The sequence below is a fragment of the Ammodytes marinus genome (genome assembly GCF_949987685.1).
Source record: "Ammodytes marinus genome assembly, chromosome: 4".
Taxonomy (NCBI): domain Eukaryota; kingdom Metazoa; phylum Chordata; class Actinopteri; order Uranoscopiformes; family Ammodytidae; genus Ammodytes; species Ammodytes marinus.
The window spans coordinates 4,630,738-4,702,826 of record NC_137233.1 but is presented as its reverse complement, the minus strand read 5'-3'; the positions used below and the strand labels follow the sequence as shown (position 1 = coordinate 4,702,826).

The window sequence follows — 72,089 nt, the reverse complement described above, 5'->3', positions numbered from 1 at the left end:
CGACCTTTCCATTCACCCGTTATCACACCTCGGTCATCAGAACAGTTTATCTGGGGAAGGGACAAAAGAGAGAGAGGAATTCTCAAAGGTTCAGTAAGTGATATGGTTCTTTTGGCTAACTTCCTGTCAGTGACTGCAGTAAGCAGTCCCCTCCCTCGTCAGATCGTGCCGCGATGGAGAGCAGCTAGTCATCGTTCACGGCCACAGCGACCCGCCTCTTTATAGCGCTCTGTCTCCTGATTGGATAAAAACTAGTCGGATACTCAAAATTTTAACTGGATATTACTGCATAGCTAAATGACTGGGAGACCTGTGTTATGAACTGTGCATACTGTTTAAGTGATTTATGTACAGAGAGATTCAAATGCAGTGAACAAAAAAATTAATCTAAAAAAAAAAATGTGCCCTAATACTCTACCGTACATGTCTCTCTGTGTACAGAAGGTCATATCTGTCATCAATAACCGTCTACATTCACACCCTTCTGTGCCAGTAGAGGAGACTCCTTCAAATCTATCTATCTATCTATCTATCTATCTATCTATCTATCTATCTATCTATCTATCTATCTATCTATCTATCTATCTATCTATCTATCTATCTATCTATCTATCTATCTATCTATCTATCTATCTATCTATCTATCTATGTTTCCCTTTACTCTTGGCACAAAAAACATTTATTTTACAGTCATTGGCACCAGCCCATTGATAGTGCATTGTATTGTCGCTGGATTTTGGTTCACCACAGTCCAAAATGGTCTGTCAAAATGTATTGTTTTATTGTGAGGCGTAAAAACACATGTAGCATGTCTCTCTGTCTCGCTCTCTCTCTCTGTCTCTCTCTCTCTCTGTATAAATAGAGTGAGTGTGTTACCATGGCGCTGACCACTCTGCTGACGTAGACCACGTTACAGCGAGCGGAGTCGTCATCAGCCGGGTCGGCCAAGTGTTTCAGGTTCAGGTCCAGAAGCTTCAGGCAGATCTTCGTCATGTTTTCCTCAAACTGATGGAAAGATGATTTTTTTATATATATTTGTGGCAATGGTATCTGCAAATGGTTCTACTGAAACATACAGCTCTGGAAAAGACTAAGAGAGTGGTCATTTTGCTATTCAGTGATTCTTGAGAAGTGGGACAAAACAGGGTGCAGCTTTGAAAAAATATAAATCCTATGTTTCGGCAAATTAAATTACATGTATGTATCGAACATATACTAAGCTACTGAGCTAAGCTTTGACACAACCTTCCAGCTTTTGTTTTTATTACCGTCATTGGCCTATCGCTACCGTCAGATGTCAACTCCGTCAGATTTCCTGTTTGACGGTGTGAACATATTTAACATTTCTTAAACATAACAAATGGAATTTATCTATTAGCCATTTGGTTTTTCTGTTGATGTTAGGTGCTAGTATGAACTACTTCAGGGAAATAAAATTATCAAAAAATTTCAAATAACTTCTTCAGAAATTGTAAGTCGGAGTTGACATATCATGGTTGTGACACAGGACTTTTAAGATGTAAAATATCTAAAACTACAACACTTATCAGAGCCTGTCTGACTCTAATGTACTCTGCAGAGGTAGAATCTGAAAAGAGGTCATTCAAAGTGACAGATGCCGCTCATTTCGCCTGATTTTATTACATTTTACATAGTCTGGCTGGACCGTTTCCGCCAGCGTCTATTAAGCGCTGGCGTCCGGCTGGCGTCGGCAAACAACGCTACGCCTCCATTGGCTGCTTCCCGGGGTTAGCCCCGCCGTAGATGATTGTGATTGGTTTAAAGAAATAAAAACAGGCCAGCCCAGTTTCCCCCCGAATAGATGGTTCTAAACGTAGTTTGGTCTGGCTTTGCGAGACTACATTTTACATAATGAAATATCTGACGGTGTTGACTTGCAGTAAAGTGGTCCCACCACTTAGAATCCTAGACAAACTGTTTTTGTTGATATGAGAGATTATGTAGTGTTGCTTTCAATGAGAAAAGCTCTTTTAAATCATTAAAACACATTTTAATAGGTTTAATTGCGTATGAAAAATTTAAACCTTCTCTGAGGATGCACTGTTTTGGACGTCGTAAGAAGATAACAAGTGTCATATATTTGACATAATAATAATAATAATAATAATAATAATAATAATAATAATAAAATTCAATTTAAGGGGATAATTGTGCTCCAGACATTCTATTCTTAATCCCTGATAACATCAACAATTTTAAATATGTTTAGTTTTAAACATATGGAAGACGGCCTTTTGTCCTCGTTCTCAAGAATCACTGTATTAATAGACATATGTTTGAGTAGAATGAACATGTTGGTTTATATTATGAACTACTGACAACATTTCTAACACATTTACAAATAAAAAAGTTGTCATTGAGAGCATTTCCATTAATGTAGAGATGAAGTTTTAAGACAAATCCAGCTGTATTATACAAGAAACATCATCAGAGGAAAAATTAGACTGTTTTAGAAATAATTAAAAGTTTCTCGTTGCACCTTTTAAATTGGTTAAAGTTTTGTTTTGATTTATTTATCTTAATCATAATGTGACTGTCCAGTATCTTGTCTTTGTCTTCTTCTTTATTTCAAACATGAAAGCAATAAAAACTAAGTTAAAATAGTAGTAGAATAGATCAATAAATAAAGACACACTTTCCACATGCTCGAAAGGGGGTAAGGAGGAAGTAAAAAAACGTCTCTAGTCCTACCCCTTAACAAAGTTAAAACTATAAATAACTGCCATGAAGATTTGAATTTAAAGCAACTGCTCACTACTGGATACTTCATGTTGAAGGTAGGTAAAAAAATATGTTTCCTGTGTACTTATTGTTTCCTGTGAATTTATTTTTACAAATTTAAGTACCTAATATAAAAGCTTCAACATGTGGAATGGCTGACTTGAATACATAAAAATGTGGGTTCTGAGTGTGTGTGCATGCGTGCGCGTGTGTACCTGTCCATAGTCCCACAGTTTACCGCGGATATGGTTTACACTTCCTGTGTAGACAATTCCTTGTTCGTTCATCACATACTCCTGCCTCTGGTTCTCATCACCCAGAAACACTGCGTCAGCTAGAGGGGTTCAGATTTTAACACCAATTACCTTAAAACACTGCAGCTTATATTAATATAGATAGATAGATAGATAGATAGATAGATAGATAGATAGATAGATAGATAGATAGATAGATAGATAGATAGATAGATAGATATAACAGACAAACCTACCAGGACACCAGGGGTTGAATAGCACAGTCAGAGTTGCCAGATGCCTGTCTTGGTCCCTCTGTCTCACCATCAGGTTCCACTTCCCTATGGGGGTCTCAGACGGGGGGAGGATGGCCAGATTTAGGATGCCATTGGCTGGGGAGGAGCTGCCGTTGAGCCCTACCCTCCACACCGCCTTGGCTGTGGGTGAACGATTGACACTCTCTGGCAAAGTGAAGACTGACAATGTCCCACGGTCTTCAGATGCATGTTTTCCTATAGAATGAATGAGAGTCTTTATTTCAAATGATTACATTTTTGTATAAACTAATAAGAAAAGGAACACTGTGAATTGAAAAAAATCATAAGCTAGTTTTGACATAATAGAGGGAGCTACACCTTCATTCAATGCTGTAATGGTATATTTCACTTACCATCTACAAATCCCTTTAAAAACAAGTCTAAACCAAGAAAACTTTAAGCTACTGTGCGTAACTTGTGTCGCCCCCAGGTGGAATTCTGAGTAATTACATCAACTCTGTCGGTGCATCTACATGACATAAGCCTTTGGTGATCCCGCATGGATCTTATACCTTCTGCTTCACGTCCAGGTTTTTATTTAGCAGTAGAATAAACTGTTTTTCCTTTGAACAATGTTTTAGGCTTTTGCCTGTGTGAAATACTTTGTTATTCTGTGGTCTTGAAAGGTGAATAAGGTTCCTAACCTACATACATTATTACTTAAATGTGCTCCGGAAACTTTAATTTTTTGTTAATTCTAGTAACCCCTTTGGACAAAAGTGGTAGTGTTTTTATTACGCCAGCTGTTGTTCCTGGGTGAGCGTCCCCATGAGGCATTAAGAAAAACTATATAAAAACAGCATTCTTAACACTGATGGTCTTGTTTGCTGTTACATGTAGTTTATGATCATCAGAGGAAAAATTAGACTGTTTCAGAAATATTTACAGTTCCTCGTAGCACCTTTTAAATTATAACAATGAATACACAAAAGACTAACCTGTACGTGCGGTGAAGATGAGTGGCTCTCCATTGAAAGGTTGATACAGTCTCAGTGTCACAGTGAAGGCCTGGCCGCGCCTCACAATCAGCTGGCGCTCTGAGATCTCACTGGTTCTGTGTTCTGTGTTGTTGATCTTTGGGTGGAAGTCCACGTCCTGAAAGACTGAAACACAAAGACACACAAAGGTGAACAGGTTAATGGAAATATATAATATATCTTAATAATAAATGGCAAGAGTTCATCAACCCTTGTTCTTAAATAGATTAATTTGAAGGCTATATGAACGTGTTGTCATAAAAAGGTGCCTGAACCAACTCAACTGGCTTATTTTCTAACACTAAGCCTCTCACCCTATATCTAAGGGAGACGCCAGCCACCCTCCTGAGAAAACCCATATGCTTGTACCAGCGATGGTTATTTCAGTCATGACCCAGCCTTCATGACCATAGGTGAGAGTAGGGACCAAGATTGACTGGTAAAGAGCTTTGCCATCCAGCTTCCGGTGCAGTAAAGCCATTGAGGGATGAAAGTCATGGACTGACGATGTCAAAAGCACTACATCATCCTCAAAAACTAGCAATTAAATCCCCAGACCACTGAACTGCAACCCCTCCTCCCCACAATGACTATGCCTCCATATCCTGTCCATTCATTCATATCACAAACAGCCCTAAGGCGGAGGCCAATTCTGGAAGATTTACTGACTTGGGACACTGTGTTACGTTTTAAGTAATTTATTAGCTAAAATCAATGCGAGTGACACAAAGTCTAACGGCACTGTCACTACACGATGTGAGCTCTTATGTCACACAGATGGGTCGTCTGATGTCGCATATATGTGTTCCTTAACAACATAGTAATTTAACTCAGCTTCTATCTAAAAAAACATGTACACTTTAACTTGCTGTTTATTCTGACTTCAATTATGACTTTGCTTGTGCCCAATATACAATAATTGAATTACTTAATCATCAACATTCACATTTCTCACTCACTACAGATTCAATTGTTCTTGACACCCCATGCACTTAAAAAAAAATTTCTCAATGTATTTCTTGATATTTTGTCTTTTTTGTAACACACAAACACACCTGCACCATCACAACAAGGACGCAAACCAAAAACAAACAAAAAATAAATAGGTCATTTAAAAAAAAAAGTATATTTATTTGTTCACGAATGGCTCCCAGAACTCGACAAATTCTTCCTGCTTGTCCTTTGCAATGTCACCCCATGCACTTTTATTATTACGTATAATAATTGTTTTATATGTATATTATTTTATGTATTTCTGTTCTAGTTGTTAAAATAAAATACTTTAACACTTTAATTCTGACTTCATTATGACCTCACTTACACCAAATGTAATGTACAACAGTAAGACAAATTTCCTTTCTAAAAAAAATCCTCTAGTGTACTTACTCGATCTTTCCCAGCGCCGTGGCATCGATACGTAACACATCTTAGCAGAATGGTCTTCCTCGGAATATCAGTTGTAAAAACAGAGATGAGCTATCTTTGAGGAGGTTGGGTCCTGTATTTATTCTAAAAAAATGTCCAAGCCAAACCCCACTTTAAAAAAAATGTAGATGTTGCAACCTGAATTCTTGACCATTTCTTGGGAATTTAATTAAATGGTTCTGTCCCAAGGCTATTATGATTTGCAGACACCATAACCTGTTTTAAACATAGAGTGTGTGTGTGTGTGTGTGTGTGTGTGTCATGGTCATGGACTGTGTCAGTTTGAGTTTATACATGTCAATGACTAATATCCACCCAGTATTATAATTGCATTTCACAATATACTGCTATGCTACTACTTAGAATACCCCGAGGTAATGATGTGGTAAAAATGTTAACATCCACTAGATGGATGGATGGATGGAAAACTATATACAAATAGCATTCATTACACTGATGGTCTCGTTTGCTTTTACATGTCATTTATGATCACCAGAGGAAAAATTTGAATGTTTCAGAAATATTCAAGTTCCTCGTAGCACCTTTAAATTCTCCAAGAGCCAAGATATTTTTTGAAAGCTACATTTTCTGTGAATTTCTGTGAAGAAATGTTATCTGATCCTTTAATTTTCTTTTCCCGAGTGCATTAGAACGCCAAGGACTTTTTTACTTTATACAATCAAATATTTATTTAATCCTAAAACAACGTGTGTATGTAAGTAAGTGTGAGTGAGTGAGTGAGTGAGTGAGTGAGTGAGTGAGTGAGTGAGTGAGTGTAAGTTTGTGTGAAAGTGTGAGTGTGTGTGTGTGTCTGAGTCCGCTTGTGCATGTAAGGGTGAGTGTGTGTGTGCGTTTGTGTGTGTGTGTGTGCGTGCAATAGTGGATTGCCAACACAGCCCGGGAAAGTGTGTGTGTAGGTGTGTGAGAGCGTGTGTGTAGGTGTGTAAGAGCGCTTGTGTGTGTGTGTGATTATGTGTGTATGAGTGAGTCAGCAAGAGAGTGAGAGTGACTGTATGTGTGTGCGTGTGTGTGCCATATGCATGCGTCCGTGACCTAAACTGACAAACAAGGAATTTTCTCTGTAACTATGACTCCTCTTTAATCCATCACCACGGTATTGCATTGCTAAAAAAAACTATTTATTTGACTGATATCACTTGAATGTTTCAGAAATATTTAAAAGTTCCTCGAGCACATTTCAATTCTCCCAAGGCCAAGATATTTTTTGAAAGCTAAATTTTCTGTGAATTTAAGTTATCCTGTCATATTTGTCTTGGTCTGTCACTGGCATTGTCAAATCTTAATGCGAGTGTTGTTAGATAGATGTTAGATGTGTACTATGAACCGTCCAGAGCCCTCAGGTTGTCTGAGACAGGTCTTCTTGCAATCCCCAGAGTTAGGACTAAACAAGGAGAAGCAGCTTTCAGTTTTTATGCTCCAAAGATCTGGAACAAACTCCCAGAAAACTTGAAGTCTGCTGGAACTCTCAGCTCTTTTAAATCAAATCTGAAGACGTATCTGTTTCCCTATTAACCTGTTATTTTAATTTTAATTACATGTTTTATTTCTATTTTTGTTTGATAAATACAGTGGGTTAGAGTCCCACCGAAATAGGCTAAAGTCCTGTTTCGTATTTTTCATTCGCTTTTCTTAGTTTAGTTTTTATGCACCAAAAATCCGGAACAAACTCCCAGAAAACTTGAGGTCTGCTGCAACTCTCAGTTCTTTTAAATTGAGTCTGAAAACTTTTTTGTTTCCATTTTAACCTGCAATTTTCATTTTATTTGCTTCTTTTATTTGCTTTTAAATGTTTTATAATGTGTTTTATGTATACTAATCTTGCCCCTGTAAAGCACTTTGAGTGGCCTTGTGTCTGAATTGTGCTATATATATAAACTTGCCTTGCCTAGCATTATGTTTATTCTATACCTGATGTATTTCAATCTTCAGCACTTTGAATGGCCATGTGTCTGAATTGTGCAATATAATTAAACTTGTCTTGCCTTGCCATACTATATACAGTTGGCCCATTGTTGTTGTTTTTCTTCACACCAGCAGCCACCTGTTTGTGCGTTGAGAAAGTCACTAGATTGGGCAACAAGAAGCAGGATCATTAGAATATGATTTATATCATTGCTAAGGAACAATGACATTGTTGTACATGTAGAGATGTGAGGGGGAGGACAGGGACCTTATGATTCACGACAAAGTGTTACACATAAAGTCAGAGCGGCCAAGTCTCACGCTTTGGCCGTGAGACACACGCATATCAACCAGTTCACGCGCTCACACGCCACACCTCCAATTTCTCACGCAGAGAAATGAATCCCCGTAATATTTTTTTTTGGTACTTTTACTTTGAAAGTCTTATTTTGAAAAGCTAAACGGACTGAGTTCCGTGACATCCTCTTTCTGCCATGCTCAGTGTTGCCAACTTAGCGATTTTGTCGCTATATTTAGCTAGGCTACTTTTCAGCCCCCCTGGCAACTTTTTTTTCAAAACAGCGACAAGCGACAAATCTAGCTTTTTTTCTGGTGTAATTGGTGACTTTTTCGCCGAAGCAAATATCACTTTTAACGCTTCTCAACGAGCAGCGGGAGCCTCCCGGCCCGTCCCCCGTCACAGTGCACTGACAGACGGCCCGGTCCTCGCGCAGCAGCCCCTCCCAGCTGCGGTCAGAGCAGGAGATACACCTCTCCGCTCGTGTTCCGTTAGCATCACTATTAGTTAGGAGCTTTTCCCACCTCTTCTACAGTCTACGAGTAGTGCAATTCAAAATGTTATGCAGTGCTTTTTTAAACCATGAGCATGTATGATTACTGCTAGACTTGACATTACCACGTTGGTTTCATGGCCGTGTGCAGCCCGTAGCCGCAGCAGCCCCTGCGTTACACTACAAAACTAATAAAAGCCCTCCGCCTCCCAGTCCCGCCCTTTGTTCAAATTATATGGAAAATTAATGACAACAAGGACGCCGGTATTAAATGAACAAAGAGGTAAGAACACCTTAATTCAAATCAGTCACTTCACTTGATATATTAAAGCTTGTTTTGCATTATGTTATTGGGCTGGTTGACACACCAACACATTTTTGTTCTAAAATGTTGTCAACATTAATTGAATGAATGTATTGAGTAACTAAGCTTAGAGGTTACTGTGGGAAAAATATGTTCTGAGAAGACATCAAGTGTCATAGATTTAATATAATAATGGTGAATTGAAATTGGATAATTGGATAACCCATACAATGTTGAATACATATAGAATAATTACCTTTATTACAGTTTGACCAAATGTTTTAACAATAGGCTACAGGAGATATTTGAAAGCACTACACATGCATTGTAGGCTATTCAATTAAATTTGTGTCAGCAAAACCGTGAATGTTCTCTTTTACTTTACATAAAAATGAATGCAGAAAAGGCACACATTGCTTCATAAAAATTCACCAGAATGCAGGAAATTAAGTGTTTAATGCTCAAAATGTTCTGGGGGGGAACCCCAGACCCCCACTTACAATATGTCCACACCCAATGTTTAATTAAATCCTGTCCTACGACTTTGCAATTCATGAATTTGTTTATTTTAATGGCCATGTGTCTGAATTGTGCAATATAATTAAACTTGCCTTGCCTTGCCATACTATATACAGTTGGCCCATTGTTGTTGTTTTTCTTCACACCAGCAGCCACCTGTTTGTGCGTTGAGAAAGTCACTAGATTGGGCAACAAGCAGGATCGTTAAAATATGATTCATATCATTTCTAAGGAACAATGACATTTTTGTACATGTAGAGATGTGTCTGGAGTGAGGGGGAGGACAGGGACCTTATGATTCACGACAAAGTGTTACACAAAGTTTATAAAGCGATAAATCTTAGGGGTTGGCATAAAATCACTATTGAGAAAATAAATTCAATAGTGGTCACATACATACATCACAGAGCTAACCCTTCATGTCAGTGGTGCAAAAAAGTGGGTATGCACTATATATAGGGGCGCCAAAGCGATTGGGGTGAAAATTATTTCTAGACGGCATTTTCTTTTTTAACAGCGTTTGTGTAAATGATATGATCAGGAACAGAGGAACGACACTAAATAGGCGTCCCCCGCTCCTTCGGTGATGTCACATTAGTAAAATGTAGGGTTAGACAGTGAGACCATAAAACACCCTTTCTGCCTTTTTCTCAGGCTAGGATGAACCGATTTTTTTAATGTTTTGCACATACTACATAGAACCTCAGAGTTCAATACACCTTCATATTTCCACCGGTGAAGTAGGTCTTTAATTCTTTCCTTCACCTCCTCCGTTGTCATACGTTTCTCGTTTCCCTTATATGTCTTGTACATGTGAAGTTATTGACACTAAAGCTGACTGGACTTGACTTGAAACTATTTCCAAACAATGGTGACCTCAACTGACATAAAGGCATATTCTCTGTAACTATGAATATAGTGGATTGCCAACACAGCCTGGGAAAGGCAGTGCATGCCATTGAGCTTGTGCGTGCGTTTGTGTGTGTGTGTGTGCATGTGTGCATGCATGTGTGTGTGTACGTGTGTGTGTCTACTGATCCTTTTCCGCACCTCTACTGTTAAGAGTATTGTGTTGATAATCCTAGTTAATGCGTGAAAATTGTTTCTGCTGATTGCAGTGATAATTATTTAAAGTATTTTTGAAGAATCATGAATGAGATTCCATTCACTTTAAAATAAACTGAAACATTGGCGCTCTCGTAGAGTAGTGGTTAGACGTGTGTGTGTTTGAAGGTGTGTGTGTGTTTGTGGGAGCGTGTGTGTGTGTGTGAAGGTGTGTGTGTGTGTGTGTGGGAAAGGAAGCGCATGCCATTGTATGGATTACTTATCAAGTTGAGATCTGAATAACCTGATCAACCATTAATAACAACAACGTGGGACGTTTTAATTAAAGGAGCTGTAAGCGGAATGGTTCTTTTAGCTAACTTCCTGTCAGTTACTGCAGTTAGCAGTCCCCTCGCTCGTCCCTACGTCACCACATTAATGCACTGCGGTCTTCAAGCAGCAAGTTATCTAGCATCATCTCAGATCCATAAGTGTGATTAAAAACCATCAAAACAGACATTGGGAAGGATTTTGACCTGAGGGGTATACTACGAAAGAAACTCAACAGAGCACGGCTCTCTTTTTTTGATCTGGTTCAACATAACACATACCCTTGCTCGGAGCTAACCGGTATCACGAAGGAAGTTATCAACCTCTTATGTTGAACGAGGGTTTCAGCTTCAGGCTCTGTGCGCGCTACCCTATGAAAGGGGGCGTTTGACCCGTCATTTGACTCTGCTTCCGCACAAAATGGACTGATCTTGTGCCGCTAACTTTACACAAACGGACTGATTGCGAGCAGCTGAGTAAAACAAAAGTGTGTCGCCAACTTCATTCAAGAGGAAGAGTTTGTCAGTCTGAATTATTACAGCAGAAAACAGAGCCGAAAAAAACTCTTACTGCAAATAAGGAGAGTGGAATGCTGCCAGCATGGAAATTATTTATTTATCTTGCTGATGGTTCTCGCAGTGCGTAACGTGACATTATAAAACAATGAAACGTTGAACTCGGATTTAAACACTATACCATATAGCCTAATATATATAGGCTACTTTACTATATTTATAGCACTACGCCTATAGTCCCACACTTAAGAATGTAATTTAAGTCTGACACTGTCCCCAAATGAATAGCCTATAGAAAATCACTTTAGTTTTGGGCCACATCATAATGAATACATTTTACATCTTACAAATACCAATAGGCCTACATTAAAAAACCTGTAGTCTGTATTTTTCGGACAAATATGAATCTACTGCGAGTCTGCAGCGATGTCCGAACTGTGACAGCTGTCACCTGTCACGTCCCAACTGTAATCGCTACTGATGAAAAGAAAGAAGCCCACAGTGAAATAATGTTGCAACCTGTGATTTTATAGAACGCTTCATTAAGAGCCAGTGTGTGTAGATCGCCAGCTAAAATCATTTGAGGTGAGAGCATAAAGTGGCGCTGCATACAGTAGGTCTAGGGCTAGGCTATTTTACATTTTCTGCATCAATAACTGAATGCATGTGGCAAAAAGCCGCATCGCGATGTTACAGTTCACTCCAATGTAAGCCTTATGTCACGGCTTTGTTTTGTTAATTAACTTACTGATCAATAAGTTTACTGATTAAACTAGTTTACTTAGTGAGAAGTATCGCTCAGACAATATAGGCAGGTCCGCGGGATTTCAAAAGGTGTAGTTTCCTTAAAGGGCAGCGCTCTGAGAGCCGAATTTAAGATCAAACTCTGAAACAAAAACTGTTCTGGGCAGGTTAGCCGTGCGGCCTCTGTTACCACGGTGATCTAGCCAGGTAGAAAGAGAGCCACCTTTCGTGATACTGAAAACTGCTGAAAACTCTGGCTTTACACTCAACAGACCTCGCTCAGCCCTTAATCTCGCTTCGTAGTATACCCCTCTGCTCTGCCATTGTAGGCGCATAAACATTCACCCATCTGTCGCTCTGGCGTGCACCGGCAGTGAGACAATGAGTGAGACGGGTTTCGGTTTGGAGCGTTCTCTCTTGTGATTGGATATTAATTTCGGGATAAGACAAACAGTTTATTTGCCGATTACATGCAGAGCAGCTGACTGAGAAATCGGCTTTATGAAACGCGCACATCATGTAAGTGATCACTGTATGAACAAAGAGCGATGTAACACTTATATTAACATAAATAAACCGCTTACTTCACCTTTAAGACATTTCAAAATCTATGAAAAAACTTCTGGATACATTTCAACATGTTGAGAGTACTTGTGGTCACTTGCTTTAGCAATGAGGGTGTGTGTGTGTGTGTGTGTGTGTGTGTGTGTCTCTCTCTTTGTGTGTGTGTGCGTGTGGGAGGTTTTAATTAAGATCAAGACATTTCAAAATCTTTGGAAAAACTTCTGAATACATTTCAACATTTTGAGATTATTTGTGGTGACTTAAATGAGGGCTGAGTAGAGAATTCAGATAAGTCCTTCAACCGGCAAATGTCTGACAGGTTTAATTAGTTTATACCTTCATGGTCGAATGCATTTATTGGAAATCACTTTAGAAAGAAGTGTCAGTGAAATGAAATATAATGAAATTAATGTGTGTTGCTCTTGCCATTAAGGTCAAACCAGCCACTTCTTTATTTATTCAATCAACGACGGCAGTGTGTAGCTCCACCTTTTCGGCACCCAAACCGGCGGCTGGTACCCATACGGAGTAGTACCGAAAATTCCGTTAAACTGACAGCACTAGTGTTTATGCATCTTTTGCTGTTAAAACTATTTCCAAACAATGGTGACCTCAACTGACATACAAGGCATTTTCTCTGTCACTATGACTCCTCTTTAATCCATGACCGCAATAGTGCATTGCCAACACAGCCTGGGAACGGCAGTGCATGCCACAGTATGTAGTATATATATGTTGAGTATGTAGGATGTAGGACGTTAGTATGGCTTTCCGAACACAGCCACACACACACACTTTCTTCAGGATTTCTTTCCAATTTAACCATGATGTCACAGCGCCTCCTTGTGGTTATACACATGCTGTGTGGGCTGGACTGTAAATACACTGTTCTTATGTTTTGTATCTGTTGAAAAAGCGCACAAATAAAATGGTTGTTCAACCCATATTTATGTCTTTAATAGTGAAGCTATGACATGTTAAGGGGAGACACTGCGGGCAAAAACATAATTTTGTTAATTTTTCTTTTGACTAAACCTTGTCTGTTTGCATCTGTATATTTCTCCTATACAACCATCTTTATTATCATCATTAGCATTGAAAAAAATCACAACTTCTAAACAACCATTGAACTTTTTATAATCCCCCTCAGCACTATTCTGAACATTAATCCAGAAGGATTTGTTCACATGTTGTAAGTTGTCGGATTTAAGATACATTTTGTTCTTGAAAACATGACGAAAATGCATTTTTAAGACCTGTTTAAGGTAGTTTTAATATTTAAACAATGAGGAACGGTTATATCCAAAATCTGTTCAGGAAAAACCCTGACTATGATTTTAACTTTGACTCTATCTGACATCTAGATAAAATTTTTTTTAAAGGGACACTGTGTAACATTTTAAATAATGTATTAGCTAAAATCAATATCCTCATTCATAAATATGTCATCATTGGTGTAAAATCACCTCTGCCAATAATCTGAATAATCCTTCTGAGCGGAGAATTTCAAATATTAATATACATTTTGTACATTGAGAGGGTAAGTCTTATGGAGGCATCCATGTTGGTTGGAATGTCATCAGGTGCATTGTTTAAAATTTAGAATTATTCTTGTCCTTGAAGGTCACTGTAGCTTCTGTTATTATTCAAAAGGGGTGGGGTTACCCAGGGAGCGTTGCAATCTAGAACTTTCTTGATGATGTCATATTACACAGTGCTCCTTTAAAGAGATGCAAATTCCTGCATAATTAGTTTGATATTGCCACATTTGCATATTTAGTCAAACATTTCGGAAAAATTATTAATAGGCATACAATTTTATTTTTTGTTTTGATGTCAGTAATCAACTGGCAAAGTTATATGACGACATAAGTGAAAGGTGCTTTGAGGAACTTTCAGTTCTTGTTCATTCTTGCACCCCCTTTGGACCAAAGCGGTAGTGTTTTAACTACGCCAGCTTTTGTTACTGGATGAGCGTACCCATGACAAAGGCATTAAGATTTTTTTTTTTTTTAAAGAGCATTCTTTGTACTGATGGTCTCATTTGCTATTACATGTAAGTCATGATCATCAGAGAAAAAATTTGACTGTTTCAGAAATATTTCAAATTTGGTTTATTGATTTTTCCCAAATGGTTATGATTTACCAACCCGTTACACATATACATGTGCACACCCCTAATTTAATCAGTAGAGAGGTGTTTGTTTTGCTGATTAACTTGAGATAAACTGAAGCGATTCTAAGGCTTTATTCACCACATTTACATCACTGGAGGTTGGCTGCATATTAAAAGCTCCACAAACTCTCTCTCTGTATTTCTCAGTATGGCAGCGTTTACAAACTGGTATCTTCCCCCCGAGACACTGGCGCAGGAGCTCAGAAAAATCCCAAGAAGAGCCCAAGAAATGTTTCAGTTGTTGATTCTACTGCTAAGAAAAAACCTGGACATACAGCAGATGCTCTCAGAGTTAAAATGTCTCGGGTCGCTCCGGTGGCGTTTACCATATTGGCTCCGGCTTTTCGTTGCAGTGGTCGCGGGTTCGAATCCGACCCGTGGACCTTTACTGCAGGTCATCCCCCTTCTCTCTCTGTCTCCCCATTTTAACTCTGTACTATCTAATAAAGCTTGAAAAAAAGTCAAAAAGTTAAAGTGTCTCACCAAACACTGTCCCTGGTTCGTTTCTCTCGGACTCCGTAGTTGGCGTGGTAAACATTGATGATCAGGTTCTTGTTGGAGTCGTGAGCGGATTGGTAGTTGGTTACAGGGCGACATGGGATGCCCAGAAGACGCAACACTGAAAACCAACGAAAAAGCTTGAAAATGCCAAAAAATAATCTTAAAAAAGAAAAAAAGAGAAATAAAAGCCTCTGTGATGTATCTATGTGACCATTTATTTTCGCAATCGTGATTTTACGCAAACCCCTTTAGGGCATCGCATGTTAGAAAATACATGGGAATGTAACAGGCATCGCTTTATTAATTATTGAGTAACACACTTTTTATCGTGAATGAAAAGGTCCCAGACACACCTATACAGGTAAACAACACATTTCAACATATTAAAAGTTGACGAAGGTTTTAAATCCTGCTTCTTGCCCAATCTAGGGACTTTCTCATCACACAAACAGGTGGCTGCTGGTGTGATCAGGGTGTGTTAAATTCCAATCAAGATGAGCCGTTTGAAAAAACCACAATACGCCAACTGTATATAGTAAAGCAAGGCAAGGCAAGTTTATTTCTATTGCACAATTCAGACACCAGGCCATTCAAAGTGCTTTACAGGGGCATGAAATACATCAAGATTAAAATATATCATTTATAGAATAGATATTAGAAAAGTGAATGTAAAATATGAAACAGGACTTTAAAGAGATCCTATTATACTACTTTTCTGGTCTTAATTTCTTGTTAAACACTGCTATAGAGCAACCTGACACGAATCACATCACAAAAAACTATGTAGATTTTCGGGAAGCTCTTTCTCTTATTTTGGCGATCCAGCATGCCTGTGCTTCGGCCATCTCCACTCCCTCCGCCTGTGCTTCGGTCATCTCCGCTCCCCCCGCCCCCTCCTGCAAACCCCACTCCGTTGTGATTGGTTACCTTCCTTCCGGAACACTTTCAGTGGCGGGAAGCGCGAGCATGGACCTATAAGGGCGCGAGGCAGACGCGAGCAAGGAAGTGACAGCATTACTATACATGGAAACACCCGAGACACTGGCGCAGGAGCTCAGAAAAATCCCAAGAAGAGCCCAAGAAATGTTTCAGTTGTTGATTCTACTGCTAAGAAAAAACCTGGACATACAGCAGATGCTCTCAGAGTTAAAATGTCTCGGGTCGCTCCGGTGGCGTTTACCATATTGGCTCCGGCTTTTCGTTGCAGTGGTCGCGGGTTCGAATCCGACCCGTGGACCTTTACTGCAGGTCATCCCCCTTCTCTCTCTGTCTCCCCATTTTAACTCTGTACTATCTAATAAAGCTTGAAAAAAAGTCAAAAAGTTAAAGTGTCTCACCAAACACTGTCCCTGGTTCGTTTCTCTCGGACTCCGTAGTTGGCGTGGTAAACATTGATGATCAGGTTCTTGTTGGAGTCGTGAGCGGATTGGTAGTTGGTTACAGGGCGAAATGGGATGCCCAGAAGACGCAACACTGAAAACCAACGAAAAAGCTTGAAAATGCCAAAAAATAATCTTAAAAAAGAAAAAAAGAGAAATAAAAGCCTCTGTGATGTATCTATGTGACCATTTATTTTCGCAATCGTGATTTTACGCAAACCCCTTTAGGGCATTGCATGTTAGAAAATACATGGGAATGTAACAGGCATCGCTTTATTAATTATTGAGTAACACACTTTTTATCGTGAATGAAAAGGTCCCAGACACACCTATACAGGTAAACAACACATTTCAACATATTAAAAGTTGACGAAGGTTTTAAATCCTGCTTCTTGCCCAATCTAGGGACTTTCTCATCACACAAACAGGTGGCTGCTGGTGTGATCAGGGTGTGTTAAATTCCAATCAAGATGAGCCGTTTGAAAAAACCACAATACGCCAACTGTATATAGTAAAGCAAGGCAAGGCAAGTTTATTTCTATTGCACAATTCAGACACCAGGCCATTCAAAGTGCTTTACAGGGGCATGAAATACATCAAGATTAAAATATATCATTTATAGAATAGATATTAGAAAAGTGAATGTAAAATATGAAACAGGACTTTAAAGAGATCCTATTATACTACTTTTCTGGTCTTAATTTCTTGTTAAACACTGCTATAGAGCAACCTGACACGAATCACATCACAAAAAACTATGTAGATTTTCGGGAAGCTCTTTCTCTTATTTTGGCGATCCAGCATGCCTGTGCTTCGGCCATCTCCACTCCCTCCGCCTGTGCTTCGGTCATCTCCGCTCCCCCCGCCCCCTCCTGCAAACCCCACTCCGTTGTGATTGGTTACCTTTCTTCCGGAACACTTTCAGTGGCGGGAAGCGCGAGCATGGACCTATAAGGGCGCGAGGCAGACGCGAGCAAGGAAGTGACAGCATTACTATACATGGAAACATCCGCGTGGTGAATTCACCAAGTTACATGCGACGTCACGATGTTACAAAGCGTCAAACCGCTTTGAACACGTGACTTCTCGACTGGCTAGAATAGTGTCTAGTGCTCTGCACAGACACCCCAGACGGTCAGCAGGGAATACGTCGAAATGCATGTAAGTCATTATTTGATAATTTAGTATGGTTAAACATGACTATAAATCATCATAAAAACGTTAATAGGTCATAAAAGTCAAAAAGCATCATAGGTCCTCTTTAACCTTTTTCAGTGGGGCTCTAACCCACTATATTTACTAAACAGGAATAGAAATTAAACATTTAAATTAAAATTACAGGTTAAAAGGGAAACAGAAAAGTCTTCAGATTTGATTTAAAGGAGCTGAGAGTTGCAGCAGACCTCAAGTTTTCTGGGAGTTTCTTCCAGATATTTAGTGCATAAAAACTGAAAGCTGCTTCTCCTTGTTTAGTCCTAACTCTGGGGACTGTAAGCAGACCTGTCCCAGACGACCTGAGAGCTCTGGACGGTTCATAGTACACATTTAACATCTGTCTAACAACACTCACATTGAGATTTGTCTTGGTCTGTCACTGCATATCAATATGACACCCTTTGTAAATGTCACAAATAACTAATTTGTAATACTTTTTAAAGGCCTACAGCAGGGGTATTCAACTAAAATTCAAATAGGTCCAGTTAGAGAAAATGTCCTCAAGCAAAGGTCCGGAACATCATAATGTCTAACTTGCGTTATGATTCAGTGTGATATATAGTGAAGTAGCCTAGTAGTTGTATCAACGTCTGCATGTAATTAACAACTGACTGTCAGATCAATATAGAAAGAACAATTCAAAAACATTTCAACAATATTTATTCTCACTTTTAAATAATTATAGATATATAATACTGAAGATATATGTATTATTTAAGTGACTCAACTGAAACTAATCTCTTCATAGAGAAGGGCTGCATTTAAAAATAAAATTGTGAAAATAAATATAATAATAATCTTAAAATAAAGATAAAATATATAATTCATTTTTGAAAAATTAAATAATTTTGAGAAATATTTTCAATGTATCATTTCTAAACTTCACTATACCTACTATGTTTGTTTAACATAGTAATCTCCCACTTTGTCTAATACTGGATTTTTATTTTGCAATTTTGAAAAGCTCTGAAAAAGTGACATGTCAGAAACTAAACCCCTGTAGGAGGGTCTGGGGGTTTCCCCCCCAGTCATTTTTTTTTGTGTTTTTAGAATGTAATCGGAGCATTCTGGTGCAAATAATAAAAGAAAAGGTCAACATTTAATATAGTTAAGATGAATAGAAAAATTAACAAAACAACATAACTTGCTAGCAGCCAGATAACTGGACTGAGGGACGGATGACCACTAGCTTTCGCTAATGTTAGTGGGGGCTACTGCCAAATATCTTGCTAAAAAATTAACCTGTATTTATAAATTCTGCCATTACTAAGAATATGTAAAACTTAAAATGTAGATAATTGAAACTACATACAAATTTTTTTTTTAAATAATGTTTTTCCTGTTGCGGGCAGTAGATGCAGTGCTGCTGGCGATTGGTGATTATGTCAATCTTATGTCTGTGTCATTCACACATAGGTCTACATCAGGGTAATAGAGAGTCCACATGATTGCACCTTGACCGGTTTTCACCAGTCTTACAAAAGGGGAAAAAACCATAGATAGTAAATAATAGGAAAAAACTCAGCTGTTGATCGCTCGTTAACTCGCTCGCGACACACGGAGCCGGTGAGCGAGCGGGCGAGCGAGAGAGAAAGCTGTCTCTCACTCTCCTCCCGCTGTCTTTCTCACTCTAATCTGACTTATTTCGCTGAAATTCTCGTAATTCTTGCACTTCTCTCTGTCATCTCTCGCATGATAGCTCACTGTCTCTGTCTGTGAGCCAGCCTGAGCCGGGAATGCACAGATTCGATTGGCTGCCTGAGTAGCAGGAGGCGGGATGGCTTAACTCGAAAGCATTTCCTGATTCGCTAAACCAGTACCGTAAAGTCTAGAAAAGCTGCGCCGGTCAAAATAGAAGCGCCCCGTCAAAATTTTAAATACTTAAACAATTGATTGACTACAGGTCCGGGTCCGTATAGGACGGCGTCTGGGTCCGGACCCGGACCGCGGTCCGCCTGTTAGTGACCCCCGGCCTACAGCATTTATAATTTTTGTTTGTATAATAATGTGTCATGACAAGACCAGGTGTGAACCCTCAGAGATGTATCACCTCGATTTTCAGCGCAATCAAATGTATGAGAAAGTGTATTTGTTTAGTCAACAAAGTCCCTGTTTTTACTGCTCTCATACATTCTCTCAAAACATTATTGTAACTGTTTGTAACTATTGGTAAAATGGCTAGGACCCTCTAAGGTACAGCTGTGTACACTTTGCTTTCATATCCAAAACATGTAATTACAAAACTGCGATTTATTGTTTTTTCAAGGCTACTTAAAGAGGACCTATTATACTACTTTTCTGGTCTTAATTTCTTGTTTTACACTGCTATAGAGCAACCTGACACGAATCACATCACAAAAAACTATGTAGATTTTCCGGAAGCTCTTTCTCTTATTTTGGCGATCCAGCACGTCCTGTCAACACTTGAGTGTGTGTGCTTCGGCAATCTCCGCTCCCTCCGCCTGTGCATCGGCCATCTCCGCTACCCTCTCCCCCCTCCTGCAAACCCCACTCCGTTGTGATTGGTTACCTTCCTTCCGGAACACTTTCAGTGGCGGGAAGCGCGAGCATGGACCTATAAGGGCGCGAGGCAGACGCGAACAGGGAAGTGACAGCATTACCATACATGGAAACATCCGCGTGGTGACGTCACACATTTTTATGCGACGTCACAAATTATGAAAGGGTAGACCGTTTTGAAGACGTGACTTCTCGACTGGCTAGAATAGTGTTTAGTGCTCTGCACAGACACCCCAGATGGTCAGCAGGGAATACGTCGAAATGCATGTAAGTCATTATTTGATAATTTAGTATGGTTAAGCATGACTATGAATCATCATAACAACGTTTATAGGTCATAAAAGTCAAAAAGCATCATAGGTCCTCTTTAACCACAGCATACATGGTCAAATGTAAACACTTTGTATTTGGCCTAACACACACTATCTCCTGATGTTATACATGGTATCTTCTGATGTTATACATGGTAAATGGACACACTTATAGTTTGTCTCGTTCACCAATTCACACACACATTCATACACCGATAGCAGCAGCAGCTGCCAGGCAGGGTGCAAGCTAACTGTCAGGAGATATTTAGGGTTCAGTGTCTCTTTGCCCAGGGACACCCCGACATATGACGGGGAGGCGGGGGATCGAACCACCGACCCTGCACTCCAGTGGATGACTGCTCTACCTGCTTAGCCACAGGCACATACTTTTACCTATAAAACAAACTGTAACAGTATTTAGCTTTCACTGAATAGGAACATGTACCTGTTTGGCACTCACAAAGTTATCCATTGTTACGTTTAGGGGGAACATTTGTGTGGATTGTACCTCGGGAAAAATAAATTGGAAAAAGAGAGAGAATTTTTGACCAAACACAACTCCAATGTATGATAATGTCTCTGTAGAAGCTGGGTTTGCAAACAGGCTGCTGCTGGTTTTTTTCTAACAGGTTTGACCAACATATCAACACAAAGGGAGATTGTGTGGCAATGTTCATTAAAAAAGTCAAAACTCCCACGGAGATGAGTTTCTGCTCTGTATATTTTTTATAACCCTTATTAAAATTTAATTGTATTTTGGCACTACATTACATAGATACTTTGACATCTAAGACACTCCCTGTTAATTTATGTGTTTGTTTCCTTATCAGTCCGGTACAAACCAGTTTAGCTCATGTACCACTTCAACTGCCATGTCTGAGTTTCAATTAAATGTCATGCTAACAATGTTTGGGCTGAGGAAGCACCTGCAAACATCACAGTGATCAATAACTATCAGTGTGTATCACCACTGTGCAGGTGCAGTTATTGAACACTGTCAGTGATTCTGGAGAATGCTTGTTGTCAAAATCCCTTTTTGTACAAAATCAGTGAATATCTCTTCATGATCCGCTACCTGTCCGTACTGTGCGTGCGCTGCAAAAAAAAATCTGGTTTTAAAACACAGACTAGACTCTGTTTACATATAATTTGTTCACGTACCAGTTTACAGGGCCTAGGTTGTGTATTGAGCGTACTTCATAATACTGCATATCTCCACCTTTAATTGCACCATCTCTCTCTCTCTCTCTTCTCTCTATCCATCTAGCATCCATTTCATCATTACCTCGGGGTATTCCAAGTAGTAGAATAGTAGTATATTGTGAAATGCAATTATAATACTGGGTGGATATTAGTCATTAACATGTATAAATTCAAACTGACAGACACCCACACACATGCGCACACTGTTGAAAACAGGTTATGGTGTCTGCAAAACATAATAGCCTTGGCACAGAACCATTTAATTAAATTCCCAAGAAATGGTCAACAATTCAGGTTGCACACCTACTTTTTTGTGGGGTTGGGCTTGGAAAATGTTTTAGAATAAATACAGGACCCAACCTCCTTAAAGATAGCTCATCTCCGTCTTTACAACTGATACTCTGAGGAAGACCATTCTGCTAAGATGTGTTACCGATCGATGCCACGGCGCTGGGAAAGATCGAGTAAGTACACTAGAGGATTTTTTTAGAAAGGAAATTTGTCTTACTGTTGTACATTATATTTGGTGTCAGTGAGGTCATAATTGAAGTCAGAATTAAAGTGTTAACTAAGTATTTTATTTTAACAACTAAGAAATACATAACATAATATACATATAAAACAATTATTATACGTAATAATAAAAGTGCATGGGGTGACATAGCAAAGGACAAGCGGAGATTAATTAACCTTTTTTTTTTTTGGTTTGCATCCTTGTTGTGATGGTGCAGGTGTTGTGTGTGTTATAAAAAAGACAAAATGTCAATAAATACATTGTGGAAAAAAAAGTGCATGGGATGTCAAGAACAATTGAATCTGTAGAGAGTGAGAAATGTGAATGTTGATGATTAAGTATTTTAATTATTGTATTTTGGTTCATAATGAACAGCAAGTTAAGTATTTTCTATTTATTAATTAGACAAAGCCCCAGAATGTCAAACAATTGCAATACCTGGGGGTGTGGAGCGCGGAGGAGTGAGTGATTTGCTGAAACCACGCTGTAATAGAGGCCTGTCTGAGGGAACCATCTTAACCACTGCAGACACAAAGGGAGCAGCCGCAGCTAAAGCATTCACTTCTGCATAGTTGTGTTAATGCAATATTTTAGGAGATGCTGCCTACTACAATACAAGTAAATGTTGAAAAACATAAATATATGTTAGATGAAATTATCCCAGTTAGGCTTTATCAGAATGACAGATGTGTTGTTACGAAGTGAGATTAATGGGTATTTAATAGGTTAGCGAGGTATGTTGTTTTCAACATCACTGAGGTGGCACCGTTCTATACGGAGGCAGAGAAAAAGCCTTGTTTGCAACACTTTGTAATGCACTTATCACTTGATTACGGGTCAATAAACCTACGATCCTGATTCCTGAGAAAAACTAAAAGTGCTGATGAACTCTTAACATTTCTTATTAAGATATTTCCATTAACCTGTTCACCTTTGTGTGTCTTTGTGTTTCAGTCTTTCAGGACGTGGACTTCCACCCAAAGATCAACAACACAGAACACAGAACCAGTGAGATCTCAGAGCGCCAGCTGATCGTGAGGCGCGGCCAGGCCTTCACCGTGACACTAACACTGAATCGAGCTTTGAATGGAGAGCCACTCATGTTCACCGCACGTACAGGTTAGTATTTTGTTTATTCATTGTTATCAAGGTGCTACGACGAACTTTTGGATATTTCTGAAACTGTCAAATTTTTCCTCTGATGATCGTAAATTGCATGTAACAGCAAACAAGACCATCAGTGGCAAAGAATGTTATTTTTATATGGTCTTTCTTAATGCCTTTTTCATGGGGACGCTCACCCAGGAACAACAGCGGGCGTAGTAAAAACACGACCACTTTTGTCCAAAGGGGGGGGGGCGTGGTTTCAAGACAAGGGAATCACAAAGTACTTCACACAGGCAAATGCATAAAACATCATACAAAGGATATACTGTTTATTCTACTGCTAAGAAAAAACCTGGACGGACAGCAGAAGGTATAAGATCCATGCACGATCACTTAATGCTTACCTCATGTAGATGAGCCGACAGTCGTTGTAATTACTCAGAATTCCACCTTGGGGCGACAGAAGTTTCGCACTATAGCTTAAACTTTTCTTGGTTTAGACCTTTTTTAAAGTGATTTGTAGATAGTAAGTGCAATATACCAATACAGCAAATGAATGTTTTTTTAATTCACGTAGTTTTCCTTTTCTTATTAGTTTATACAAAAATGTAATAATTCGAAATAAAGACTCTCATTCATTCTATAGGAAAACATGCATCTGAAGACCGTGGGACGTTGTCAGACTTCTATTTGCCAGAGAGTGTCAGTTTACCCACAGCCAAGGCGGTGTGGAGGGTAGCGCACAACAGCAGCTCCTCCCCAGCCGAGGGCATCCTAAAGCTGGCCATCCTCCCCCCGCCTGAGACCCCCATAGGGAAGTGGAACCTGATGGTGAAACACGGGGACCATGACAGGCATCTGGCAACTCTGACATTGCTATTCAACCCCTGGTGTCCTGGTAGGTTTGTGTGTGTGTGTTCTATCTATCTATCTATCTATCTATCTATCTATCTATCTATCTATCTATCTATCTATCTATCTATCTATCTATCTATCTATCTATCTATCTATCTATCTATCTATCTATCTATCTATCTATCTATCTATCTATCTATCTATCTATCTATGTGTTAAGTTAATAGTTGTTGGTATCTGAACCCCTCTAGATGACGCAGTGTTTCTGGATGATGAGGACCAGAGGCAGGAGTACGTGATGAACGAACAAGGAATTGTCTACAAAGGAAGTGGAAACTATATCTCCCCTAAACTGTGGGACTATGGACAGGTACACACACGTGCACGCATGCACACACGCATGCGCACACACACAGAACCACATTTTTATGTATTCAAGTCAGCCATTCCACATGTTGAAGCTTTTATATTTGGTACTTGAAGTTGTAAACATAAATTCACAGGAAACAGTAAATACACAGGAAACATATTTTTTTTTACATACCTTCAACATGAAGTATCCAGTAGTGAGCAGTTACTTTAAATTAAAATCTTCATGGCAGTTATTTAGAGTTTTGACTTTGTTAAGGGGTAGGACTAGATACGTTTTTTTACTTCCTCCTACTTCCTTTTCGAACATGTGGAAAGTGTGTCGTTTTTTTGGGCGTTTTGTTTTTATTTATTCATCTACTACTATTTTAACTTAGTTTTTGTTACTTACATGTTCGAAATTAAGACAAAGTCACATTATGGATTCTCAAATATAATATGTCTCAGTTTTGCTGATACATTTGCCACTAATAATAATTTAACATTTTGTTTTTTGGTGAATAAATAAACAAAACAAAGTAAATGAACTAACAAAAAAGAACTTTAACCAATTAAAAGGTGCAACAAGAACCTTTTAAATATTTCTGAAACATTTATTATTTTTCCTTTGATGATGTTTCTAGTATAATACAGCTCTGGTAAAAATCTGGAAAAGAAACCAGTTTGGATTTTTCTTAAAACTTCATCTCTACATTACTTAATGGAAATGCTCTTAATGACAATATTTTGGGGGGGGGAGGGGTTTGGTAGAAATGTTGTCAGTAGTTTATATTATAAAACCAAAATGTTCATTCTACTCAAACATATGCATATGAATAGCAAAACGAGAGACAGTGAACATTTGGAGTGGTCTCTTAATCTTTTTCCAGCGCTGTATGTTTCAGATTAACCATTTGCAGATACTATTGCCACAAATTTAAATTAAAACATTTGTTATCTTTCCATCAGTTTTTTTTTAAAAAAATTAAATTTATAATTCACATATTTATTACATTTTCACAGACAGTACTTACTTGGTTACTATGTCACAGGATACTAATTCATACATTTCATAGCCTAAATTTCATGGATTTCATGGCGGCAACAACAAAGAATGACTACACACATACAATGAGACAAATCTAGAATACATTTTAACTAATCTCTCCATCAGTTTGAGGAAGACATGACAAAGATCTGCCTGAAGCTTCTGGACCTGAACCTGAAACACTTGGCGGACCCGGCTGATGACGACTCCGCTCGCTGTAACGTGGTCTACGTCAGCAGAGTGGTCAGCGCCATGGTAACACACTCACTTTATTTATACAGAGAGAGAGAGAGACAGAGAGACATGCTACATGTGTTTGTAAGCCTCACAATAAAACAATACATTTAGACGGACCATTTCGGACTGTGGTGAGCCAAAATCCAGCGACGATACAATGCACCATCGATGGGCTGGTGCCAGTGACTGTAAAAGTAATTTATATGTGCCAAGATTAGAGGGAAACTTAGATAGATAGATAGATAGATTAGATAGATAGATAGATAGATAGATAGATAGATAGATAGATAGATAGATAGATAGATAGATAGATAGATAGATAGATAGATAGATAGATAGATAGATAGATAGATAGATAGATAGATACATACATACATACATACATACATACATACATACATACATACATACATACATACATACATACATACATACATACATACATACATACATACATACATACATACATACATACATACATACATACATACATACATACATACATACATACATACATACATACATACATACATACATAGATACATACATAGATAGATTTGAAGGAGTCTCCTATACTGGCACTGAAGGGTGTGAATGTAGACGGTTATTGATGACAGATATGACTTTCTGTACACAGAGAGACATGTACGGTAGAGTATTAGGGCGACATTTTTTTTAGGGAGGGGACTGCTAACTTAGCAGTCCCCTCCCTAAAAAAAAGTTAGCTAAAAGGACCATATCACTTACTGAATCTTTGAGAATTCCTCTCTCTTTTGTCCCTTCCCCAGATAAACAGTTATGATGACCGAGGTGTGATAGCGGGTAAATGGGAAGAACCCTACGACAATGGGGTGCCCCCCACTCACTGGAATGGAAGTCATGCGATCCTTACTAAATGGCTCCAGAGTGGCTGTCATCCGGTGAAGTATGGGCAGTGCTGGGTGTTTGCTGCAGTGATGTGCTCAGGTACGGTAACATCTCACTCTGCCACACTTTTAAATGTACTCCAAAGAACTTTCCAATCGTGTTGATTATAGCACCCTCCTTTGGACAAAAGCAGTAGTGTTTTTTAACTATACCGGTTGTTGTTCCTGGGTGAGCGTACCCATTAGGGTTGCTGAAAATTCACGGAATTGACCCTTTTCAAATCCCGGGATAAAAGAAGGAAAAGAAGAAGGGACGAGCGAGGGGACTGCTAACTGCAGTAACTGACAGGAAGTTAGCTAGAAGAACCATTCCGCTTACAGCACATTTGAATGTGTTTGGTGGAACGGGGCGAACAGCGATGCTCCAGTTGTTTCATCTCTGACTCTAGACTAGAGGTAGTGCGGCTGCTTGTCGCTCAGTCTGTAGAACGGCGGTGCATCTCTCTCTCCACTCGCATGTCATTGAAAATATATAACCAGACACGTCAAAAGCCTCCCGTCTGAAAAGGCCATGATGGCGAGAGTATCTTTTATTAGTAAAGGCCACTATTAACGAAAAATGTCCCACCCAAAATCCCGGGTCCCGTTCAGCAACCCTATTACCCATGACAAAGGCATTAATAAAAACTATATAAAAATGTCATTCTTTGATTTCTGTTGGTTTCAGTGTTACGCCTACTGGGCATCCCGTGTCGCACCGTCACAAACTTCAACTCAGCCCACGACACCAACAAGAATCTGACCATTGAAAAGTACTACGACAACAAAGGAGTCCCAGTCCTAGTGAAAGAACCAGAGGACAGTATTTGGTGAGACACTTTAACTTTGATAACTGCTGCTGTACGTCCAGGTTTTCTCTTAGCAGTAGAATCAACAACTGAAACATTTCTTAAGGTGCAAACACACTGCAATCCGCCGCGCCGTGTGATCAAATCGTGACATTTTCGCCACCGCCCGCCCAGAGGAGCCTTCTCTCCTCTGGGGCTTTATTCTGGTGCTAACCGGCACTAAGTCTGCTGTGCTGATGGTGCTTTACCCAAATGCTAACCGGTGTAAACTTGGTTCATATAAAGCTAAACTGATAGCTGTACACAGCTTAATGCTAATATAAATGTGAAATGCCATTGATGCACTAACAAATTTAGCATTACTAGCGCATGTGTCTCGATAAATACAGTAAATAAATGTTACTGACTTTCTTGTTGTGTTCAGGAACTTCCACGTCTGGGTGGAGGCGTGGATGAAGCGTCCAGACCTGGCAGCAGACGGCAGTTATGATGGTTGGCAAGTTCTGGATCCAACACCTCAGGAGAAGAGCAACGGTACAGACTCTCTGGTTTATCTACAGACACTATAAAGATGCAGAAGGGCTTCTGGAGACATTTGTCAAATTTTGTTCACGATCCGATACCTGCCCGTACTGTGTGCTCTAATTAAAATTGGTGTTAATACACAGCCCAGGCTCTGTGAACTGGCATGTTGCTAGCTATGGTGCCCCATCGCCTTGTCAACATACCTTTTGTTTACATACCAGTTTAGAGAGCATAGGCGGTGTATTAACACTGTTTTCAGCACACAAACAGTAGAGAAGGGTAGTGGATCGTAAGGAGGTATTCACCGGTTTTGAAAAAAAAGTGATTTTGACAACATGCATTCTCAAAAATCGCTGACTCCACCTTTAACTGTGACGCATGTCCTTCCCCACTTTAATAACCTATAAAAATGCCAAGCAATTCTACACACTGCACCTTTAATTTATAACTAAATATAACTACTGAATACTGAATGGCACCAAATGAGAGTAACTTTGATAAATCAGCGACAGTCACAGTTTAAAAAAAAACTTAATTAGAACTATAATATCCCAAAAAACAACAAAGTCCATTCCATGATTTTCTTGCCTCTCCTCCCATAGGTGTGTTCTGCCTCGGTCCGGCCTCCGTCAAAGCCATTCTGAATGGAAACGTGGATCTGACGTATGACAACCCGTTTGTGTTCGCCGAGGTCAATGCTGACCATGTCGTCTGGCTGGTGAGTGAACAGAGGCTGAGCACAATCTCATCAACATGACATTTAGGGACATGTTAGAAATGATTTTTTTTCTGCATTTTAATGCATTATTAGACTGTCTAGAGAGACAGAGGTGAAATGGTACCTTCTGCTGTACATCCAAGTTTTTTCTTAGCCGTATAATCAACAACTGAAACATTTCTTGGGCTCTTCTTGGGATTTTTCTGAGTTCCTGCACCAGTGTCGGGGGGAGGGGGCGGGAGAGTTTGTAAACGCTGCCATACTGAGAAATACAGCGAGTTTTGTAGAGCTGACAGGATTAGTCAACTAATCAAAAAATGTACGTTAGAAGAAAAACATATCAATGACAGTGCCCATAACCATTGTGCGTATGTGTTTGTTTGTGTGTGTGTCCTGTCAGGTCAACAAAGACGGTTCACAAACTAAGATCTTGTCCAATACGAATACAGTCGGTCAGAACATTTCCACCAAGGCGGTCGGCTCTTTGATGAGGTCGGACCTTACAAACACCTACAAATACAGAGAGGGTGAGGTCACAGTCACACACACACACACACACACACACACACACACACACACACAAATGAGTATCCTGTATAATAAACTACTTGCCATGCCTATAATAGCATCTCCAATACCATTTTTATTTAAAGCCTCTGTAAACCTAAATACACATAATCCTTCGCACTTCGTAAGTGCCACCCACTTACGAAGTGGGGGGGTAGTTGCATGATAGTGAGCAGCTGAAAAGAGTTAGCCTCATTTGTCAAACCAAATTAAAGATATTGTCATTTAAGTTTGATAAACTTTACAGAAATTCGGTTTAGATGAGGTGGGCTATGCTCTTAACCTGGCACCGCCCGCCTACGTACTTCCGCTCAATTTTAATTTCCCTTCAGTAGTCAGTCTGGTTCTGCTGTATATTCGCGGGTTTTCCCCAGACAGATTTTTGACGGTCCAGTCAGCGAACAGAGGAAATGGCTCAGAAGCCGGCGCATGACATACTGTACGTCTCGACCAAACGTTCTGCGATTGATGGGCAGATCCAGAGTGGCACTGGGCAAATTAAATGAAGTACGATGGTCTGGTAGGACTAGGCTACTAAGCTCTGGAACTCATGACCAATCACAGCAGTTCTCTACCTAAACAGTAAAAAAAAAGGCTATCTTAGTGGACTTTGTTTTATAATATTTATGAACATTTATTTTCAATTATATTTTTGATTGAGACACCCAACTTTGGTATCATATATCGATTTTTACTTTTTTAGACCAGGTTAACAGACGCTTTAAATGTACTAATATTACAGGGGAGTGCTCGTGGTGTAGAGGCTCAGTCCTCTTCACAGCAGACCACGGGTTAGAATCCGGCCCGGGTCGTTCTCTGCATGTCATGCCCAGTTTTAACTCTGTCTCTCCACACTGTCAATAAATCATATAAAATGCCAAAAAAAATTATCTGAATTTTTTTTCTTCTGTTTACTAATATTACAGGAACATGGAAGGAGAGGTCTGTGTTTGATCACGCCCGGAACAGAGATTACTCCGAAGCCGACGGCAGTGGAGACACGGATGAGGATGACGATGAGGCAGTTAAGGATGGAGGGAAGAAGACAGATGAGAATGGAGGGAAGGAACCAACACCAGACGACCCTCAACTGAAACTACGATTTAAAGAGGTACTGTATGTCACAGTGTCGAAGAAGTTACCATTATTTACTGTAGCTACTGTATTTTGTATTACTATACCTCTGGATAAATAAAGTGTCTGTTTGTCTGTCTATCTATCTATATCCAAACATCCATCCATCCATCTACTTGTCTATCTATCTATCTATCTATCTATCTATCTATCTATCTATCTATCTATCATCAAAATGTCAAATAAAGGGGGAAAAAAATAAATAAATAGAAAATCTTTTAAGAAAACTCAAACTAAATTGTGTTGTGCTGCAGGTGTCCAAACCGAGGAACGGTAAGGATGTGAAGCTGAAGCTGGTTCTGAACAGCCAGATGAGAGGTAAATCACAAATATGCAAAAACCCTCTTTCACATGTAGAAAATGGATCCGTAAATGCGTAAATACGATTATTCTAGTAATTTCAGAATAAATAAATATTTGCAAGTCGAAAAAAATACATGTTTGTGGATATTGAAATTCGTGTGAATCTTGATACACACACTTGTGAATTGTATTATATGCTTTTACAAAAATGTTTTGCTTTTACAGATAATAATGTCCAATAAAATCTTCCATAGGTAACAGACCCGTGTTCATCGGCATCAGCGTCCAGGCCATGACCTACAACGGTCGGCCCTTTCAGAACATACAGTACGAGAGGCTGGAGAAGATGCTGCCGTTTGGGAAAGGTGACACTCTTCCATCCATCTATCTATCTGTCTGTCTCTCCGTCTGTCTGTCTGTCTATCTAGCGGATGTTTACATTTCATCGTTACCTCAAAGTATTCAAAGAAACATAGTAGTATAGTGTGAATAGTATATTGTCCACATCTTTGTCCGTATGTCTGTCTGTCTGTCCGTCCGTCCGTCCGTCCATCCATCCATCCGTCCATCCATCCATCCATCTATCTATCTATCTATCTATCTATCTATCTATCTATCTATCTATCTATCTATCTATCTAACTAACCAATGCCTGTCCCCTCCTCTCTAGATGTGTCTGTCCCCATAGTGGTCCCATTTTCGGCGTACAGTAAAGCGATGTTGCTTAGCGACAGCATGAAGGTCTCTGCAGTCGTCATGGATAACTGCATTCCAAATGGAACATACCTGGCTGAGGATGACATCGTGCTGCTAGACCCGCCCATCTCTGTCTCGGTCAGTGGAAAATCTGTCTTTCTGTCTGTCTGTCTGTCTGTCTGTCTGTCTATCTATCTGCCAGTGTCTCTTCTCATAGTCAAACTGTGGAAAAACCTAAACTCAAAATGTACAAAATAGTAGCAATACTGCATTGAATTAAATTAAATTAATTGTTGCTAGCTACGGTGGGCTATTTGTTTACATAACTGTTTACATACTGTTTACAGAGCCTAGGCTGTGTATGAACACCATATTTTCATTCAGCACACGCAGTGCAGACAGGGAGCAGATTGTGAGGAGATATTCACTGATTTTGACATAAAGAGTGATTTTCTCAACAAGCGTTCTCCAGAATCACTGACTTCACCTTTAAAAACAAACTTTGTAAACTCACTGAAACAACAGCACACCCATGCATTAAGAGAATAGAGAACAACAGATAAAAATAGGGGAATTTGTGCAAATAAAGCAATCTTTTTGGAGTTTTAAATCTTCCAATGTATCTGTGTTGCAATGGAGAAAAACAGATAAAAAAGGGCAAATGAAAACTTAAAAGCAATGTTTTATTTTATTTTATGATGAATAATCTGTCAAAATAAAATGTGTGTGTTGCAGGTGTCTGGTGTGGCCAGAGTTAACCAGGAGACAATGGGACAACTGGTTTTCACAAACCCGGTCCAAGAGACACTACAGAAGTGCACACTGACGCTCTCTGGCAGCGGACTGTGGAGGCACCCCATTGAAATTCAGTGAGTGTGTGTTTGTATCAGTCTGTAGCTGATTATTTAGAAAATGTATAAAATAAATGTTAATCTTTTTTCCCCCCTTAAATTATTAATAATTTTTCTTATTTTAAAGTTCTTATTAGTATTATTTTTTTCTTCATCTTTTCTATACACTCTAAATGTATGCTCGTTTGTGTCTATGTCTTCAACAACTGAAAAAATAAACAAATAATAATAATTATATTTCTGTGGCCCCAAAAAAGAGGTTTTATCCAACGCCAGAGGAAAATCACCAGCGCCAAAATGATAAAAAATATTGAATAAAAAGAGCTTTTCAAAACTTTTCTATATGTGTTTCTAATTCAGCTCAATTCAACACCTATTACTTGCAGTTGCCGTGGTTTAGATTCAAATCCGTTTTTTATTTTAAATGTGTCACATAAGACTTTTCTTCATTCAATTTTTTTAATAATAATTTTACTTGGTCTGATAAGCAACCAAAAATGTCAAAATGTAAGTAATTTAAAAGCAGTATTGCCCTGCCATTATCTCGATAGCACAACATAACTATTCCATTAAGAAATGTTTATTTGTTTAATAATCCTTACTCTTTGTGTTCCCCACAGGATTGCAGATATGAAGCCAAACACCAAACTTGTTGTCAAGTTCCCGTTTGTCCCGTACAAAGCCGGATTGAAGACACTGATGGCCGATTTCGACTGCTCTCTCTTCAGGGACATTACCTGCAGCTGCACCGTCAATGTGCAGCACTCACTCTACATTTACATTCCCGAGCACGAAATGTGCAATAGACCAGCACCCACTTGTGGTCCCGAACCAGTGCCATTATGGGGTATGCCAATTGTAGGTTAAGTTGCCCCCATGAGGAATTCTAAGTAATTACTGCTGTATCTCAAGCTACATCTGCTAACATCAATCCTACACATTTTCTTCTTATACATGTACTCAGGGCTCAGTTTTTAGGCTATACATTTTTATTTTTATTTTTTTTACAAGTCACCGTCATTTGGCAAGTAGTTTACTACTATTGTAATGCTACCTACCATTTCCCTACAAAGTTATAATTTTCAGTTTTTGAAGAAATAATTTTTTCGATATTTGTGAAATCAAATTCATGGTCAATTGAATAGTTTATTGATGTGTAGTCACATCCTGAACACATAAAACCAACAATCATTCATATAAGCCTACATATCATGACATCGCAAACAGCCAAGCGCTTGGTCCTGCTGCAGTATCGTGAAAGAGCCTCTTTATAACAGGCATCTGGCCTGGTTTTGGGGGGCTCAGAAAACTAATTTTAGCTCAGACTCAAACTGAATGTACTTACACACACAAACGTGTTAACAAAATTGAACTTCTTCTTTTACGGTCAGATTAAGATTAACGATAAATTATCGTGTGCCATAAAATTATTTCAGTCCACCGTGTTAGCCTGTTAAAGCTATTGCCCAGGTACACTGTATGTAGGGAGGGGGATCCTTATTTTTATTGATACCATTATAGAGACTCCACAATCCAAATCTTTATTGATACTATTTTGTTATTTTGTTAAGAGATCTGGTGGAGGCTATTATCGCTTAAATTGCTTACAAGATGATCAGAGCTCAAGACATTAAACAGGTCATAATTCTATATTAACTACCAATTTTATATTGCTGGAAAAACAAGTATTTCAACAAAAACTCAAAATTTGTTTTTTCTTGATGTTACATTAGAATACACCATGATAACCTTTTATGGACCTTTGCCTAACTATCATTTTACTGAGCCGACCTGAACACATCACATTTAAACCGTTTGCGATTTCTTTTTTTCCTTTTATTTTTTAAGCTCTTATCCTGCAGATTTAACCATGGCTTTAAAAAACTGCATCACTTTGTTTAACTGACGGGACTTACTACACAGTCTCCCGTTTGCTGATCACTGTGAAATAGTTTCAATGTTATACTCTTATGCTTTTTACACTTATACTTTATTTAGCACACTTAAGTATGTTAACATTAACTTCACATTATTGAGCTGTGAGCCATTAGTCATACTAAGTGCACACTATGAACACCATGCATACAGGGAGTATAGACAGTCTTAGTAAATAATCGGCTCATCACTTGGTTTACAAGGTCAGACAACTTTTGAGAACTCTGCCTGCACCCATAGCAACTACTTAGCAACGGCCCTTCTCAAGTTACACCTGCACCTAGTGTAGTTTCCTCCCCTCATTTAATGTATCTTCTGCCATTGGATGGAATGCGCTAAGAGGCTGGGACCAGCCTGGGGCACTACACAGGGGAGGTCAAGCCTAACATCCACGGCCTACCTCCAACTATAGTCAACCAATCAGATGTATTGTATGTGTTACATACTGTATAACAAACCATAATAATAAACCTTTAAGCTTTGAAATAAATCTTGTACTTGTTTTTCCTTCTACAACTCTGGAGAAAAGAACAAGTTTTTTCAAAACATCACCGCTGCTATGAATGAATGACAAGACTGTGCCCTCTGCAGAGGCAGCAGCTGATGGAGGTTTTTGTTTTTAGAGAAGGAGTTGATGCATGGTTGAAGGAGTTTTGTCAAGACAGTCGAAGGTTCAACACTTTTGACTAGGGTTGTTCACGTGTACATGTGTAACCGTTTTGGTAAATAATAACCGTTTAGGAAAAATCAATAAACGAACCATTTTCTTGTTAAATTATTATTATTTCCAGGAGTGGTGGGCGATGTGAGCTACTGTAAGCTACTAAAGCAGATAACACAACACATTATTGTGTTTGGTTACAATATTTATTAATTTAACTTTTTAACTGCTCCACCTTCAGTTTCACATTAGTTTTAGTCTCTGTCTCAAACAGCTGGTCCTAACAGCTGGTCGGCGGTTCTCATGATTTAACAGATATCGCTATTTACTAATTGGGGAAACCATGGAGAAAAAGGGAGCCGCAGGACACAGTTTTTTTTCTAACAAAGTTTTCCTAGGAGAGGTTGCATTTGCCGCTGCACACTCCCCCCCCCCCCCCCCCCCCCCCCCCTCCGGTCTTCCTAATAAAGCAGCCTAACTGGAGTCACGATATCCCGAGACCAACCCAACAAAACGGATAACGAGACAAATGATACCTTATACAGTCTACATAGCCTATTGTGTGTCTGTGTGTTTTTGTGTGTGTGTGTGTGTGTGTGTGTGTGCCTATTGACCTCTGCTCTCTGTCCATGGTGCTGAAACACCATGTCAAGATGAGTGTTTTCACTTTTCTCAACAATATGCATTGTGAACGTGAGATGAAGGCCTACACTCATAAAAAATATCCTGCTCGATCTACTTAAAAAAAATCAAGGCAACTTTTTGCATAAAATTATTATGATGAAAATGCAAAAATACTATTTGTATGAACTACATCCATCTTTGAATGCAAGGAATACATTTAGCAAGTAAAGTCTACTTAGTAAAATTAAGTTGACTTTCCTTGCAAAATGTATTTCTTACGATAGAAAAATTATGTAGTTCTTACGAAGAAAATCTAGTTACCTGTGCATCAATGGCTATGCCAGCCTGCTTCTGGAGTCCTTCATCCCTGGCTTTGTAGGCGACATAAATGTTGAGGACGAATGAGGTGAGCGCCTCAGAAAACTGAAATACACCAAAGAGAATAGAACCCATCGTTACTGTTGCTTCATTAAGTTTCTTGGTCTGATTTTTCACTTACAAAATGCTTCACTGAGAGTTACAACCAAGTGATTCATAAAACATCAGACCAGCCTGTATTTGTACTATATGACTTCAACACAGACACACACTAGATTAGGGCTGACCTCGAATAGTCGACTAGAGAAGTAGATAAGTCGCAAAAAAAAGTGTGCGTTTGAATGCAGAATTGTCTAAGATACCATCCATAGTGTGTACGTGGGTTTAAACCGCAATGCTGGTCTGGTGTATTGTAAACGCACAAGCAATCCAAAAACCGATGAGCCAATTCAAGCAGAAATGCGGACTGAATTGATAAAATGTGTGTCAAGCGCAGCTAAGCTAACGGTGCTAACCTAGCGAGGCAGGAAAAATAATGAGCCACGGGCTAAATTTTAGCCACTAAGATAAAACGGCAAGCTAAACTAACTCCATTCAGATAACACGGCAGGCTAAAATGAAGCTGAAGGCTACAAAAATAGCATCTAATAGCAGGAAAAGCTTAACTGGCTTAAAATGCAAGCAATACTGGACTTTTTAACCTCATATTTTTTATTTATCCGATTTTTGAAAAATAAATGTAACCAGTCAATACAACACTAGAAATACATATGAAATACATATTAACATTGCTCTGAGAACTAAATTCTTACCTTAAACTTCAGTCCACGTTCAGCCAACTGACGAAATGACCGCAGATGACAGAAGATTTGAATCCTCCCACTTCACAGTTCAAAGAGAGTAAACACAACAAGATCATTGCTTGTTGTGTGTGGGTTTACATAAAAACATTGGCTGGGATTACGTACATAGCCTATATCTTGTTAAGGAAGCAATGCACAATGTCTTATAATTAGGGCTGTCAAAATTAACTAATTTTTTTAACGCAATTAATGCATGTGCAGAATCGAAGCAACAGGAGAAACATTCTGCTCCATTCACGGGAGGAAACAAACGTCTGCAGTTTTCAGAGGTGTGTGTGATTAATATGTGACATCAACATAACGTCGGCTTTCTGTTACAAATGAACAGTCCCATAGAATGTGGTCGCGCGTGCAAACACACACGCACACACGTGCGCAAACTGCAATCAGGTTGTATTCAGGGATGCAAAACCATGGATTCACCAAATAAATGCCATTCTATAGCCTATCCTATATTTTCTCAAAGACATAGGAATAGAGACAGCCAAATTGAAGTATGGTGTGGTCGCATATGTTTTACTTGATTATAATTTATTTGCAGTATTTACACCATCATTTGGATTTTCAAAGAATAAAAAAACTACATTTAAATGTATATTCACCTTCTGCCCTTTATCTTTCCATTCATACAACAATATACACAGAAAATGGTAATTTTTCGGGCCTATTTCGAATGGTAGAATTAATCGTGATTAATCGTGATTAATCCACAAAATCCTGTGATTAATCTGATTAAAAATTGTAATCGTTTGACAGCCCTACTTATAATACTAACAAATGCAGATTAAGTCCAGGACTAGATTGTTTTTTTGTAGAGATAAAATCATATATTTTCAATGTTAATATCACAGGTGAAATTGTGTATTTGGGTCAATGACGTGACGCCCATTTTTTTGTGTCCGTAAGGTTAAATTAAATTTGAAAATGTGGAAACAAAAAAAAAGCTTACACATTACTGTAACATATTCATTTCTAGAGACCCTATTAGAAAGTTTTTGGTTTTATTCAATTTTGAGAGAATATTTGGAGATAAAAGGCAAAAATGTCTAAGTGGTGTAACCGTCAAAACTTCGTACCACAAAATGTAACTTGCTTAAATACAGTGAATTTCTCAATATAACATCCTATAAACTATTTTGGCATTATCCTAAAATGGAGGTCATTGTGAGTATATAAATTATATTTAAATACAACTTTCATATTTGTTCTAATAATTTGGGGAGCGAGCGAATGTCCTGAATTGTCAAGTGGTGTAACCATCATTCAAGGTGCCATTTTGTTCAAATCTTTAAGAACAGTAAAGGACCCCTGATGAACATGACTGCTGCATTCCAAAGTTAAGAGCTCTCCAAGAAATATAAGATATTTGCACTTTTAGGGTATGTCAAGTATCATTTGGGTTACATGTCAAATGGTGTAACCCAAATAAAACGTTGAAAAAATATTTTTTACATAAATAGTATTATTTGTTTTAAGAATTATATTTGATTTATTCACACCAAGACCATGTCCTCAGATATGAGTCTATGATAATGCCTGTCAAAATCGATTTTTAGTCGAAATGTCAAATGGTGTAACCGGTTACACCATTTGACTAATTTGACAAACATCTCGGTTTTTGTCAATTTTTTTCAAAATTCACTAGTTTATGATACTGGTTTAAAATGAAATATGAGCTCAATTACTTTTTTAAACCAGTTTTAGGTTATTATTGTTTGTATCTTCTAAAATAGTTGGTATTTCCACAACTTTATCACCAAAGCTAGGTACGGCTAGGATGAAATCATTAAGTGGCATGATATTGTGATTTTTTAATTCATGCTTAGCTTCAATGCATATTTTTATATAATTCCTTTTCATTTTAATGTCACATAATTTCATAATACATGAATAAATTATATAAATGAAGCATATGAACAGTGACACCTAATGTGGAAGGATGAACAGCAGCTTTAAATACCTAGAACTCCAACAATTTGTGAATAGTAGAAAATGTTAATCAAATTTAGGCTGCAGAATTGAGCAACTTTCTCTACAATAGATGCCACATTCAAAAGAGGAAACAAGCCAATTACCTTGCAAAAAGAGGACAGGAAAGGTAGTTTTCATGAACAGAAACAAGCGTGCACTCACACTCACATGTGCTGCTGCAAGCTTTTTTCTTAAATGTAATCAGATCACAAGGCATAACGTCAACCAAATAATACCTTGCTTTCAGATTGATATAACTAGATATGAATTCACTGTTTAAAAGGGAATGCAGGAGCAGGACCCTTAACATACATGAATTTCCTAGTCTCTTCTACCCATCCACCTAGCTCTTTCTCACAAACAAACATAGACACACTTAAACGCACAAATACACAATTTGTTAAGACTTTTTGTTGTTGATTGAATTTTTTCCATAAATACAATCAAATGAGTTCCACCCTAGAACATGTGTCATCCATGGAGATCTTTATTTAAGAGTGTTTTCTTTAGGTTTAAGAGCATATAATTACAAAATCTGAATGTGAAAACAATACGGCATGCTCTTGAACCAGAAGACCACGCTCGTGAATAAAGATAGATAATTACTCCATAGTCACCTTAATGGTATTTGTTGACCAATGTTTTAAGTACATGAAAACAAAATCCAATGGCAAGTCCAAACACAGTAACTATCTTGACTGTAGTGCCTGATTTCAGTGTTGTTTATGAAACTTTTTGGCTGTAGAAGCAACACCGTCAAGTGGTGTAACTGGTTTGTGTCAAATGGTGTAACCAGTATTTTTCCTAAAAAAATCAAAATGTACATGTAAATTAATGTAGGCCAGAATTGATTACTCTTCTTAAATGTATTAAATCATTTTTAACACTTTTAACACGATTGGTCAACAATTATTTAGAAAACAAGATGTTTCCAGCTAACGTCCTGCTCAAAATTGCAAAAACGCATAAAATTTTGATTTAGGGGTTATCCAAATAAAATCTTTTTGCATGTGATATTTTGAAATGGAAGTTATTATTCTTATGAGTTACACTCATATTACACTATGGTGGACAAAATAATGAATATTTCTTATTCTTTTGTGGTTACACCATTTGACATTGTCAGGTCCATTTGGGCCTACTTTTAGTAGAAAATTGTGTAAATCCCATTTCCCATGAAATAAAACTAACAGAAACACAAAATGTATATTTTAAATTGATTCAAGGATGCTTTTAAAATATATTTTTGAAAGATTTTCAAAAAACCATCATGACAACCCTTATTCGTCATTGACCCATTTACATCCTTTCAGAATATTTTTTTTCAGCGTAGTAGGGTGTATTTAGGTGCTTAGTGTGGGTGTGAGAGACAGAGAGAGAGAGAGTTAGAAACTCCAGGAATTGTGTAGGAATTGTGTATAAAGTCGAAATATATGACCATCTGCCTAAAGCGCCTTCTTTTTGACAAATCGGACGAACGGCACTTCGGACCAATGCGTTCCGTTTTCGTAACATTGAACCATTGGCATAGCGGCAAGTCGATCAAATGGGAAATATTTCAGACCATTGAGACGTCAGAACAATGAGGCGTTGGAATTACGGGCAGGCCCCTCTCCGGCAGCGTGTGTGATTATAATTTTAGCATCATGACTCCAGTATATTCTGCAGACTCAATGTCCCCGCTAGCGCCAGTATTATTTTGACCGGTTAAGGGAAGAATTCATTGGGCAGCTTTCTTATTTAAGGTAAACAGTAGCCTACTAACATCTTTAGAACTGACCAAATGCCTAATAAAACGGTACATCCCATAGAAAAGTAAGCTAACGAACATTAGCCGTTATGACCATGGGTTATAACTTGTTAGCTAGTGGTTACTGCCTGAATATATTAAAACCACACGTTGCATATCATCATTGAAATTATTATGCCACTCACTCGGAAGTTTAAAAACATTAGAAAACCAGACTTACTGTGCACAGTTTCCGTGGGGATGAATCTCTGAAGGCTCATTGTCCTGTATGCCCTAGGTCTGTGTCCGTGTCCGTGACCCTCAGTCCAGCCGACGGCCGCGGCTCCGGACAGTGATGATGAAGCTGCTCAGCTGTTTATTAAACCACCGCAGGTCCTGGTGTTGTATGTATCCCATCCTCAACTTCACCGTGTCACACAATAAGCCTCCTGTCCCGTCTAAAATGATCGGCAAACCACCGTGTGTTTCGTGGGTGAGGCGGCTGCGGCAGTGATCTAGTTCGGTCTCACACCCGGTGGCTCATAGCTAGCTAGCGCCGCTTATATTCTGTTACAGAAACCGTGGACTACATTTCTTCAAAGGTTAAAGAGTAAACAATACTTCTCCATTCCTAAAAAATGCAATGTAAAAGTACAGAAAAAATACGACACACTAAATGACAAGTCTTCAAATCACTGCTACCTACTACTAGGCTACTGCCTGGACGTAACAGATGCATTCACGTTCGGTCAGTGTCTACAACTTGCTACGTAATATGACGCGTTGGACGTAGGGGGTTAAAAAAGAACTTTGTAGGAGATAAGCTCAAAACAGCCACTTTGCTCTCGGAATCAACATTCTTATGTTTTGAAAAACAAAAAAAATCCTGCATATTCTTTTTCAATGGGCATGTCCATAATAGATTGTGTAGGCTACATAAATATTGTTAACCTCCAATACAAACTTAAACATTCAGAATAGTGCTGAAAAGGATTATTGAAAGTTAAACTGTTGTTTAGAAGTTGTGATTTTTTTTTAGAGCTAATGATAATAAAGATGGTTGTATAGGAGAAATATACAGATGCAAACAGACAAGGTTTAGTCAAATGAACAATTACGATTTGAACTAGTATGAAAGAAGACATTTAATAGAAGCAAAATAGCCAAAAATATCAAACTGACCATTGCTTCTTGATAAAATTAGGTTTTTGCCTGCAGTGTCTCCCCTTATAATGACATATCAGCATTTATTACTTGCAAAGAAAAATACAGGAAACAGTCTATTTATATACAACACCGTTATGTGAAATTAACAAAACGTTTTTGTAGACTTAACCTTTTTTTAATGTGAGTCAGCCGTAATTTCATTCACACATCAATTTACATATTTTGTCGGTTAAGTTATCTACTGTGCTGCTGTATTTTTTACAGGAATACTCTGGTAACCACGGCTGCCAGCGTTTTCCTGTAAACATTTAAAAAAAAAATCTACAGTGTAGTTTCACTATTAAAGACACAAACATGGGTTTAAAAAGCATTTTATTCATGCAATCTTTCAACAGATCTAAAACATAAGAACAGTGTATCCAGCTTCCACAGCATATGTTTAACCACAAGGAGGCGCTGTAGCATCATGGTTAAATTGGAACTTGAACATTCTGAAGAAATAGTAGAAAAAAAGTGTGTGTGTGTGTGTGTGTGTGTGTGTGTGTGTGTGTGTGTTGCTTACTTATTTGTCTTTGCATCAGGCTTAGCTGCAATCTTCTGTAACATTAACTTTTAATTTCGCATTTCCTGACAACATTTGAAGTGTCAACACCGGTCTAAAAAATTCACTGTCGGCTAAATATTGGTTTGACACCTTTTTTATACAAGCAAAACCCGATTAAACAGCACATTCCACTGCCATTTCGAAACCAAGGCAACATTCAAGCTTGCGGTGTAGCGTCTGCTAACAATGATTATTTTGTTCAAATGTAAAATACTCAAAATACTTCAATCTTGCATCATATTGGCTCAGACCTTAAAAATCTGATTTATTAGACAAAACAGCCTCAACTCTCATAACATCTTTTCATCACAGTATTTAGAACAAAATACAAGATTGGAAAGCAATAGTGCATAACTTTTCCGTATAAATGAATGACGCTTATACATTCAAGCTATCGCCACATGAGTTGACACAAAGTTGATTAAGCCTATCAGCTCCTACAAAACTCTCTCTCTGTATTTCTCAGTATGGCAGCATTAACAAACTGGTGTCGCCCCTTTGACACTGGTGTAGGAGCTCCGAAAAATCCCAAGAAGAGCCCAAGAAATGTTTCCAGTTGTTGATTCTACTGCTAAGAAAAAACCTGGACGTACAGCAGTAACTACTTAGAATTCCTCATGGGGGCAACATAATCCCTGCGTTCCAATCCCCATACTTCTCTTCTATTTAGTATGCCAGAAAAAGATTTAGGACGTCCCAATACATGTACGTCATTTATAGTATGCTGAAAATACCTAGATGCCCCACTACCTCCATAGCATTTAGCAGTATTCGTCTTCATTCTTGTCATTTCTCGCCATAATCAAAAAACAATCTTCCTTATCTGATTTTTTTTTCCTCTCTTGTGGCCCTAAAACTCTTCTGTACTTTAGTATGTAGTGTAGTAAAAAGAAAAAGTATGTGATTTGGAACACAGGGAATATCTATCTATAGCATAACAGATTAGATTAATTGATAAATTAATCAATGCAGCACTTTGAAGGTGCAGCTGCAGGTAATGTCCCTGAAGAGTGAGCAGTCGAAATCGGCCATCAGTGTCTTCAATCCGGCTTTGTACGGGACAAACGGGAACTTGACAGTAATTCTGGTGTTTGGCCGCAGATCTGAGATGCTGTGGGGCACACAAAGAGTAATGATCATTTAAAAATAAACAGCTCTTAATAGTATAGTTATGTGGTCCTATCAAGATAATGGCAGGGCAACACTGCTTTTGAATGACTTACTTTTTGAAATTTTTGGTTGCTTATCAGACCAAGTAAAATAATAATTTTTTTATTTATTTTTTATTGATTAAAAGTCTTATGTGACGCATTTATAAAAAGAAAAACATAGATATGAAGAAAAATTTTACACGGATTTGAATCCAAACCATGGCAACTGCAAGTGATAGGGGTTGAATTGACCTGAATTAGAAACACATATGGAAAGGTTTTGAATAGCTATTTTTATTCTCAATATTTGTTCATTTTGGCGCTGGTGATTTGGGGGCCTCAGAAGTATAATTTTTTTTTTTTTTTTTACTTTTTTGTCAGTTGTTGAAGACATAGCCACGAGAATACATCTAGAGTGTATAGAAAAGAGGAAGAAAAAATCATTGATAATTTAAGGGAAAAAAAATAATTAAAAAAAAGGATATAAAGGTGACATAATCACAGACTACAGACTGATACAAACACTCTCACACACACACACACACACACACACACACACACACACACACACACACACACACACACACACACAGACTCACTCATATTCAACGGGCTCCCTCCACAGTCCACTGCCAGAGAGCGTCAGTGTGCACTTCTGTAGTTTCTCTTGGACCGGGTTCATGAAAACCAGTTGTCCCATTGTCTCCACGCCAACTCTGACATCACCAGACACCTGCAACACACACATTTTAACAGATTAATCATCATGAATTCAAAAGAAGATCGCTTTAATTGGGCATTTTCCCCATTCGTAATTGTTTTTCTCTATTTTCTTAATGCATCGTGTATGTGCTGTTGGTTCAATAAGTTTGCAACGTTTGTTTTTAAAGGTGTATAGTCTCATTTTAAAGGTGGAGTCAGTTATTCTGGATAACGCTCATTGACAAAATAAAAATTAATTAATTATCAAAATAATTTTTTCAGTGTCCTCACGATCTGCTACCTGTCTGCACCGTGTGCTGAAAGAAAATATGGTGTTCATACACAGCCTAGGCTCTGTAAACAGGTGTGTAAAAAAGGGTACGTAAACAAGTAGCCCACCGTAGCTAGCAACAATTAATTCAATATAATTCAATGCAGTATTGCTACTATTTTGTACATTTTTGGTTTAGGTTTTTCCACAGTTTGACTATGAAAAGAGACACAGATAGATAGATAGATAGATAGATAGATAGATAGATAGATAGATAGATAGATAGATAGATAGATAGATAGATAGATAGATAGATAGATAGATAGATAGATAGATAGATAGATAGATAGATAGATAGATAGATAGATAGATGGATGGATGGATAGACGACAGACAGACAGACAGACAGACAGGCAGGCAGGCAGATAGGTAGACAGATTTTCCACTGACCGAGACAGAGATGGGAGGGTCTAGCAGCACAATGTCATCCTCAGCCAGGTATGTTCCATTTGGAATGTCTGTGTCCGTGACGACGGCTGACACCTTCATGCTGTCGCTATGCAACATCGCTTTACTGTACGCCGAAAACGGGACCACAATGGGGACAGACACATCTAGAAAGAAGAGGACAGGCATTGGTTAGATAGATAGATAGATGGATAGATAGATAGATAGATAGATAGATAGATAGATAGATAGATAGATAGATAGATAGATAGATAGATAGATAGATAGATAGATAGATAGATAGATAGATAGATAGATCCTTCAGTAAAGTAAAGAATGCTATTTTTATATAGTTTTTCTTAATAACTTTGTCATGGGTACGCTCACCGAGAAACAACAGCTGGCGTAGCGAAAACACTACCGCTTTTGTCCTAAAGGGGGTGCTAGAATTTACACAAACGGAAAGTTCCTCGGAGCACCTTTAAACAGCAACATAGAAGAGAGTCACCTTTCCCAAACGGCAGCGTCTTCTCCATGGTCTCGTGCTGTATGAGCTGGAAAGTCCCACCGTTGTAGGTCATGGCCTGGACGTTGATGCTGATGGACACAGGCCTCTTACCTGTGGAAGATTTGATTGGGCATTATTATCTTAAAAAGCAAAACTTTTTTGTAAAAGCAGAGAATACAATTAACAAGTGTGTATCAAGATTCACACGTATTTCACTATCCACAAACATGTATTTTTTTTAGACTTGTAAATATGTAATTATTCTGAAATTACGTAATCGTATTTACGCATTTACGGATCATTTTCATATTTGCGATTTACCTTTCTTCTGGCTGTGCAGAATGAGCTTCAGCTTCACATCCTTACCGTTCCTCGGTTTGGACACCTGCAGCACAACACAATTTAGTTTTAGTTTTTTTTTTAAGATTTTCTAGTTTTTTATTTTATTTTCCTTTATTAAACATTTTTGATAATACATAGGTAGGTAGATAGATAGATAGTTAGCTAGCTAGAAGATAAAGAAGATAGATAGATAGATAAATAGACAGACAGGCAGACACTTTATTTTTCCTGGTATAATAATACAAAATACAGAAGCAATAGTAACTTCTGATGTGACATACCTCTTTAAATCGTAGTTTCAGCTTAGGATCGTCTGTTGTTGGTTCATTCTCTCCGTTTTCAACTGTCTCTCTCTCTCCATCCTCAACTGTCTCATTCTCTCCATTCTCGACTGTCTCATTCTCTCCGTTTTCAACCGTCTCATTCTCTTCCTCTTCCTCTTCTTCCTCATCCGTGTCTCCACTGCCGTCAGCCTCAGAGTAATCTCTGGTCAGAGCGTATTCAAACACAGTCCGCTCCTTCTTTGTTCCTGTAATATTAGTAAATGGAAGAAAAAAATGTAAATATTTTTTTGGCATTTCATATGATTTATTGCATTTCTGCACCCGCAGAGCAACAGATGGGTGATTGTTTATGCGCCTACAATGGCGGAGCAGGTAAAAATCCTTCCCAATGTCTGTTTGGATGGTTTTATCGTGTTTTATCACACTTATGGATCTGAGATGATGCTAGATAACTCGCTGCTTGAAGACCGCAGTGCATTAATGTGGTGACCAGTGTTGGGAACGTTACTTTGAAAAAGTAATTAGTTATAGTTACTCACTACTTGTTCCAAAAAGTAACTGAGTTAGTAACTGAATTACTTTACAATAGAAGTAATTAGTTACCAGGGAAAGTAACTATTTGCGTTAGCCTACTGTAAAAAAAAAAAAAAAAAAAGTTGTCAATTTGGATTTTTCTGAGCAGTTTTCACAAGTCAGTTGAAATGAGTAGAACAGACAGGTAGGCCTACTTGTAGGCTACATAACCTTCAATATTTATTGCACATCAACAGACAGCAAGAGGTTTAGGCCTATCCTGCACTTCAAGTAGGCCTATTTTGTTCTCAACAAAAGTAGTAGAGGAAACTGCTGGAAGTACCGTGCTGATCTGCTAATATCACTGGATTCACTTCAGGGGTGTCGGCTAAAACAGCCAAAAACGTCAGACTATGAAGCATGAGAGGAGGAGAGGATTTATCCTGTTTATTTCCTTCTTTAACATGCACAGCAGCATACAGATCCCAGGAAAAGAACAATAGCAATATTCGGCTCGTGATGACACGCTAAACAGCTGATGCAACCGGCGAATCGCGGCCGTTTAATAACGTGCATAAATTACAATTTATAGAGATCGGGAAACTCCATGCACTTACTCACAAGGGCGATGCAAACAAACTCAGGGAGAGCACGTTTCAACCGTGGATTGATAGGTGGTTAGTGCGGCAACGTGCAAGCTCACACAACAGAGAGAGAAAGAAAAAGAAACTTCACTTAACAGGCGCTCCGGCTGACTGACGTGACGGCGCTAACTGACAGTTATAATGTCATCCACACTGAATAAAACACACCGGTCTCCTCACTAGCAGTTTGTGTAGTATGGAGCCAGGGGTGCGTTCGGATTACACAGTTTATTCAATCAATTCATAGTAACGCACCGCATTTAACGTTCAGTAACGATAACGGCGTTGTAACGACGGAAAAAGTAATTAGTTAGATTACCCCGTTACTGAAAAAAGAACGGCGTTACCTAACGCCGTTATTTTAAACGGCGTTATTCCCAACACTGGTGGTGACGTAGGGACGAGCAAGGGGACTGCTAACTGCAGTAACTGACAGGAAGTTAGCTAAACTGACCATTCTGCTTACAGCACCTTTAATGACAATATCTTTAATTTGGTTTGACAAATGAGGCTAACTCTTTTCATCTGCTCACTATCATGCAACTACCCTCCACTCACTTACAAAGTAAGTACGAAGTGCGAAGGATTTTGTGTATTTAGGTATACAGAGGCTTTAAATAAAAATATTATCGGAGATGCTATTATAGGCAAGGCAAGTAGTTTATTATATAGGATAGACATCTGTGTATGTGTGTGTGTGTGTGTGTGTGTGTGTGTGTGTGTGTGTGTGTGTGTGTGTGAGTGTGTGTGTGTGTGTGTGTGTGTGTGTGTGTGTGTGTGTGTGTGTGTGTGTGTGTGTGTGTGTGTGTGACTGTATGACTGTATGACTGTGAACTTACCCTCTTTGTATTTGTAGGAGTCTGTGATGTTGAGTCTCTTCCTGATACCGACCGTCTTGGTGGAAATGTTCTGACCGACTCTCTTCGTATCCGACAAGATCTTAGTTTCTGAACCGTCTTTATTGACCTGGCAGGACACACACATCGATTTTGAGAAGGGGTGCTTTTCACAGCAAGCCAGTCCATTTTCGGGGCTATTTACATTGAATTCCGTTCATTTTCTGTCGGGTTAAGGTTGGGGTAGGGTTGCTATCTCCCGCAAGGAAAGTCTGACACCCATGAAACTTACTCTACTTATTAACATCAGTCATGCAAATATACCCACCAAAGGATTTGATTCGGGGGTGAAGAGAAATCGATTTTGAGAGGGGGTGCTTTTCACAGCAAGCCAGTCCATTTTGGGGCTATCTACATTGAATTCCATTCATTTTCTGTCGGGTTAAGGTTGGTGTAGGGTTGCTATCTCCCACGAGGAAAGTCTCACGTCTATGAAACTTACTCAACTTATTAACATCAGTCATGCAAATATACCCACCAATGGATTTGAGTCACGGGTGAAGAGAAATCGATTTTGGGAGGGGGTGCTTTTCACAGCAAGCCAGTCCATTTTGGGGCTATAAATGTGATGTTGATGAAAAATTTTACTGTTTCTTAAATTTAAAAAAAGTTCCTTGTGGCACCTTTAACATAAATGATGAATAAACTATACAATGATTTAACCATTTTAACATTTCCCTAAACCTAAATGTCATGTTGATGAGATTTGTTTCACTCACCATCCAGTCGATACAGTCAGCATTGACTTCAGCGAACACAAACGGGGTGTCATACGTCAGATCTACGTTTCCCTTCAGAATGGCTTTGACGGAGGCCGGGCCGAGGCAATACACACCTACGGGAGGAGATAATATGTATCAATGACTGCATATGGCACATACTGTAAATATTTTTCATCACATTGCACATTTCAATTGAACTTATCTACTTTTTACTTTCTATTTTTTTCTATACATACTGTTTTATATCGTACAAACAATTCCTTTGCACTACTTAGTATTTAGAATGTATCTAATGTAAATATTGTTTAGGTTATGTTTATCTTATACTACTCTATATGTTATTTGTCAAAATCACTTTTGGTCAAAATCAGTGAATACCTCCTCACGATCCACTACCTCTTTGTATTGTACAGTGTGTGTGCTGAAAACAAACAGTGTTAATACACAGCCTAGGCTCTGTAAACCGGCCAGTTTACAGAACCTGGGCTGCGTATTAACACCAATTTTTATATTTAATATACACAGTACGGACAGGTAGCGGATTGTGAACAACATTTGACAACAAGCATTCTCCAGAATCATTGACTCCATGTTTAAAGTTCATGTAGATAAACCAGAGAGTCTGTACCGTTGCTCTTCTCCTGAGGTGTGGGATCCAGAACTTGCCAACCGTCATAACTGCCGTCTGCTGCCAGGTCTGGTCTCTTCATCCAAGCCTCCACCCACACATGGTAGTTCCTGAACACAATAAGTAAGTGTATTACATCTATTTACTGTTTTTATGTAGCACTTATTGAGACAAATTCACAAAGTGCTGTACATAGCAGATAAGGCAATGATAACAGACTATAGAAAATAAATACACAAACAAAATAACCAAAGCAAAAAACATAATAACACATGTGCTGCCCTCTACTGGCACCAAATGTTAATATAATGACGTAAGCCTGCCACAGTTAGAACTGTGGAGCAAGGCAGAGCACATCCAATGCAGCACAGACAGCAGTCATCTTTTCATTTCCACAGAGCAGAGGAAATAAATGTCTGTAAGTACTAAGTTCATGTTGTTGTTTGTATGTTCAGTAAAATGTGGTAAAGACAGTTTAAAATGGCCGCGCTAGTAATGCTAACTTCGTTAGTGCATCAATGGCATTTCCCATGTATATTAGCATTAAGCTAACGGACCTCGCGCCTGTAGTTTCACATGATAATAGCAGTATGCTAGCTATTCAGAAGCTGTTTTGGCTTTAATAATACAATGTTTGTACATGTATGCTTACGTTTTTGTACATGCATATTCTTATGTTTTGTATGTATGATGTAACTGGAAGCCTTTGTCATTTGGAGAACTGTTTAGCTATCTGCCAAACTCAGAATAACACACGTTTTGATTCCGCAACAGTGCATGATACTGAAACACAACTAAGCAGGGGAACCGGTTTTTCAAAGGACTAGAACATTTTGAAGCACTGTGAAATCTGAGCTATAGAAATGCTATTTGCATCTGGCAACTTTACACCAAACAAAACTCTTTTAATTACATTTAGTCCTGCACTTTTTCATTTTTTTTTTAATGTTTTGTCAAACCCATGAACATCCTTACCAACCTTTATACTATGTGCTGATAAGTAATCCAGTGTTAATACACAGGCTATGCTCTGTAGACGTGCACATGTTGCTAGCTATGGTGGGCCCCCTTTGTTAACATAACCTTTTGTTTACATACCAGTTTACAGAGCCTAGGCTGTGTATTACAACCTGTTTTTTTCAGCTCGCACACAGTACAGACAGGTAGGGGATCTTGAGGAGATATTCAATGATTTTGATAAAAAGTGATTTCGACAAAAAGCATTCTCCTGAATCACTTTTAACTGCTAAACGCTCAATCATGTTTTACAACCCTATTGTGTCTGTCTGTCCGTCATTTTGTACTGAGAAGATATTGACGATATAAATGACGGTGGTAACAAATCAAGTTCTTTGGCATATGACAATGAACTATCAACCCTTTTCTGTTAACACATAGTGATTACGTTTCAGTGTTGACATTATTGATGACCGCACACCTCTTTGCTTTGATTTGACACACTGCCTCGCGGGCAATTGGCACAACGCTCTGGCTTATAAATAGTTTCCTTTAGTTTTTCTAGGTCAGTGTGCCGTGAATACCTCAGTGCTAAGGAGTGGCACCACTTACAGTACACCCAGGGAAAATTGTAAATTGTGTGCCAAAGAAAAAAATGACCTAGTTTTACATTGGCATAGCACGTTCACAAAATAAAAGTGTCTATGCATGACTGCACAACTTTAAAGCTATAGTGCATAACTTTTTTCGTATAAATATTGGTTACATTCAAGCCATCGCCAAATAAGTTGACACAAAGTTGATGAAGACTTTTATCAGCTCCACAAAACTCTCTCTGTATTTCTCAGAATGGAAGCGTTAACAAACTGGTGTCACCCCCCGACACTGGTGCAGGAGCTCAGAAAAATCCCAAGAATAGTCTAAGAAATGTTTCAGTTGTTGATTCGACTGCTAAGAGAAAACCTGGACGTACAACAGCAGTTATCAAAGTTAAAGTGTCTCACCAAATACTATCCGGTGATTGTTTCTCTCGGACTCCGTAGTTGGCGTGATAAACATCGATGATCAGATTCTTGTTGGTGTCGTGGGCTGACAGGAAGTTTGTGACGGTGCGACACGGGATGCCCAGTAGACGTAACACTGAAACCAACAGAAATGAAAGAATGACATTTTTATATAGTTTTTCTTAATGCCTTTATCATGGGTACGCTCACCCAGGAACAACAGCTGGCGTAGTAAAAAACACTACTGCTTTTGTCCAAAGGGGGGCGCAAGAATGAACACAAACTGAAAATTCCTCAGAGCACTTATAAGGTTTTCAGAGCGAGATTTTACCGTACCTGAACACATCACACCGGCAAACACCCAGCACTGCCCGTACCGCACTGGACGACAGTCACTTTTGAACCATTTAGTAAGGATCGCATGACTGCCGCTCCAGTGAGAGGGAGACACCCCACCGTAGAAGGAACCTGACCACCGACCGAATACCACACCGCGGTCATCACTACAGTTTATCTGTGGAAGGGACAAAAGAAAGAGGAATTATATAGGAGAATTAAGTGATATGGTCCGTCAACATGTATTGTTTTATTGTGAGGCATACAAACACATATAGAGAGTCAAGTCAAGTCAAGTCAACTTTATTTATATAGCACATGTATAACTGCCATGTCAGAGATTCTTTGAGATCCTTTGGCGAGAGAGGAGGTGTGTTGCCGACACCTGGAACATGGACAGCCCCCTGTCTTAGAAAATGGGGGAAAGCCCATGTAAGGAGCCTTTGCGTAACCCGCAGATCCTGCTTAGATCTGGTGCCCCCCTGGTGGTTGACGTGGTAGACTAGACTAGACTAGTAGGAGGTGTTGTCTGTCCGGACGAGAACATGCCGGTTTCTCAGAACTGGAAGGAAGTGCCTGATCGCTAGAAAAACTGAAAGGAGTTCCAGCACATGTATGCACTTTCTCTCCAGGGTCTGAGGGTCTGAAGGCACTGCCCGGACACCCTGACCATCTTGTGTCTCTGCCACTTGGGGTCCTGGGGCCATATTACAGAAACTTCCTATCTTAAGTCCTAACTTAAGATAGGAGAGTCTAAAATAGGATTTTCTCTGATTTGGTATTACAGAAGCAAATTCTAACTAACTTTAGGAATTCTATCTTATCTTACCACATCCTATCCTAAGTCTGTTTAGGAAATCCTAACTGCTAAATCAAACGTCAGTTTGCAGCATTTCTGTCTGTTGCATAGCAACCGACAATGTTCTATCTCAACTGACTCTCAGCCCAGCCTGACAGTATTGTGTAGGCTAACAGCTAACTTTGCTTATGGAGCAGAAAAGGCCTTTGATTAAAAAACTAAACAAAAAAAATAAAAAGTTTGAGCTGTAGGTGACATCTGTGGAGAGGGTGAAGGAAGTTTTGTCTCCAACAATTTTTTTTATTTTTTTTTTAAGAGTAAAGTCATTCAATAGCCTTTCAGTAAATACATTCACTGTGTCTCCATTGACTTGGTTTAAAAAAAGAAAACACAGTTAGTCTGGGTCCAACTGAAAAGTTAGGCTGGCTGAAGGGTTATCCTAAAGTTAGGAGACTTTTTTTAAGATTCTGGGCAGTTAGGATACTTCTGTAATACACTTTTCCTATCTTGAGTTAAGATAGGAACATTGACTTAGGAACTGTGCATCTGTAATGGCTAGTTTCCTAAATCAGGTCCTAACTCTAATTACCATGGTAACCATACAGTTAAGATAGGAATTGTGAGTTAGGAAGTTTCTGTAATACGGCCCCTGGTGGGGACCATTCGCACAGATCTGAAGAGAACGCAATTTGAGAAGGCCTAGTTGGACCACCATGGATGCTGAGGTCAGCATACCTATCAGTCGAAGGAAGAGGCTGTATGTGGCCCTAATACTCTTCCGAACATGTCTCTCTCTCTCTCTCTCTCTCTCTCTCTCTCTCTCTCTCTCTCTCTCTGTGTATAAATGAAGTGAGTGTGTTACCATGGCGCTGACCACTCGGCTGACGTATACCACGTTACAGCGAGCGGAGTCGTCATCAGCCGGGTCCGCCAAGTGTTTCAGGTTCAGGTCCAGAAGCTTCAGGCAGATCTTCGTCATGTTTTCCTCAAACTGATGGAAAGATGATTTTGCTTTAAATTTAAATTAGTTGCAATGGTATCTGCCAATGGTTAAACTGAAACATACAGCTCTGGAAAAAAATTAAGAGACCACTCGAAATGTTCAGTGTCTCTCGTTTTACTATTTATAGGCATATGTTTGAGTAGAATGAACATTTTGGTTTTATTCTATAAACTACTGACAGTAGTAGTGTGTGTGTGTGTGTGTGCGTGCGTGTGTGTGTTTGTGTGCGTGCCTGTACCTGTCCATAGTCCCACAGTTTACTGGAGATATAGTTTCCACTTCCTCTGTAGATAATTCCTTGTTCGTTCATCACGTACTCCTGCCTCTGGTCCTCATCATCCAGAAACACTGCGTCATCTAGAGGGGGTCAGATACCAACAACTATTACCTTCACACACTGCAGCTTATATTAATACAGATAGATGGATGGATGGATGGGTGGATGGATGGGTGGGTGGGTGGATGGATGGATGGATGGGTGGGTGGATGGATGGATGGATGGGTGGGTGGGTGGGTGGGTGGATGGATGGATGGACTGATGGATGGTTGGGTGGGTGGGTGGATGAATAGATGGATAGGTGGATGGATGGATGGCCACACACACAGCCACAGACAGCCAAACCTACCAGTACACCAGGGGTTGAATAGCAATGTCAGAGTTGCCAGCTGCCTGTCTTGGTCCCCGTGTTTCACCATGAGGTTCCACTCCCCTATGGGGGTCTCAGGCGGGGGGAGGATGGCCAGCTTTAGGATGCCCTCGGCTGGGGAGGAGCTGCCATTGACCCCTACCCTCCACACCGCCTTGGCTGTGGGGGAACGATTAACGCTCTCTGGCAAACTGAAGACTGACAACGTCCCACGGTCTTCAGATGCATGTTGTCCTATAGAATCAATAAGAGTAATCATTACATGTTTCGTTTGCTGTTACATGTAGTTTATGATCATCAGAGGAAAAAATTCTGACACCCTTAAAATTATAATAATTAATAAATGAAAGACTTACCTGTATGTGCGGTGATGATGAGTGGCTCTCCGTTTAAAGGTTGATTCAGTGTCAGTGTCACAGTGAACGCCTGGCCGCGCCTCACGATCAGATCCCTCTCTGAGATCTCACTGGTTCTGTGTTCAGTGTTGTTGGTCTTCGGGTGGAAGTCCACGTCCTTAAAGACTGAAACACAAAGACACACAAAGGTGAACGTGTTAATGAAAATATCTTAAAAAGAAATGATAAGAGCTCATCAACCCTTATTCTTAAAAGGATTTTTTGAAGGTTCTGTGCCTGTTGTCATAAAAGTTGTTTAATGTTGTCAACCCTCCTGAGAAATCCCATTTCATTTGCTTGTACCAGGGATCTCGTTCTTTAGGTCATGACCCAGCCTTCATGACCATAGGTGAGAGTAGGAACCAAGATTGACTGGTAGATCAAGAGCTTCCGGTGCAGTAAAGACAGTGTCAAAAGGACCACATCGGCCGCAAAAACTATCAAAGAAATCCCTAGACCACCGAACTGCAACCCCTCCCCACTATGACTACACCTCCATATCCTGTCCATTCATTAATATCACAAACAGCCCTACAGTAGAGGCCAATCCCCAACATAAACTATACTGGTGTTGTGAGCGGGGCGCTCCGGTGGTGTAGTGGAGCGCCTACCATATTGGCTCCGGCCTTCGTTGCGGTGGTCGCGGGTTCAAATCTGACATGTGGACCTTTACTGCATGTCATCCCCCCTCTCTCTCTGTCTCCCCATTTCAACTCTGTACTGATTAATAAAGCTTGAAAATGCCAAAAAATTATCTAAAAAATAAAAAAGTATTGCAAACAAGGCTTTTTCTCGGCCTCCGTATGGGAGGGAGCCACCTCAGTGACGTTGAAATCTTTCGCTGTAGGCTCAACATACCTCGCTAAGCCATTAAAAACACATTACTCTCACTTTGTAATGACACATCTGTCATTATGATAATAGCTATACAATACAACTTCTTAAGGTGCTGCTTTTGTTAATATTCTTCTGTAAAGCGATGCATACCTTGCTTATAGAAGATATATAAAGACAAGTTATTTTTAATAATCTCCAGTGGATGTCGAAAGGTAACTGGGATAATTTGATCCGACAGCTTTTATTTTTGTTTCATTCAACAATGATCATCTCCTAAAATATTTCACCAACACAACTATGCAGAAGTGAATGCTTTAGTTTAGGGCCCGTCCCTTTGTGCCTACAGTGGTTAAGCAGGTTCCCCTCAGGCAGGAGCAGGCAGGCAAAGAGATTAAGACAATGTGTTGAGTTTAGTTTTATTTATTCGTCACATACACAATTGCACAGAGCAATGCGTAGTGAAATTCTTATATACCAGTCTGACTATATAAAGTGCAAGATTATATACAGCTCTGGAAAACATTAAGAGACCACTCCAAATGTTCAGTGTCTCTCATTTGACTGTTTATAGGCATATGTTTGACTAGAATGAACATTTTGGTTTTATTCTATAAACTACTGACAACATTTCTACCAAATTCCAATACATTTTTTTTTTTTACATTAAGAGCATTTTCAATAAGTAATGTAGAAATGAAGATTTAAGAAAAATCCAGACTGGTCTCTTATTTTTTTCCAGAGCTGTATATAATAAAGTGCAAGATTATAACAATGATTGTGTGGTGAATGGGTGGTGGGCTAAGTGACATTGTCAGTCTGGTTTGACAGTCTGATTGCCTGGGGAAATGTCTTTACATATGTGATGGATTATCTACCCAACCCCCCTAAGAGTGAAACTATTACAGCTACAGGTTTTAGCGACTCACTCTCTCCTCTACACACCCCAGGGTTTTGCAATAGTTTGACATTCTGGTTTGCTGCTTCAAAACATCAACTTTCACATTTCTCACACAACAAACGCAGGCACACACACACACACACACACATACACACACACACACACACACACTGATTCAATTATTCTTGAAACCACATGCACTTTTGGTAAGTAGTTTTGTAAATATGTTTTTTTTCTAAGAAATAGAAACTACATAATTGGCTGTTGATTCTGACTTCAATTATGAACTTAAACCCAAACCCAATATACAGTTATTAAATTACTTCAACATCAACATTCACATTTCTCTCTCACTACTGATTCAATTGTTCTTGACGCCCCATGCACTTTTTTTTATAACACACACAAACAAACACCTGCACCAGGACACAAACCACACCAAAATAAACAAAAAACAAAGGAACAGATTTAATTTTTTTAATGGTACATTTATCTCGCCAGAGCTCGACAAATTCCTTCCGCTTGCCCTTTGCAATATAAGTCACCCCATGTACTTTTATTATTACGTATAATAATTGTTTTATATGTATATTATGTTCTGTATTTATTTTCTAATTGTTAAAATAAAATACTTGATTAGAACTTAAAGTAAATAAGTAACTAAGACATATTGACTTGTTAGAAAAAACTATACTTACTCGATGCTTGCCCGGGCTGTGACATCTTAGCAGAATGGTCTTCCTCAGAATGTTTGATGAATAGACAGAGTTGAACTCACTTTAAGGAGGTTGGGTCCTGTATTTATTCTAAAACACCTTCCAAGCCCAACCCCAATGTAAAAGTAGGTGTTTCAAGCTGGATAGTTGACCTTTTCCTTATTGAGATGCTTCTCTGTCACGGCTACGATGCTGCAGACAGCATAACCTGTTTTAACAGTGTGTGTGTGTGTATGTGTGTGTGTGATAGATAGAGGTGGAGATTATGAAGTATTAAGAAGTACGCTCAATACACAGCCTAGGCTCTGTTAACTGGGGCCCACCATTGCTAGCAACATGCCCATTTACAGAGTCTAGTCTGTGTTTTAACACCAGATTTTATTTTGCAGCGCACACAGTGGCCTATGGACAGGTGGCGGATCATAGATATTCACTGATTTTGTACAAAAATTGATTTTTGACAACAAGCATTCTGCAGAATCACTGACTCCATCTTTAAAAGTAAATTGTGAAGTGTTCAATAACTGCACCTACACAGTGGTGATTCAAACTGATAGTTATTGATCACCGTGATGTTTGCAGGTGCTTCCTCAGCCCAAACAATGTTAGCATGACATTTAACTGAAACTCAGACATGGCTTTGCATAGCTTAAATACGATTTATTTTTTAAGGCAAATCAGTTGAAGTGGTACATGAGCTAAACTGGTTGTACCGGACTGATAAGGAAACAAACACATTAATGAACAGGGAGTGTCTTAGATGTCAAAGTATCTATTAAATGTAGTGCCAAAATACAATACAATTTTAATAAGGGTTATAAAAAATATACAAAGCAGAAACTCATCTCCGTGGGAGTTTTGACTTTTTTAATGAACATTGCCACATACTCTCCCTTTGTGTTGATATGTTGGTCAAACCTGTTAGAAAAAAACCAGCAGCCTGTTTACAAACCGCAGCTTCTACAGAGACATTATCAGTCACCTGGGGCCTATTTCAGGTAGCTGGTTTTACATACTCTGGGTTTAATCCTGCGCTCTGAGTTGGTCAACTCAGAGCGCAGGGTTGACGAGCAACTCTGGGTTTTCGGTTTCAGAACAGTGGATCAGCGTTGGGTTAATCAACTCTGAGCGTGTTCACTCTGGGTGGAGCGTGTGCATAAAAGCCATCGTCAATGGATCGCTGATAACATGATTCACCATGGAAACAGAAGAAACAAATGCTTGATCCTCCCACTTCTCCACTTCTCAAAAAATAAAAATAAATAAAACTTCTCCGCTCCTCCCACTAGAGTAAGAAATATTAACGAATGAGCTTATGGAGAAGAATGAACGGGGATATTGTCTCATAACTCTGATCTAATCACTTCGGCAATTCAGAAAAAACGGTGCAAAAGTTTTTAGTCAAGAGCATCATTGCTTCCGTATGAGAAGCAAGTCTATTTTAAGAATTGAGTTACGCATATCAGCAGCAACAAAATTATTAAACTGCCGCTGCAAAGCATTGCTGACAGTGTTTTATATTCGCTGTAGCCTATTATGTAGGCAAGCTATAATAGGCCTAGGCCTACTGTGCAGTAAACAGACTTTCGCTTCTTTTAAATGGGGAGTGAAAGATATTAACGTTTGACACATAAGGTGACAGTTTCCATTGTAGAGCCTGATTGTTTTATTACCAGATCCCTTGTCCTCTAGTGATCACAGTTTAAATTATTATATTATTTCTATATTCATATTAGGCTATTTAACGAGGCTTGTCTGTGACTTTGGGATGACAAGTGAACAGTAACGGTCGCGTGCAGCCGCAGAATTACATTTCAACCTGACATAAATAGCCTATGTTCAGTGGCACAGATGTTAAAAAACTACTGATAATGATAAAAATAAATAACAAGATACATACAATACAATAGGTTTATTAATCTGAATGTAAAGCATGTTCACGATGTGTAAGGTGGCCGCATATGAACGGCACGAGGGCTGAGAACAAGGCTACTGATCAGATAAATGATCGATCAAACGTAAAATCATCAGGAAATGATAAAAACATCCCGATGGAGATTTCTATCGAGTGATTTTGCTTTAAACTGTACAGGGTTGCGTTGTGACAGTGACTCTTTCTTCAGTCGGAGCTGCAGCGTAAAGTGAAAACAAACTCAGGGTAGGTCTAACCACCTATCCAGCAGGTTAGACCCACGGCGTATGTTGCCGCAGTAACTGACTCTCGGTTGCGCTGAACCTGCTTCTTGAAACGGAAAACCGAGAGTTTCCACTAACTCAGAGCGAACAAACTCTGGGTTGCCTCAAAACCAGCTACCTGAAATAGGCCCCAGGAGTTGTATTTGGTCAACAGTTCTCTCTCTTTTTCCAATTTATTTTTCCCGAGGTACAATCCACACAAATGTTCCCCCTAAACATAAGTCTTGTGGAAACTGATGGCACTCCAAACTCACCACCCCGACTCTGATAGTCCGTAAGGCAGGAGGAGCCTGGTAGCAGGAGACCGGGGGCTGCGGCTGGAAGCTTGACAGGACATGGGGAGAAACAAGACAGACATACCAAACTAAAACAGGAAACACAGGGAAACCACCAAAAAAAAGACAAGACACAGACAGACCATGACATAAAGTCCGGTTTCATATTTTTCATTCGCTTTTCTAATATCTATTCTATACTAGATATGCTTTAATCTTGATGTATTTCTTGCCCCTGTGAAGCACTTTGAATGGCCTGGTGTCTGAATTGTGCAATAGAAATAAAATTGCCTTGCCTTGCTTTACTATATACAGTTGGCGTATTGTTGTTTTTTCAAACTTGATTGGAATTTAACAAACCTTGATCACACCAGCAGCCACCTGTTTGTGTGTTGAGAAAGTCACTGGATTGGGCAAGAAGCAGGATTTAAAAACTTCCGCCATCTTTGAATATGTTGAATTGTGTTGTTTACCTGTATAGGTGTGTCTGGGGTGATGGGCAGGGCAGGGACACTTTGATTCACCACAAACTGTTACTCATACATTTTTAAAAAGATAGTTGGCGTTAGTGGATTAGCACAGCGTTGAGAAACTAAATGTTAGATTTAAAACTTTCATCATCTTTGAATTACTTCTAACTAACAGTGAAATGTGTTTTTTTACCTGTATAGATGTCTCTGGGACCTTTTGATACACGATAAAAAGTTATTTCCTCTATTTTTCTCCAATTTATATTCTGGATTTAACTATTTCTTAAGAGTAGACAACTGTAATGCATACATTTTGATTGTTCTGTAAAAATGTAAAGTTTCTTAGAAAATGAAATGGTCTGGTTTCAAGTATTTCATAGCATCAGTTATCTATTGAATAAGAACACACAAAGTGAGTGGTGTGTGTGCGTGTATGTGTGTGTGTGTGTATTGGCAAGTAGCCACATGGAGATTACATCTGTAGAGATTCTTGACATGCCAATTTACGCAGCGTTACATCATAAAGCTTCCTTTTTACTGCAATATGTCACACATAATAATAAAAATATAATATCTTTATTTATATAGCACCTTTAAAAACATTGGTTTACAAAGTGCTTAAACAAAATACATAGGAGCAAGTACAATCAAATAAATACATACTAATAAAAAAAAACACATATACAAAAAGATGAATACACATACTCATATACACACAGCAAACCAAACGAGATTAATAGGTGCTAGGGTAAAAAGACATTGAGGAAGAGAATAAAAAGAATAAATAGACGGCTTCCTCAGCCCAAACATTGTTAGCATGACATTTTACTGAAACTCAGACATGGCTTTGCATAGCATACATACGATTTATTTAAAGGTGCAGTGTGTAATATGATATCATCAAGAAAGTTCTACAAAGTTCTAGAATGCAACATTCCCTGGGTAACCCCAACCCTTTCGAATAATAACAGAAGCTACAGTGGCCTTCAAGGACAAGAACAATTCTAAATTTTAAACAATGCATCTGATGACATTCCAACTATGACACTTTCAAGATGGCGGCACTAGGCCTTGGTCCAAAATATGCAGAAATATGGACATATATGAGACCCTTTCTATGGGAAAAAATAATAATTCAAAACCTTTTTTTCAGCTATTATGCACTAAATTAAACTTACTTATGGATATTATAATTATTTTCTACAAAATCTGCTAGGAAATATAACCCAATATTCTACACACTGCAGGTTTAAGGCAAATCAGTTGAAGTGGTACATGAGCTAAACTGGTTTGTACCGGACTGATAAGGAAACAAACACATACATGAACAGGGAGTGTCTTAGATGTCAACAGCATCAAAGACACATTTTGATCTATTAGATGTAGTGCCAAAAACAAATGACATTTGCATTATGGTTATCCATGAATCATTTTGACAACAGTCCAAGAAAAAAATATACAGAGCAGAAACTCATCTCCGTGGGCGTTTTGACTTTTTTAATGAACAACATTGCCACATACTCTCCCTTTGTGTTGATATGTTGGTCAAACCTGTTAGAAAAAAAACAGCAGCCTGTTTACAAACCCAGCTTTTACAGAGACATTATTATGACACACAATGATTTACAGGTGAAAATATGTTGTTTATATACCAGGTTACAGAGGCTAGGCTGTGTGTGTATCATCTATAGGTTAGTGGAGATAGTTTACAGAGCCTAGTAAACAAGCCTATTGTTAGCTACGGTTGGCCTCCTTTGTTTACATACTACTTTACAGAGCCTAGGCTGTGTGTGAACATCTTTGACTACCCACAGAACGATTTACAGGTGGCGGTACATTGTTTATTTACTAGTTTACAGAGCCTAGGCTGTGTGTGAATGGGCCTGTTGATAGCTTTGGTGGGCTTCCTTTGTTTACATACTAGTTTACAGAGGCTAGGCTGTGTGTGTATCATCTTAGACTACCCACAGATTTAACAATAGGCTTGTTTACTAGGCTCTGTAAACTATCTCCACTAACCTATAGATGATACACACACAGCCTAGCCTCTGTAACCTGGTATATAAACAACGTATTTTCACCTGTAAATCATTCTGTATAGGTTCCAGTCCGAGTCAAAGATGATGCAGGTGTCAGCAGCGGTCAGGTTGATGCCCAGCCCTCCTGCTCTAGTGCACACACAGCCTAGCCTCTGTAAACTAGCCCCACTAAAAAAAAAAAAAAAAAAAAAAAAAAAAAAAAAACAGCAGCCTGTTTACAAACCCAGCTTCTACAGAGACATTATCAGTCACCTGGAGTTGTATTTGGTCAACAGTTCTCTCTCTTTTTCCAATTTATTTTCCCCGAGGTACAATCCACACAAATTTTCCCCCTAAACATAATTATGCACACCTGTGTGAGTGCCAAACAGGTACATGTTCCCATTATGTATTGGTTAATCTTATTTGTGTGTGTCTTATACTGTATGTGTGTGAGCTTGTGTCTGAGTGTGTGCGTGTGTGTGAGTGCCATATGCATGCGTACGTGTGTGTGAGCCTGTCTGTGTCTGTGTGTTTGTACAGTATGAGTCTTTTAATGTGTTTGCTTCCTTATCTTCTAAAACAGTTTCCAAACAGTGGTGACCTCAACTGACATACAAGGTGTTTTCTCTGTCACTAGGACTCCTCTTTAATCTGTGACCGCAATTGTGGATTGCCAACACAGCCTGGGAAAGGCCCTGCATGCCATTGAGCGTGTGTGTGTGTGTGTGTGTGTGTGTGTGTGTGTGAATGTGTGTGAGAGCGTGTGTTTGTGTGTTTGAAGGTGTGTGTGTGTGTGAAGGTGTGTGAGAGTGTGTGATTATGTGTGTATGAGTGTGTGAGCCTGTGTCTGAGTGTGTGCGTATGAGTGCCATATGCATGCGTTCGTGTGAGCCCGTCTGTGTGTGTGTGTGTGTGTTTGCATGCATGTGTGTACGTGCATCTCGGTGTGTGTATGTGCATCTCGGTGTGTGTGTGTTTGTGTGTGTGTGTTTGTGTGTGGGAGAGGAATCGCATGCCATTGTATGGATTACTTAACAAGTTGAGATCTGAATAACCTGTTCAACCAACCATTAAAAAGGTTGTAATAATTTTTTTTTTTAAACTTCCGGATACACTTCAACATGTTGAGTGGTATTTGTTGTGACTTGCTGTAGTAATGTGTGTGTGTGTGTGTGTGTGAGGAGGAAATAAAACAACAAAAGTCTGTAATGACGGGGATTCATCTTTGCTTAAAATATAATCTTGTGTGTGTGTGTGTGTGTGCGTGTGCGTTTGTGTGTGTGTGTGTGTGTGTGTGTTTGTGAGGTTTTAATCAATATAAAGACATTTCAAAATCATTTTGTTCTAAATACTGTGATGAAAGAGTTGAGTAAGATTTGAGTATTTTACATTTGAACAAAATAATCATTGTTAGCATACGCTACACCGCAAGCTTGAATGTTGCCGCGGTTTCGAAATGACAGTGGAATGTGCTTGAGAAATAGTTTAAAGTGTAACTGCACCCTTTTACTTGTTTTTTTAGATAGAAGCTGAATTAAATCACTATGTTGGTAAGGAACACATATATGCTGGTGTTAACATTGAAAACAATTGCAATATGTTAAATATCGGCAATTTAAGAAATGTTTTGTATTGTAAATCATTTTAGAACTTTACTAAGATTTGAAAAAAACTTTTTTCCATCGGGTTCGAAAAATCACGTCGCCGCAAAGCCGGTCACGCTCTTCATAGGTCCATGGCTGATCCATGAGCTACTACTGTTATACCATCCCTCCAAGGATGTTATTTTGGGGGTTAACACACTTCACTTCTATCGGCAGTGTGTCTGCATTATCTCACACTGTATAACACACACACACACACACACACACACACACACACACACACACACACACACACGGACCCGGACTTGTTCATTACTTCACTTGATTGACACACGCTACCGCTCGCTCGCTCGCTCTCCTCGCTCACACACAGACACACACAGACTGCCGCTCGTTCACTTGCGCTACTCGGTCTCCTAACACTACGATAGAAACACCCGCCAACAATTTAGAATAAGAAAGTCCTCCACCTCAGACGACCCATCTGTGTGGCATATGAGCTCACTGTGTAGCGATAGTGCCGTTAGACTTTGTGTCACTCAATATTTCAATGAAGTCATGTCATTCAGATCTTCCTGAGTGACAGCTACTAGCAGCTAGCCCCCTCCTTCACAGACACCGCGCGCCCCCTCCCTCCCGAAAGTCGGCCGGCTGATGTCGGAATGTTTTAAAACAATGGTTCTCAAACGGAATTCAGAATCCATGGTCTGAAAGCATTTTTCAAAATCGTGCAGTAGCTCAAACAGGGGGTGCAGTTACCCTTTAATCGTTTTTGCTTATATACAAAAAGGTGTTAAACCAGTATTTAGCCTACAGTGAATTTTTAGACCGGTGTTGACACTTGATGTTGAAAAAAATGTAAAGTTATTGTTACAGAACATGCAGCTAAGCCTTATGCAAAGACAAATAAGTAAGCAACACACACACACACACACACACACACACACACACACACACACACACACACACACACACACACACACACACACACAGGCTCCAAACATCCCTTCATTAATTCACTTTGAGGTAGGGATACTTTTGATGTCATGAGGCCATTCAAAGTGTCATAAGAAGAAAGAAGAATCACACACACGCACGCGCACACCCACACACACACACACACACACACACACACACACACACTCTCTCATTTATTCAGAATGTTCAGGTTCCAATTTAACCATGATGTTGCAGCGCCTCCTTGTGGTTAAACACATGATGTGTGGGCTGGACTGTAAATACACTGTTCTTATGTTTTGGATCTGTTGAAAGATTGCACGAATAAAATGCTTGTTCAATCCATGTTTGTGTCTTTAATAGTGAAGTTATGTCATTATAAGGGGAGACACTGCGGGCAAAAATATAATTTAATCAAGAAGCAATGATCAGTTTTTGAGATTTTTGGCTATTTTGCTTCCATTAAATGTCTTCTTTCATACTAGTCTAAATCGAAATTGTTTATTTGACTAAACCTTGTCTGTTTGCATCTGTATATCTCCTATACAACCATCTCTATTATCATCATCAGCTTTTAAAAAAATCACAACTTCCAAACAACAATTTAACTTTCCATAATCCTTCTCAGCACTATTCTGAATGTTAAAGTGTGTGTTGGAGGTTAAAACTATTTCTAGATTTATACATAATCTATTATGGACATGCCCATTGAAAAATAATATGCAGGATTTTTTATTTATTTCAAAACATAAGAATGTTGATTCCGAGAGCAAAGTGGCTGTTTTGAGCTAAGCTCCTACAAAGTTATTTTTTTAACCCCCTACGTCAAACGCGTCATATTACGTGGCATCTGGCAGACACTGACCAAACGTGAATGCATCTGTTACGTCCAGGCAGTAGCCTAGTAGTAGGTAGCAGTGATTTGAAGATTTGTCATTTAGTGTGTTCGTATTTTTTCTGTACTTTTACATTGCATTTTTAAGTAATGGAGAAGTATTGTGTACTCCAGCCTTTGAAGAAATGTAGTCCACGGTTTCTGTAACAGAATATAAGCGGCGCTAGCTAGCTTTGAGCCACCGGGTGTGTTTACACGTGAAGAGACCGAACTAGATCACTGCCGCAGCCGCCTCCCTCACGAAACACACGGTGGTTTGCCGATCAATTTAGACGGGACAGGAGGCTTATTGTGTGACACGGTGAAGTTGAGGATGGGATACATACAACACCAGGACCTGCGGTGGTTTAATAAACAGCTGAGCTGCTTCATCATCTCCGTCTGGAGCCGCGGCCGTCGGCTGGACTGAGGGTCACGGACACCGACACAGACCTAGGGCATACAGGACAATGAGCCTTCAGAGATTCATCCCCACGGAAACTGTGCACAGTAAGTCTGGTTTTCTAATGTTTTTAAACTTCTAAGTTAGTCGGCATTAATAATTTCAATGATGATATGCAAAGTGTGGTTTTAATTTATTCAGGCAGTAGCCTATAGCTAACCACTAGCTAACATGTCATAACCTAACCCATGGTCATAACAGCTAATGTTCGTTAGCTTAATTTTCTATGGGATGTAGCCTACCGTTTTATTAGGCATTTGGTCAGTTCTAAAGATGTTAGTAGGCTACTGTCAGTGTTGCCACAGTTACTTTGAACAAGTAATCTGATTACGGATTACTAGTTACTCCTTACAATAGTAATTTAGTTACTTTACTGATTACGTGATGTTAAAAGTAACTAAGTTAGATTTCAAGTTACTTTAGACGTTACTTTACAGGTTTTGAAACCCATATATCTCAATTTAAAACATGCACATATTAAGAATCATTGAAAATATATAGAATAAAGCGGGTAGGCTAGTAGTCTATAGGCATACTGTTTTCAAAATAATAAAAATTATGGTTTAAAAAATGTAATAAAAAAAAACGTTTTTCCCCCCATGAAAATAAATGCATTCCTCCAAAGTGCAAAGACAGTAACAGTGTCTTTAAACTTAACGTGCTTGGCCCTTCACTCTCATGCATTCATTTGACTTTTCTCTGCGATGTCTCATGTGTTGATTGACTGGGTGTGTGCGGCCACCGGTCGCCACGTGACTATAAGTTTCCAAGTTTTAAACACTTCTATCTCTTCAACGTCACCGTACCCGAATCCTAAATATACCCATAGCAGACGCTATATTTCATGGGGGGAAAACGTTTGTTTTGCGCCACAGTTCAGCTTAGACTCGGCCGTAATGCTGCTGCACACACACACACACACAGGCACACACAAACACTGCATGTCAGAGACGAGGGGCGCTACCAAAAAGACGAGAGGAGCGGTTGGAGCTGTTGGAGCATTTAGAGACACTTGCGCGCACATTTATTTACATCAAATCGCAATCGCAGTCATTTGTGCAGTTGTGCAAAATGTTTCACTAAGGAAAATGACAGAAAAAGTAACGCACAGTGACTTTGATGAGTAATTTTAATCTGATTACTGGTTTGGATATAGTAACGCCTTAGATTACTCGTTACTGAAAAAAGAGGTCACTGGCTACTGTTAAACTTAAATAAGAAAGCTGCCCAATGAATTCTTCCCTTAACCGGTCAAAATAATACTGGCGCTAGTGGGGGACATTGAGTGAGCAGAATATAGGCCTACTGGAGTCATGATGCTAAAATTATAATCACACACACTGCCGGAGAGGGGCATGCCCGTAATTCCAACGCCTCATTGTTCCGAAGTCTCAATGGTCTGAAATATTTCCCATTAGACCGGCATGCCGCTATGCCGGTCCGAAAACAGAACGCATTGATCTTGAGTGCCGTTGTGAGTACCAGATATGTTCGGCTGCCAGATATGTTCGGGTTGCACGATGATGACGCACTTCCTGTAAATTATATTCAAATAAACCTCAAAAAAACAGTTTTCCCTACCTTTTCCTGAAGCGAAAATGTATTAACTGTATTTAAACCAACATTAAGCTTACAAGTTTGCATTCGCCTTTTATTAAATAAAACAGAGAAAAAAGTTTCATGTTCGGGCTGTATTGAACGCTCTCGCGAGATCTCTTGTAACGCCGCGTGATCTGGGGAACAATAATTTCGTATTCCACAATCCCTTGCTATTCCGAACGATAGCTTATCTATTTTTTCTGAAAACTACACGTACTTTCTTTCTACTTGTATCTTTATTGTTATGTTTATATTGTGAATGATAATATTATAATAGATTGCAGTTTGCAATAGATTAGTAAGAAAGAAGTGGATCTCGCGTAGTACAGGAAGTGCGTCATCACTGTGCAACCCGAACATATCTGGCAGCCGAACACCGTTTGTCCGATTTGTCAAAAAGAAGGCAAATTAGGCAGACGGTCATATATTCCGACTATATACACAATCCCTGCAGTATTTAATTTATTCTCTCTCTCTCTCTCTCTCTCTCTCTCTCTCTCACACACACACACACTAAGCACCAAAATACAACCTACTACGCTGAAAAAAAATATTCTGAAAGGATGTAAATGTTACACAATTTCACCTGCGATATTAACAATGAAAATATATGTTTTTATCTCTACAAAAACACATCTAGTCCTGGACTTAATCTTCATTTGTTAGTATTATAAGACATTGTGCATTGCCTCCTTAACAAGATATATGCACGTAATCCCAGCCAATGTTTTTATGTAAACCCACACACAACGAGCAATGGTCTTGTTGTGTTTACTCTCTTTGAACTGTGAAGTGGGAGGATTCAAATCTTCTGTCATCTGCGGTCATTTCGTCAGTTGGCTGAACGTGGACTGAAGTTTAAGGTAAGAATTAAGTTCTCAGAGCAATGTTAATATGTATTTCATATGTATTTCTAGTGTTGTATTGACTGGTTTATTTTTCAAAAATCGGATAAATAAAAAATATGAGGTTAAAAAGTCCAATATTGCTTGCATTTTAAGCCAGTTAAGCCTTTCCTGCTATTAGATGCTATTATTTTAGCCTGCCGTGTTATCTGAATGGAGTTAGTTTAGCCTGCCGTTTTATCTTAGTGGCTAAAATGTAGCCCGTGGCTCATTATTTTTCCTGCCTCGCTAGGTTAGCACCGTTAGTTTAGCTGCGCTTGACACACATTTTATGAATTCAGTCCGCATTTCTGCTTGAATTGGCTCATCGGTTTTTGGATTGCTTATGCGTTTACAATACACCAGACCAGCATTGCGGTTTAAACCCACGTACACACTATGGATGGTATCTTAGACAATTCTGCATTCAAGCGCACACTTTTTTTTTGCGACTAATCGACTTATGACAGTCTTATCCGACTAATGACAGTTTAGTCGACTGTTCGAGGTCAGCCCTAATCTAGTGTGTGTCTGTGTTGAAGTCATATAGTACAAATACAGGCTGGTCTGATGTTTGATGAATCACTTGGTTGTAACTCTCAGTGAAGCATTTTGCAAGTGAAAAATCAGACCAAGAAACTTAATGAAGCAACAGTAACGATGGGTTCTATTCTCTTTGGTGTATTTCAGTTTTCTGAGGCGCTCACCTCATTCGTCCTCAACATTTATGTCGCCTACAAAGCCAGGGATGAATGACTCCAGAAGCAGGCTGGCATAGCCATTGATGCACAGGTAACTAGATTTTCTTCGTAAGAACTACATAATTTTTCTATCGTAAGAAATACATTTTGCAAGTGAAGTCAACTTAATTTTACTAAGTAGACTTTACTTGCTAAATGTATTCCTTGCATTCAAAAATGGATGTAGTTCATACAAATAGTATTTTTGCATTCTCTACATAATAATTTTATGCAAAAAGTTGCCTTGATTTTTTTTCAAGTAGATCGAGCAGTATATTTTTTATCGTAGGCCTTCATCTCACGTTCACAATGCATAATGTTGAGAAAAGTGAAAACACTCATTTTGACACTGTGTTTCAGCACCATGGACAGAGAGCAGAGGTCAATAGGCACACACACACACACGAAAACACACACACAATAGGCTATGTAGACGGTATAAGGTATCATTTGTCTCGTTATCCGTTTTGCTGGGTTGGTCTCGGGGTATCGTGACTCCAGTTAGGCTACTTTTTTTTTTTTTTTTGGTTTTTGTTTATTGATTTTTCCTAAACGGTTATTATTTACCAAAACGGTTACGCTTGTACACGTGTACACCCCTAGTAAAAAGTGTTGAACCTTCGACAGTCTTGACAAAACTCCTTCAACCATGCATCAACTCCTTCTCTAAAAACAAAAACCTCCATCAGCTGCTGCCTCTGCAGAGGGCACCGTCTTGTCATTCATTCATAGCAGCGGTGATGTTTTGAAAAAACGTGTTCTTTTGTCCAGAGTTGTAGAAGGAAAAACAAGTACAAGATTTATTTCAAAGCTTAAAGGTTTATTATTATGGTTTGTTATACAGTATGTAACAAATACAATACATCTGATTGGTTGACTATAGTTGGAGGTAGGCCGTGGATGTTAGGCTTGACCTCCCCTGTGTAATGCCCCAGGCTGGTCCCAGCCTCTTAGCGCATTCCATCCAATGGCAGAAGATACATTAAATGAGGGGAGGAAACTACACTAGGTGCAGGTGTAACTTGAGAAGGGCCGTTGCTAAGTAGTTGCTATGGGTGCAGGCAGAGTTCTCAAAAGTTGTCTGACCTTGTAAACCAAGTGATGAGCCGATTATTTACTGAGACTGTCTATACTCCCTGTATGCATGGTGTTCATAGTGTGCACTTAGTATGGAGAGACTAGATGGCTCACGGCTCAATAATGTGAAGTTAATGTTAACATACTTAAGTGTGCTAAATAAAGTATAAGTGTAAAAAGCATAAGAGTATAACATTGAAACTATTTCACAGTGATCAGCAAACGAGAGACTGTGCAGTAAGTCCCGTCAGTTAAACAAAGTGATGCAGTTTTTTAAATCCATGGTTAAATCTGCAGGATAAGAGCTTAAAAAATAAAAGGAAAAAATTAAATCGCAAACGGTTTATATGTGATGTGTTCAGGTCGGCTCAGTAAAATGATAGTTAGGCAAAGGTCCATAAAAGGTTATCATGGTGTGTTCTTATGTAACATCAAGAAAAAACAAATTTTGAGTTTTTGTTGAAATACTTGTTTTTCCAGCAATATAAAATTGGTAGTTAATATAGGATTATGACCTGTTTAATGTCCTATCTTGAGCTCTGATCATCTTGTAAGCAATAAAAGCGATAATAGCCTCCACCAGATCTCTTAACAAAATAATAAAAAAGTATTGATAAAGATTTTGATTGCGGAGTCTATAATGGTATCAATAAAAATAAGGATCCCCCTCCCTACATACAATATAACTGGGCAATAGCTTTAACAGGCTAACACGGTGGACTGAAATAATTTTATGGCACAAGATAACTTATTGGCATAATCTGACCATAAAAGAAGTTACATTTTGTTAACATGTTTGTGTGTGTAAGTACATTCAGCTTGAGTCTGAGCTAAAATTTGTTTTCTGAGCCCCCCAAAACCAGGCCAGATGCCTGTTATAAAGAGGCTCTTTCACGATACTGCAGCAGGACCAAGCGCTTGGCTGTGTGCGATGTCATGATATGTAGGCTTATATGAATGGTTGTTGGTTTTATGTGTTCAGGATGTGACTACACATCAATAAACTATTCAATTGACCATGAATTTGATTTCACAAATATCGAAAAAATTATTTCTTCAAAAACTGAAAATTATAACTTTGTAGGGAAATGGTAGGGAACATTACAGTCGTAAACTAATTGCCTACTTGCTGACTTGTAAAAAAAGATATAAAATGTATAGCCTAAAAACTGAGCCCAGAGTACAATTAAAAGAAGAAAATGTGTAGGGTTGACGTTAGCAGATGTAGCTTGAGATACAGCAGTAATTACTTAGAATTCCTCATGGGGGCGACATAACCTATCTAAGACGGCACATTTCTTGCTCGGGAATGTAAATGTAGGGTGAGTGCTGCACATTGACGGTGCAGCTGCAGGTAATGTCCCTGAAGAGAGAGCAGTCGAAATCGGCCATCAGTGTCTTCCATCCGGCTTTGTACGGGACAAACGGGAACTTGACAGTCATTTTGGTGTTTGGCTTCATATCTGCAATCCTGTGGGGCACACAAAGAGTAATGATCATTAAACAAATAAACAGCTCTTAATAGTATAGTTATGTTGTGCTATCGAGATAATGGCAGGGCAATACTGCTTTTAAATTACTGACATTTTGACATTTTTGGTTGCTTATCAGACCAAGTAAAATTATTATTAAAAAAATGTAATGAAGAAAAGTCTTATGTGACACATTTAAAAGAAAAAACGGATTTGAATCCAAACCACGGCAACTGCAAGTAATAGGTGTTGAATTGAGCTGAATTAGAAACACATATAGAACAGTTTTGAAAAGCTCTTTTTATTCAATATTTTTTATCATTTTGGCGCTGGTGATTTTCCTTTGCCGTTGGATAAAACCTCTTTTTGGGGGCCACAGAAATATAATTATTATTATTTTTTCTTTTTTTTCAGTTGTTGAAGACATAGACACAAACGAGCATACATTTAGAGTGTATAAAAAATAAAAATAATTAATAATTTAAGGGGGAAAAAAAGATTAACATTTATTTTATACATGTTCTAAATAATCAGC

At 38.9% G+C, this 72,089-nt stretch overlaps 4 protein-coding genes across 4 annotated transcripts in view; 1 reads left to right on the top strand and 3 right to left on the bottom strand.

Moving 5' to 3' along the window:
* Positions 1-5,815, bottom strand: part of LOC307249882 (protein-glutamine gamma-glutamyltransferase E-like) — a 15,046-nt gene extending 9,231 nt beyond the window's left edge. Inside the window, exons 1-6 of the mRNA XM_080026769.1 lie at positions 5,656-5,815; positions 4,231-4,395; positions 3,233-3,487; positions 2,958-3,076; positions 877-1,005; positions 1-50 (exon numbers count right to left, since the gene is read on the bottom strand). The exon at positions 1-50 is cut by the window's left edge and continues 128 nt beyond it. Coding sequence (XP_079882895.1) covers positions 1-50; positions 877-1,005; positions 2,958-3,076; positions 3,233-3,487; positions 4,231-4,395; positions 5,656-5,695 — 758 coding nt within the window. The 5' untranslated portion in view covers positions 5,696-5,815. The remainder of the gene's footprint in view (positions 51-876; positions 1,006-2,957; positions 3,077-3,232; positions 3,488-4,230; positions 4,396-5,655) is intronic.
* A 16,214-nt stretch (positions 5,816-22,029) lies between these two features.
* Positions 22,030-33,996, top strand: LOC307249880 (protein-glutamine gamma-glutamyltransferase E-like). The gene is made up of 16 exons (XM_080026767.1): positions 22,030-22,197; positions 23,202-23,366; positions 24,001-24,252; positions 24,461-24,579; positions 25,732-25,860; positions 26,631-26,808; positions 27,436-27,577; positions 27,981-28,090; positions 28,684-28,799; positions 29,200-29,326; positions 30,293-30,477; positions 30,755-30,818; positions 31,058-31,168; positions 31,474-31,637; positions 32,235-32,368; positions 32,971-33,996. The coding sequence occupies exons 1-16, from the start codon at positions 22,158-22,160 to the stop codon at positions 33,215-33,217; spliced, it is 2,283 nt and encodes a 760-aa protein (XP_079882893.1). The 5' UTR covers positions 22,030-22,157; the 3' UTR covers positions 33,218-33,996.
* An 8,040-nt stretch (positions 33,997-42,036) lies between these two features.
* On the bottom strand, positions 42,037-57,035 carry LOC307249881 (protein-glutamine gamma-glutamyltransferase E-like). The gene is made up of 16 exons (XM_080026768.1): positions 56,905-57,035; positions 54,433-54,597; positions 54,056-54,310; positions 53,668-53,786; positions 53,289-53,417; positions 51,628-51,805; positions 51,292-51,427; positions 49,331-49,440; positions 48,700-48,815; positions 47,924-48,050; positions 45,925-46,172; positions 45,623-45,686; positions 45,302-45,412; positions 44,797-44,960; positions 43,973-44,106; positions 42,037-43,333 (listed from the first exon to the last, which is right to left on the bottom strand). The coding sequence occupies exons 1-16, from the start codon at positions 56,927-56,929 to the stop codon at positions 43,186-43,188; spliced, it is 2,229 nt and encodes a 742-aa protein (XP_079882894.1). The 5' UTR covers positions 56,930-57,035; the 3' UTR covers positions 42,037-43,185.
* Positions 57,036-69,820: 12,785 nt separating this feature from the next.
* LOC307249233 (protein-glutamine gamma-glutamyltransferase E-like) overlaps positions 69,821-72,089 on the bottom strand; it is a gene marked incomplete at its 5' end in the record, with an annotated part of 13,325 nt that continues 11,056 nt past the window's right edge. The window contains one exon of the mRNA XM_080025876.1: positions 69,821-71,553. Coding sequence (XP_079882002.1) covers positions 71,361-71,553 — 193 coding nt within the window. The 3' untranslated portion in view covers positions 69,821-71,360. The remainder of the gene's footprint in view (positions 71,554-72,089) is intronic.

Bases quoted from the DNA above. Each gene is read 5' to 3' on its own strand.
- LOC307249881 (XM_080026768.1), bottom strand. From the start codon at position 56,929: ATGTCACAGCCCGGGCAAGCATCGA. The intron at 48,051-48,699 runs GTGAGTGAAACA...GTGTCCTGCCAG, and splicing joins CTGACTGTATCGACTGGATG to GTCAATAAAGACGGTTCAGA. The intron at 44,961-45,301 runs GTGACTCTCTTC...TCTTCTTTCTAG, and splicing joins GACGCTGCCGTTTGGGAAAG to ATGTGTCTGTCCCCATTGTG.
- LOC307249880 (XM_080026767.1), top strand. From the start codon at position 22,158: ATGTGTTACCGATCGATGCCACGGCGCTGGGAAAGATCGA. The intron at 26,809-27,435 runs GTACGGTAACAT...TGTTGGTTTCAG, and splicing joins TGCTGCAGTGATGTGCTCAG to TGTTACGCCTACTGGGCATC. The intron at 27,578-27,980 runs GTGAGACACTTT...TGTTGTGTTCAG, and splicing joins GAACCAGAGGACAGTATTTG to GAACTTCCACGTCTGGGTGG.